Raw genomic sequence first — 72,089 nt, 5'->3', positions numbered from 1 at the left:
ATATATATATATATATATATATAAAATTATATATGTTTTCTATATGCTTTCCAATAGCATTGCATTTGCCTGAACTCTAGGCCACAAACTGTTCTGACATCATTTACCTGAATCATATTAATTACAATAATTATTATCTTTTTGTATAGTGAATTTCTCTCAAAGGGACTCAAGCACTTCTAGGTCATTCACATCAGTTCCTGCCCCACTGGAGCTTACAGTGCAAATCCCTAACACACATAGATACACAAATAGCAGGGTCTATTTCTGTCAAAAGACAATTAACCTGCCAGTATGTTTTGGACCATTTAGGAGGAGGTCAGGGTACCTAGAGGAAATGGAAAAGGGGGAAGGGGGGCACGTGACCTGGGTGCGGAATGAGAGAGGGCGCCAGCGCGAGGCGATAAGCGGGAACATGCAGCGCAGGATGGCACAGGGTTGAAGAGACGCCGTCTCGCTCCTCTGCGCCAGGACGCTTCGTAAATCTGCTTCCCGGAAACACAGAGGCGCCACTTCACACACATGTAATCCTCTGCCAGCGCTGTGTGTGTGACAGCGCGCTTCAGAAACTGAGAGAAGGGGACCCTGACTAATACAGCAGATCAGCACTAGAAGTGTGTAAAGGTAGGGCCAGGCGGACAGCTATATATGTACAATATGTGTGTGTGTGCAGTGTACTTTAACCCAGTGTGTGAGCAGTGCAGTGTAACCGTGTGTGTGTGTGTGTGTGTGTATGTGTGTATGTGTTGGAGCAGTGCAGTGTAACCTTGTGTGTGTGCTGGAGCAGTTCAGTGTAACCCGGTGCCTGTGTGTGTACTGGAGCATTGCAGTGTAACCGTGTGTGTATGTGTGCGTGCGTGTGTGTGTGGGCTGGAGCAGTTTAGTGTAACCCAGTGTGTGTCTGCTAGAGCAGTGCAGTGTAACCCTGTGTTTGTACTGGAGCAGTGCAGTGTAACCGTGTATGTGTGTGTGTGTGTGTGTGTGTGTGTCTGCTGTAGCAGTGCAGTGTAACCCTGTGTGTGTACTGGAGCAGTGCAGTATAATCATGTGTGTGCGCTGGAGCAGTTCAGTGTAACCCAGTGCAAGTGTTTATACTGGAGCATTGCAGTGTAACCCTGTGTGAGCGCTTGCGTGTGTGTGGGCTGGAGCAGTTTAGTGTAACCCAGTGTGTGTCTGCTGGAGCAGTGCAGTGTAACCCTGTGTTTGTACTGGAGCAGTGCAGTGTAACCGTGTATGTGTGCGTTTGTGTGCTGGAGCAGTTTAATGTAACCCAGTGTGTCTGCTGGAGCAGTGCAGTGTAACCCTGTGTGTGTACTGGAGCAGTGCAGTGTAATCATATGTGTGGGTGTGCTGGAGCAATGCAGTGTAACCCAGCATGTGTGTGCTAGAGCAGTGCAGTGTAACCCAGCATGTGTGTGTTGGAGCAATGCAGTGTAACCCTGTGTGTTGGTGTGTGCTGGAGCATTGCAGTGTAACCGTGTGTGTGTGTGTGTGTGTGTGTGTGTGTGTGTTGGAGCAGTTCAGTGTAACCCGGTGTGTGTGCTGGAGCAGTGCAGAGTAACCCAGTGTGTGTGTACTGGAGCAGTGCAGCGTAACCCGGTATTGTGTGTGTATGCTGGAGTACCCATGGTGGGTATCATTTTGCATCCCGTTTACACAGCAGAGCGAGACGGGTTGAACACGTGTTCAAACCTGCTAGTTACTGAGTTGGAATACCGATTATTCCAATTAGGTCCTTTTACACCGCACAGCAACACGGGTTATACGCGCTCATGTGCTATAACCCGTGTTCAAAGCTGGCGGAGTAAAAGGATATATATAAAATACATTTACATCCGTCTTCAAAAGATTTCTACAATAGTGCCCTAGCACAGCAGAGTATATTACCTTTTTTGTTGTTGTACTACCACTGTGCAACTATGCTGTATACTCTGCTTGACCGTATCTATGGAGGGAATGAGGGAGGGTCCTCTTTGTCTCACCATATTCTTCCCTGTGACATACAGTTCTATTGAGAACTTATATATAATAATTCACATACCAACGAACACAATTATATTATTATTTCAGTACCATGGCCTAAAAAGCTAGGAGAATTATCATCTAGTACATGTACTGTAGTTTATTATCACTGGGCAATGACACCCGCAAAAGGCCTGGAGGTTCACTTACCAGGTAATGAGTAGTTTGTAACAATATCACTGCTTGTTGCTGGTAAAGAAACAGTACACACTAATTTGTAACGGGTATCGAGATTTGTGTTCTAGTTTTGAATTGGACCAGTCAGAAAATTTTAATCCCTTGTGATTTGACACGAGTCCAAATATGTACAAAGTAACCAAGCTTCTATCAGCATAAGGCAGAGACATAGGGAAGAAAGGAAAAACCTTTCTACTGTGCTACAATGTTTGTTATGACTGACATAACAAGGCACGTGCTAATGCTGCTCCTGTGATTACAACAGCATGATGTTTAAAGGGGTTCAGTATGAAAAGCCGGCGGTCGGGATGCCAGTGGCTAGTATCCCGATGCCGGTATCCGATCGTGGCAATGCCGACAAGGGTGCGCAGGGTACCCTAACCACCTCCCCTACACCCTAACTCTCCCTTTCTGCTGCCTAACCCTAACCTCCCCTATTGGTGCCTAACCCTAACCTCCACAGGTGATGCCTAAACCTAACCCCCCCTACCCGCATCTTAAACCCAACCCTCCTCCCTTAGTGCCTAACCCTAACACTCCCCCGGTGGTGCCTAATCCTAATCCCCCCCCCCCTCACTGCACCCTAACCCTAACGTCCCATACCACGCAGCCTATCCCTAACCCCCACTCCCGCACGCTAAACCTAACCTGGCAGTTGATACTTACGTTCGGACCCTGACTGTCGGAATATCGTCGCCGGGATCCTGATGACTGGCATCGGTATTCTGTCGGTTGTTGGGAATCCGGTGATAATATTACGGTTGCTGGGCTGCTGACAGCCGGGATCCTGAACGCATACCATTTAAAGCATAGTTGGTATTATTTCAGATAGTTGAGGCCAAAAAAGTATAAGACAAGTCCAGTAAATGTTATTGTGCATTGTTTCTGGGATTGTCACTGACTCACTCTGCCTGCCTAATGCTTGTATACAGGGATTTGGTATGATATACCGATGGACGGGATGCCGACCATCATAACACCAACCGCGGCATTCTGACTATCAAAATCCCCCCAGAAAGTACCCTAACCTAGTGCTCCCTTGTGGGTGCCTATCCCTAACCATCCACGGTGGTGCCTAACCCTAACCTTCCCTTCCCCACTGTCTAAATCTAACCCTCCCTGCTTGGTGCCTAACCCTAACCTCCCTTTGTAAGTGCCTATTCCTAACCCCTACTCCCCGGTACCTAACCATCCCCTACCCGTCCCTGCACCCTAACCCCATTACTAGTGCCCAAACCTAACCTTCTGATCGGGATCCCAGGTGTCGGTATTTTGACGCCGGTATCCCGAGCTCCGTCGGGATTGTAATGCCGGCATTATGCCGCCGTTCGTGATTCCAGCTTCGGTCTTTTGACCGCTGGAATCCCGTCCGGCGCCATTTTAACTACATTCTGTATACCAGATCCATCTGTACACCTGGTATACACAATGCTGAAAGGATTGTTTATTTATCTGAGCTCATTGTGTGGATAATGCACCTACAGACAGTGTATAAATAGACAAAGTAACAATGACTGTCTGTACCAACACACGGCACTCACACCCTTGCTGGTCATATACTTCAGTATTTTATAATGTAGCATGTTTGCTTAATAGAGGGCGGAGTCTACATGATATGAACACAAAACCCTTGTGTTGTTTATTTGTAGAAGTATCTCTGGATGTAAGATCACAGTGTGGGGAGAGTATTTAGACAGTGTTTCAAGTTCAACAGAGCCTGCACTCACAATGTATTATATACACTGTTTATTAAGCCTTGTAAGCTGCGGTATCCGTTCAGATTGTCGACAATGTTAAGGGTGACACTCATTAGGTCGACCACTATTGGTTGACATTGACATGGTCGACATGGGCAAATGGTCGACACATGAAAATGGTCGACACATAACAAGGTCAACATGGCTTTTTTTAAAAAAAAAATAGATTTTTAACTTTTTCATACTTTACCATCCACGTGGATTACGATTGGCAATAGTAACCTGTGCCGAGCTCCGCAGTAGCGGAGCGAGGCACCTTGTCCGCAGCATGGTGAATGAAGTGAGCCATGTAAGGGGATGCGGTACACTAATTGGGGTTCCTAGTCATGTTACAGAAAAAATGACACCAAAAACAGTTCAAAAATCCATGTCGGCCTTTTCATGTGTCAACCTTTCATGGGTCGATCATTTTCATGTGTTGACTAATTGTCCATGTCGACCATGTCATGGTCGACCAATGGTGGTCGACCTTAACATTGTTGACCACTCATATCGGAACCGTGAGCTGCACACCTATCATCTGTCATATGTCACAGTGAGAGTGTACTGTCCATAATGAAAAATAAACCCACAAGACACCACCCCCTTATCCCATCAGACAGGGCAATTATGGCAGAATCTTCCATACAGCATTGTGGGCTGTATGTCAGATAGTGAGTTGAAGATAGCAACATTTTGTGTGCCCACCTGAGACTGTGATCAGTGTTCTAACATCTGTACTATTAGTAGTAGTAGTAGTTGTGAATTACCCTGTGCTGGAGCTGCAGGGTTCTCTTCTAGCTTGCACTCAGCTAACCAGTGAGGGAAACCGCAGTGACAGATGGCAGTGCAGTGTCCCAGACAACTAGAAACAGAGCCGGCCTTAGGCATAGGCAAACTAGGCAAATGCCTAGGGCATTTGGTATGCTTTGGGGCACCAGCAGCTTCTGCTGATAAAAATGATATGCAGCATGCCTATATTCTGTGTGTGACTGCAGCTGTATCTGCATACGAAATGCTATGTTGCAGTGTATTCCTGGAAATCACTGTAATGTAGCATTTCGTATGCAGATACAGCCGCAGTCGCACACAGAATATAGGCATGCTGCATATCACTTTAATCAGCAGAAGCTGCTTGTGCATCAGAGCCACATAGTAATTTTCATAAACAAAAGGAGCCTGACGTTAGCAGAGCTGCCAGCTGACTCATGCCAGGCATCTCCTGCAAAACTAGCGGCGGTGCCAGGGGGCACCAGCCAATATCTTGCCTAGGGCATCATATTGGCTAGGGCCGGCTCTGCCTAGAAACAGAAAGTATTGAGACATCTCGAGCTGCCAAATGCCTCATTGATGTCCATCAGTTCCTAGTAAATGTAACAGTATATGCTGCATACATGCTATATGTGGTAAGTAACCTGCTGGGAGTTCAATGTCCCCCTCCCTCCTTCCCTCCCCATTATCTGATATTCGGCTGCAGAAGATACTCTGCCCCAAGAAAGAAGAAGCAGCAGCTGCTGGGAAATGAGAGTGACTTCACTCGGTTAAATTCTGATATTCTGGGTGTAGTTCCGACAGCTGCCAATAGGTGGCGAATACTGGCGATGGTGCACAGCATGAGTGACGTCACTGCAATGTAGCTACGAGTTACATGCAGTTGCAGGCTCCAATTGGCTGGCACGGTGCCTTGTGCCGTTAGTACTGCAGCTGGGAGGGCCCAGGCTGTGGGTTTGAGTCCCACGCCTACGCTCGAGCTTATGTCTACACCTAGAGCACAAGCGAATAGTTAGAGACTTCAGCATTTGCAAGGCGGTGAGCTCAGACCTTGGCAGCAGCCTGATTTTTGGTGTCTTCTATTGATAACAGCATATGAAGCAGAACATTTCTTGTTCAAAATACTTGAAGAGATAATATTATATAAAACCCCCTATTCTCACTAGCGATGAGCGGGTTCGGTTTTCCCGCCTGACTCGGAAACCAGAACGAGGCAAAACGTCATCATCCCGCTGTCGGATTCTCGCGGGGTTTGGATTCCATATAAGGAGTCGCGCGTCACCGCCATTTTCACTCCAGCATTGAAGAGTGTAGAGAAAGGATGTGTCACCGTTATCTCAGTGTCCTCAGTGTCCGTGTCTTGTGCTGCATCTGTCCAGTCACAGTGTTGTGTCCTCTGCTGCCATATGTCCAGTGCTGTCCAGTGATGCTGTGTTGTGCTGCATCAGTTCAGTGGTGGTCTGTTGTGCTGCATTAGTCCAGTCACAGTGGTGGTGTCCTCTGCTGCCATATGTCCACTGCTGCTGTATAATAAGTCCCTTACAGTGTTGCTGTGTTGTCCTGCATCAGACCAGTGCTAGTGTCCTGTGCATCAGTCAGTCCAGTGACCAGTCACAGTGGTGTCCTCTGCTGCCATATGTCCAGTGCTGCTGTATAGGGTGCTGTGTTGTGCTGCATCAGTTCAGTGGTGGTCTGTTGTGCTGCATTAGTCCAGTCACAGTGGTGGTGTCCTCTGCTGCCATATGTCCAGTGCTGCTGTATAATAAGTCCCTTACAGTGTTGCTGTGTTGTCCTGCATCAGACCAGTGCTAGTGTCCTGTGCATCAGTCAGTCCAGTGACCAGTCACAGTGGTGTCCTCTGCTGCCATATGTCCAGTGCTGCTGTATAGGGTGCTGTGTTGTGCTGCATCAGTTCAGTGGTGGTGTATTGTCCTGCATCAGTCTATTGGTGGTGTCCCTGTGCTGCCGTATATGTCCAGTGGTCCTGCCATATATGTCCAGTGATCCTGCCATATAATTCCAGTAATCCTGCCGTATAATTCCAGTAATACTGCAGTATAATTACAGTAGTACTGGCGTATAATTACAGTAATCCTGCCGTATAATTCCAGTATTCCTGCCGTATAATTACAGTAATCCTGCCGTATAATTACAGTCGTACTGGCGTATAATTACAGTCGTACTGGCGTATAATTACAGTAATCCTGCCATATAATTCCAGTAATCCTGCCGTATATTTACAGTGGTACTGGCGTATAATTCCAGTAATCCTGCCGTATAATTCCAGTGGTACTGACATATAATTCCAGTAATCCTGCCGTATAATTCCAGTAATCCTGCCGTATAATTCCAGTGGTACTGGCGTATAATTCCAGTAATCCTGTCGTATAATTACAGTGGTACTGCCGTATAATTCCAGTAATCCTGCCATATAATTACAATAATCCTGCCGTATAATTCCACTTGTACTGACATATAATTCCAGTAATCCTGACATATAATTCCAATAATCCTGCCGTATAATTACATTGGTACTGGTGTATAAATCCAGTAATCCTGCCATATAATTCCAGTGGTACTGCCGTATAATTCCAGTAATCCTGCCGTATAATTCCAGTGGTACTGGCATATAATTCCAGTAATCCTGCCGTATAATTCAAGTAATCCTGCCGTATATTTACAGTAATACTGCCGTACAATTTGAGTGGTACTGGCGTATAATTCCAGTAATCCTGCAGTATAATTACAGTGGTACTGGCGTATAATTACAGTATCCTGCCGTATAATTCCAGTGATCCTGCCATATAATTCCAGTGACCCTGCTGTATAATTCCATATACATCCATATAATTCCGTATAAATCCAGTCCAGTGGTGCTGCCATATAAATTCAGTGGTGCTGTACTGTGCTGTATATTATTTACTCCAAATAAAGGGGTTATTAATATTTAATCCAAATAATTTTTACAGGGTTTGCCCTGTGAGGTGTAGGGTTACGCTCTCCTGTGCCGCATATTGGCCCTCATTCCGAGTTGTTCGCTCGCTAGCTGCTTTTAACAGCAGTGCAAACGCTAGGCCGGCCCCCTATGGGAGTGTATCTTAGCATAGCAGAAGTGCGAACGAAAGGAACGCAGTGGTGCTACAAAAAAAGATTGTGCAGTTTCAGAGTAGCTCGAGACTTACTCCTAGCTAGCGATCACTTCAGACTGTTTAGTTCCTGTTTTGATGTCACAAACACGCCCTGCGTTCGGCCAGCCACGCCTACGTTTCCCCAGCCACTCCTGTGTTATTATCCGACACACCTGCGTTTTTACACACACTCCCCGAAAACGGTCAGTTACCACCCAGAAACACCCACTTCCTGTCAATCACTCTGCGGCCAGCAGTGCGACTGAAAAGCGTCGCTAGACCTTGTGTGAAACTGCATCTGCTTGTGTGAAAGTACGTCACGCGTGCGCACTGTGTCCCATATGCATGCGCAGAAAAGCCGTTTTTTAGCCTGTTAGCTGCGCTGCGAACAACGGCAGCTAGCGATCAACTCGGAATGACCCCCATTGTGTTATATAACTCCAGAAAAATAATGGAGAACAAAAATTTGGAGGATAAAATAGGGAAAGATCAGGAACCACTTCCTCCTAGTGCTGAAGCTGCTGCCATTAGTCATGACATAGATGATGAAATGCCATCAACGTCGTCTGCCAAGGCCGATGCCCAATGTGATAGTAGAGGGCATGTAAAATCCAAAAAGCCAAAGTTCAGTAAAAAGAGGCCAAAAATTAAATTTAATTGGTATGAAGAGAAACGTAAACTTGCCAATATGCCATTTACGACACGGAGTGGTGAGGAACGGCTGAGGCCCTGGCCTATGTTCATGACTAGTGGTTCAGCTTCACATGATGATGGAAGCCCTCATCCTCCCGCTAGAAAAATTATAAGAGTTAAGATGGAAAAAGCACAGCAAAGAACTGTGCATTCTAAGATAGTATCACAAATCCCCAAGGAGAGTCCAAGTGTGTCATCAGTTGCGATGCCTGTCCTTGCCAACACTGGACGGGAAGAGGTGGCTCCTTCCACCATTTGCACGCCCCCTGCATATGCTGGGAGGAGCACCCACAGTCCAGTTCCTGATATTAAAAATGAAGATGTCACTGTTGAAGTACACCAGGATGAGGATATGGATGTTGCTGGCGCTGAGGAGGAAGTTGACGATGAGGATTCTGATGGTGATGTGGTTTGTTTAAGTCAGGCACCAGGGGAGACACCCGTTGACCGTGGAATGAAGAAGCCCATTGTGATGCCTGAGCAAAATACCAAAAAAGCCACCTCTTCAGTGTGGAATTATTTCTCCACAAATCCGGACAACAGGTGTCAAGCCGTGTGTTGCCTGTGTCAAACTGTAATAAGTAGGGTTAAGAACGTTAACCACCTAGGAACATTATCCCTTATATGTCACCTGCTGCGCATTTATCAGAAGTCAGTGTCAATTTGTGAAACTTAGGGTAAGAGCGTAAGCAGTCCACTGACACCTAAATACCTTCTTCTTGTTGTACCCAAGCTCCTGCAAGCCACACCACCAACTCCCTCAACGTCAACTTCCTCCTCAGCCATGAACCTCAGTAATACTGCAGGCCATGTCCCTGGCAAGACTGAGGAGTCCTCTCCTAACCGGGATTCCTCCAGAGGATCCTTGAGTGGTACGCCTACTGCTGTTGTTGCTTCTGGGAGTCGATTGTCATCCCAGAGGGGAAGTCGGAAGACCACTTGTACTACTTCAACTAAGCAATTGACTGTCCAACAGTCCTTTGTGAGGAAGATGAAATATGACAGCAGTCATCCTGTTGAAAAGAGGATAACTGAGGCCTTGACACTTATGTTGGTGTTAGACGTGTGTCCGGTATCCACCATTAGTGCAGTGGGATTTAGACAATTGATGGAGGTAATGTGTCCCCGGTACCAAATCACATCTAGATTCCACTTCACTAGGCAGGCGATACCTAGAATGTGCAGAGAGGTCAGAAAAAGTGTCGCCAGTGTCCTAAAAAATGCGGTTGTATCCAGTGTCCACTTAACCAAGGACATGTGGACAAGTGGAACAAGGCAGACTAAGGACTATATGACTGTGACAGCCCACTGGGTAGATGTATTGCCTCCCGCAGCAACAACAGCAGCGGCGGCACCAGTAGCAGCATCTTGCAAATCCAAACTCATTTCTAGGCAGGCTACACTGTGTATCACCGCTTTCCGTAAGAGGCACACCGCTGACAACCTCTTACGGAAACTGAGGGACATCATCGCGCATTGGCTTACCCCACTAAGACTCTCCTGGGGATTTGTGATATCGGACAACTCCACCAATATTGTGCGTGCATTGCAATTGGGTAAATTGCAGCACGTTCCATGTTTTGCACATACAATTAATTTGGTGGTGCAGAATTTTTTAAAAAATGACAGTGGTGTACAGGAGATGCTGTCGGTGGCCCGAAAAATTGCGGGACACTTTCGACATTCTGCCACTGCGTGCCGAAGACTGGAGCACCAGCAAACACTCCTGAACCTGCCCTGCCATCAACTGAAGCAAGAGGTGGTAACGAGGTGGAATTCAACACTCTATTTGCTTCAGAGGATGGAGCAGCAAAAGACCATTCAAGCCTATACATCCACCTACGATATAGGCAAAGGAGGGGGAATGCACCTTACTCAAGCGCAGTGGAGAATGATTTCCGTGTTGTGCAAGGTTCTCCAACCCTTTGAACTTGTCACATGTGAAGTAAGTTCAGACACTGCCAGCTTGAGTCAGGTCATTCCCCTCATCAGGCTTTTGCAGAAGCAGCTGGAGAAATTAAAGGAGGAGCCCTTCATTTGCTTTGCCAGGATTCAATGGTGGTCAATCTGTTGAAATCAGAGCACTACATTTTGGCCACAGTGATCAATCCTAGGTTTAAAGCCTACGTTGTATCTCTCTTTCCGGCAGACACAAGGGTGCAGAGGTGCAAAGACCTGCTGGTGAGTAAATTGTCAACTCAAGCGGAATGTGACCCATCAACAGCTCCTCCTTCAATTTCTTCCGCCATTGGGGCTGCAAGGAAAAGGATAAGATTTCCTAGCCCACACGCTGGCGGTGATGCAGGGCAGTCAGGAGCGAAAGCTGACATCTGGTTGGTCCGGACTGAGGACCTGCCAACGATTACTGACATGTCTACTGTCACTGCATATGATTCTGTCACCATTGAAAGAATGGTGGAGGATTATATGAGTGACAGCATCCAAGTAGGTATGTCAGATAATCCGTATGTATACTGGCAGGAAAAAGAGGCAATTTGGATGCCCTTGCACAAACTGGCTTTATTTTACCTAAATTGCCCCCCCTCCAGTGTGTACTCCGAAAGAGTGTTTAGTGCAGCCGGTAACCTTGTCAGCGATCAGTGTAGGAGGTTACTTCAACAAAATGTGGAGAAGATGATGTTCATCAAAATTAATTATAAATTCCTCCAGGAAGACCTTGACCAGCAATTGTCTCCGGAAAGTACACAGGGACCTGTGATGGCGGATTCCAGTGGGGACGAATTAATACTCTGTGAGGAGGGGGATGTACACAGTGAAAGGGGTGAGGAATTGGAGGATGAGGATGAGGTCGATATCTTGCCTCTGTAGAGCCAGTTTGTGCAAGGAGAGATTGATTGCTTCTTTTTTGGTGGGGGCCCAAACAAATCAGTAATTTCAGCCACAGTTGTGTGGCAGACTGTGTCGCTGAAATGACTGGCTTGTTAAAGTGTGCATGTCCTGTTTATACAACATAAGGGTGTTATATATACAACATAATTCCCAAGGACAATTCCATCTTGCATCTCTTTTTCTTCTTTGCATCATGTGCTGTTTGGGGACTATTTTTTTAAAGTGCCATCCTGTCTGACACTTCCGTATATGTACAGTGGTACTGCCATATAATTCCAGTGATACTGCCGTATATATGTCCAGTGGTACTGCCACATAATTCCAGTGATATTGCCGTATAATTCCAGTGATATTGCTGTATAATTCCAGTGGGAATTGTTTGTGTCGCTTGGCTTAGTCATACAGCTACCTCATTGCACCTCTTCTACATCTTTGCATGAGGTGCTGTTTGGGGCCTAGTTTTTATATCTGCCCTCCTGTCTACCACTGCAGTGCCACTCCTAGATGGGCCAATTGTTTGTGTTGCTTGGCTTAATCATACAGCTACCTCATTGCACCTCTTTTACATCTTTGCATGAGGTGTTGTTTGGGGCCTAGATTTTGAAAAGTGCCATCCTTTCTGACACTGCAGTGCCACTCCTAGATGGGCCAGGTGTTTGTGCCGCACACCAGTGTCGCTTGGCTAAGTCATACAGCAACCTCGGTACACCTCTTTTCTTCTTTGTGCTGTTTGGGGCCTTTTTTTTTATCTGCCCTCCTCTCTGACACTGCAATGCCACTCCTAGATTGGCCAGGTGTTTGTGTTATCCACTTGAGTCGCTTTACTTAGTCATCCAGCAACCTCGGTGCAACCTTTTGGCCTAAAAACAATATTGTGAGGTGTGTGAGGTATTCAAAATAGACCGGAAATGAGTGGAAATGAATGTTACTGAGGTTAATAATACCGTAGCATAAAAATTACCCCCAAATTCTGTGATTTTAGCCATTTTTATCAAAAATCATCCAGATCCAAAACCAAAACACGAAAGGGTGTTTTTGGCAAAACCAAGCCAAAACCAAAACACGAAAGTTGAATTAGAACCAAAACACAAAACATGAAAAGTGCCAGCCGCACATCTCTAATTCTCACCAGTATCTATATATACCGCGAGGGAATTGTCCTACATCAACTTTGTATCTGTTATGATAACAATGGGGAGCTACAAAGATTATGCGTGAGAATATGAATATACAGTATGTCACAATCAATTAATTTTATATTAAGATAAATGTACAAATATAACATTTTGATTGCTTTGTTGACACAAACAGCACTTTAATAGATTTTTACAATAGTGCACTAGCACAGCAGAGTATATTGACTTTCTTTGTTGTACTAACAATGTGCAACCATGCTGTCCACTCATTATACTCTGCTTGACCGTATCTATGGAGGGAATCAGGGAGGGTCCTCTTTGTCTCACCATATTCTTCCCTGTGACATACAGTTCTATTGAGAACTTATATATAATAATTCACATACCAGCGAATACAATTATATTAAAGGTTGAGTATCCCATATCCAAAATGCTTGGGATCAGAGGTATTTTGGATATCGGATTTTTCTGTATTTTGTAATAATTGCATATCATAATGAGGTATCATGGTGATGGGACCCAAGTCTAAGCACAGAATGCATTTATGTTACATATACACCTTATACACACAGCCGAAAGGTAATTTTAGCCAATATTTTTTGTAACTTTGTGCATTGAACAAAGTGTATCTACATTCACACAATTCATTTATGTTTCATATACACCTTATACACACAGCCTGAAGGTCATTTAATACAATATTTTTAATAACTTTGTGTATTAAACAAAGTTTGTGTACATTGAGCCATGAAAAAACAAAGGTTTCACTATCTCACGCTCACTCAAAAAAGTCCGTATTTCGGAATATTCCGTATTTCGGAATATTTAGATATGGGATACTCAACCTGTATTATTATTTCAGTACCATGGCCTAAAAAGCTAGGAGTCTGGGCGCTTTATGGGAATTATCATCTAGTACATGTACTGTAGTTAATTATCACTGGGCAATGACACCCGCAAAAGGCCTGGAGGTTCACTTACCAGGTAATGAGTAGTTTGTAACAATATCACTGCTTGTTGCTGGTAAAGAAACAGTACACACTAATTTGTAACGGGTATTGAGATTTGTGTTCTAGTTTTGAATTGGACCAGTCAGAAAATTTTAATCCCTTGTGATTTGACACGAGTCCAAATATGTACAAAGTAACCAAGCTTCTATCAGCATAAGGCAGAGACATAGGGAAGAAAGGAAAAACCTTTCTACTGTGCTACAATGTTTGTTATGACTGACATAACAAGGCACGTGCTAATGCTGCTCCTGTGATTACAACAGCATGAAGATAAGTGTTTAAAGGGGTTCAGTATGAAAAGCCGGCGGTTAGTATCCCGATGCCGGTATCCGATCGCGGCAATGTCAACAAGGGTGCGCAGGGTGCCCTAACCACCCTCCCCTACCCCCTAACCCTCCCTGTTTGCTGCCTAAACCTAACCTCCCCTATTGGTGCCTAACCCTAACCTCCCCAGGTGGTGCCTAAATCTAACCACCCCCCTTCCCACAGCTTAAACCTAACCCTCCTCCCTTATTACCTAACACTCCCCCAGTGGTGCCTAACCCTAACCCCCCCTCTCTGCAGCCTAACCCTAACCTCCCCCACCGCGCAGCCTAACCCTACCCCCCACTCCCGCCCGCTAAACCTAACCCGCAGTTGATTCTTACCTTCGGGATCCTGACCTTCGGGATATCATCGCCGGGATCCTGATGTCTTCGGGATGCCGAATCGGCGTTCTGTCGACTGTCGGGATTCCGGTGATAATATTACGGTTGCCGGGCTCCCGACATCCGGGATTCTGAACGCATACCATTTAAAGCATAGTTGGTATCATTTAGATGGTTGAGGCCAAAAAAGTATAAGACAAGTCCAGTAAATGTCATTGTGCATTGTCTCTGGGATTCCTCGGGTCACTGACTCACTCTGCCTGCTTAATGCTTGTATACAGGGATTCGGTATGATATACCGATGGATGGGATGCCGACATTCATAATACCGACATCAGTATCCTGACCATTAAAATCCTGACAGCTCCCCAGAAAGTACCCTAACCCTCCCCTGCCCGCCACCCTATCCCTCGCTTGTGGGTGCCTATCCCTAACCCTCTTCGGTGGTGCCTAACCCTAACCTTCCCTTCCCCGCTGCCTAAATCTAACCCTCCCTGCTTGGTGCCTAACCCTAACCTCCCCATGTAAGTGCCTATTCCTAACCCCTACTCCCCGGTACCTAACCATCCCCTTCCCGTCCCTGCACCCTAACCCCTCTATTAGTGCCTAAATCTAACCTTCCGTTCGGGATCCCACTCCCAGGTGCTAGTATTTGAGACTGGTTTCCCGAGCTCCGTCGGGATTGTAATGCCGGCATTATGCTGCCGTTTGTAATTCTGGCTTCGGTCTTTTGACTGCTGGGATCCCGTCCGGCGCCATTTTAACTACATTCCGTATACCAGATCCATCTGTACACCTTGTATACACAATGCTGAAAGGATTGTTTATTTATCTGAGCTCATTGTGTGGGGATAATGCACCTACAGACAGTGTATAAATAGACAAAGTAACAATGACTGTCTGTACCAACACACGGCACTCACACCCTTGCTGGTCATATACTTCAGTATTTTATAATGTAGCATGTTTGCTTAATAGAGGGCGGAGTCTACATGATATGAACACAAAACCCTTGTGTTGTTTATTTGTAGAAGTATCTCTGGATGTAAGATCACAGTGTGGGGAGAGTATTTAGATTGTGTTTCAGCAGAGCCTGCACTAACAATGTATTATATACACTATTTATTATGCCTTGTGAGCTGCACACCTATCATCTGTCATATGTCACAGTGAGAGTGTACTGTCCATAATGAAAAAAAAACCCTTATCCCATCAGACAGGGCAATTATGGCAGAATCTTCCATACAGCATTGTGGGCTGTATGTCAGATAGTGAGTTGAGAACAGCACCACTTATCTCCTCAGTGAGGGCCCCTTTCTTTGTACCTCTGCTGCTTCCTCATATGTTAACCTGCCACCCCACCACACTATGGCTAGTGGTTGAGATCAGTGACGAAGACCATATACATTCCTCCCAACTTTTGCCGCTGAAATGGGGGGGGGGGGGGGGTGACCTCGAGATGAGTGCGTGGGGCCTCAGGTGGAGAGGTGTGGCCTAGCGAACACAGTATTCATCATCTTGAGGGCATGCCCAGCATTCCCTGAGCAGCTGGGCAGTCCCCAGCTAACCCTCCATGCACTGATAGATGCATGCGCACGGAATCTATTCAGTGATCACCGACTTTGCAGAGCAGAGCAGTGGTGATCACTGGCTCTCCCAATCTGACCCCCCGCCCTCAGGACTTTGCTACCCGCGGGAGGGAGAGTGGGACAGTGTCCAATTAGTGGGACTGTCTTGCTGTATTCAGGACATTTGGGAGGTATGTATATACAGTGCGATATAACTCATCAAAAGGATAATAGGTAAGCACAATTTTCATTGATAATTATGATAGATTTTTTCTTTTGACAATGCTAAATTCCTTGTCGTATAAACAACCCTTTATGAAGCTAAGAACACTGTACGCTGTTTGCTTAAGAAGTACCGTAATGGTACGCTATTGGCGTAGCGATCGCTCAGCCGTAGGCGAGACGCTCAAGCGTCACGTTCGCTCACGGCCCAGTGGTCACAGGACACGTTATTGGTTATGACTAGGGGAATGATTCGCTGTAGCGTAGCGTGCGCTCGAGACCACGAGGAGGTCACCAGCGATGCAGACGCTCACAACACTATACCTTTATGTTAAAACCTTATACCAATGAAATACACTGAATACCTTAATGTGAGTACAGGGTGTAAATGCAACCTTGTGTAACCTGACTAACTACAAAGCTGCTTGAGCGTCACCGACGCTCAAGTGAACACTTAACACTATAGAAAATACACAGATACTGGTTTAGGTTCCAAAGCCTATTAACTGTATTATATCTAATATACTTGTAAAAGGGGATAACAGTACAAATGATACACTACAATATAACAGAGACTTCCTAACCACAGAACTAAACAATAAATACAAAAAGACAATACTACTCTGACCTAAATGAAATACAATACAATACTATAATACTATGGGAGATATAAGAGAAAAGAGGTGAGAGAGAGAGAGAGAGAGAGAGAGAGAGATGGAGAGAAATTGGCTCACAGAAAGACAATGATTACGGAGAGAAACTTACGCACAAAGGGTTTGATCGCCTGCGCCTCGATATCCAGCTCCCGGCTATCAGCAGATAACCGTTGATGAGAGAGTGAGAGCTGGATGTGGTCGGCCTGCCTATTTATGCCCCACACACAATGCAATCTCATAGTCCCTACAATCCCATTGTCCATTGGCCGAAGGAATTCGGCCCTGCATCATAACAAAAGGTCATAGGGTGATTCATACAGGTGGGCTGTGACGATTTCCAACAGCTCAGGTGGGTGGGAAACTGGGTTTCCCGCCGCATACCTGAGTATGAGTAAATAATAGAAATGGACATAAACTTCTCATGTCCATAACTATTCGCACGAGCGATTAATACGCTCCAAACCAACACCGGAATATTGCTAATTAAATACTCTTCCGATGGGTACCAAACACTGCTGTATGATTCCTGTTAGACCCTTCGTACGATATAAAGAGGGATTCCTCAGCTCTGGGACATTGTATTTTAACCAAACTTTCAGAATCTATCAAAGGGACCATGATCTATAAACTACATTAATTGTGAAAATATGTAACGAATGAGTCGCACGCTACGACTACATAAACTCTACCGTAAATACGCATACCGCGCCTGCGAGTGCACGCTATTGCGGGTATGCGCCTCCACGGGAGAGCGTACGCACGCGCAGCGCGGACCAGTGTGCGGTGCAAATATGGCAACGTGCATTGAGACATTTTTCTGACTTTGACAGTCCACCCTTTGGCAGTCAATAATAACTGCCACAAAACATTTAAGGAGAAAAATGTAAGTCAGGGGTTAATTGATTTCCATGGTTGGGTAGGGGAGAAGAGTGGAGTAGGTGTGAAGAGGGTATGACCTAGTGAGAAAGTAGAAGCATGTGTGTATGAGTCCATGTTTGGAGGGTCATGTATCATCGTGCCGTACGTGTGGTAAATCAAGCTTCGAGGTATTGCGAAGTATACATTTGAATTCCTTCTTGTCCTGTGGTACAGGTCTGTGGATGGGCTGTCAAACTCTACCGAGCTCATTTCGGCTGTGGTTGTAACAAAATGGGGATGCACATTTTAGTTGATGATACATGAATGGGGGAGGTATGTGGTTGCTGATATCTGTGCCTGTATTCCCTATCGTCTATGTGTGTCGTTACCTGAGGGTTGTAGAGATGAAGATAAAGAACACTTACGAAAAATGCAATGATATTCTATGTCAGGGAAATGTACATCTGTTGTTGAAGTTGTGTTCGGTATCTGTTGAGAGTCGTCTTCTTTGCGCTGTATTGCTCCTTGGGCATGAGCAAATAGCTTTGTCTGAGCCATCAGATTTACAAAAAATGTTGGGCTAGCGTGAGTTTAAAAATACTAGGGAAACTGGGGATCCATGGCAAAGTTCATCAAGTGTCCATATTTAAAGTTGTCAAATCTTCTTCTTTGGTGCTTGTCTGTTGTCTCTATAGCGTCTCGTCAACTTCCTCGTCCAAGGGGGTCTTTGTATCTTGGAGAAAAACAGAAAAACAGGTGAAAGAAACGGACCGTATAATCGCATTTTTATCACATTCTGGTTTCTATCATTGGGTCATAAATCAAATCCAGGTTAATTACAGTTTCCTCGCTCCTCAAGCTCATCACTTTTGTACTTTGTTTGCACCTCATTAAAGCCTGCCCGCATCTAAATATCAATCCAATCGATATAACGACACCCAAGATACATAGTAGAAACTTTCCAACATCCATTATGACTCCTTGAGCCCAGTCTCCTAAACCGGAGAACCAATTTCGCGGGTTCAACCATGATACCCAACTAGTCAGCTCATTACCTACAGCAGCAAGGGTGAGATTGTGTTTTCGACGAAATTCCCACTTTAATTGCAGAATATCGTCCATCTTTTGGTCTATGACCTCTACCGGATCCTCGGTGCTATTTGTGATGTACGTGCAACACTTTATGCCGTACTGTGTTGCCAATGTAACACAATATCCGCCTGTTACTGCTGTAAGATAATTAAGAACCATCCTATGCTGAACTAGTTCTGTTTTGTAAGCTTGAAGTTCTCTTCCAGTGTATCTAAACGTGTCATCATACATTTCAGTGATATTATCTAACAAATTGGCGAGTGCGGAAATGTATTTATAATTCATCACTCCCCGAGCGGTACGAGTGAAATCTAACGCTACCAGAACCTGAATCCCGGTGGATTCATGGATAAGATCAGAGGCCGGATGCTCTAACCTTTCTGACAGTTGTCTTTTAACTCGGTGCTCGTAGTGAGTGTGAGTATAAGGAGCTTGGGCACCACGGTGTATGTCCTTCATTTTGTCATGTGTAACAGTCATCACTTCAGGCAATACTTTTCCAATATAACACAATCCTTCAGAGTTTGGGGCAAGCCACTTGTACGCCTTTCTCCCGCATATGAAATATGCATCATCGGGGAGAACATATGGGACGGAGAAGGACATGACCATGTTACAAACCTTCCAGGTGAAATCTCCTGACCCTAATTCTTCCATCTGCCTAATGCACGTATCGGTTTGTACGATATGTGCACAGTATCCTGGTGATACCTCTCCAACTCTAGTAATCCTATTTCCTAGGGTATATCGATATCGGAAAGATTTTCCTCTACTGGCTATGTGGCGTACGAGCTCTGTATCTGTAGGCATTCTATCTGCTCTGTGTGAGAAGGTCATGGTGTGGTTACTCCATGACACTTCCCAATTTCCCGGTTTTCTGGGATTGGAGATGTTAAAACATAAGAGGGACCTATCCACATGGTATTGGTGGAGCTTCAAACTAGGAGGGCTGGAGATATTAAACCTCCGGTCCACCGGTCTCCCACCACTTAGCTCAAGTACCTCCCCTAACGTTAAAGGAAATGGTACTAGCCCTGATTTACTGTGACCCTGAGGTACTTGAGAGCATACCCAACAATCTGTTTGGTTTAACACGTTACCCACTAGAGAGTGATAGTCACTCAATGGATGCCGGTCCATATGGATATTAAAACTAGATTGGCATTTCTTTATGCATCCATCTTCAACCAGATTATCACAGAGCCTACAGATACAATTTTCTTCAGCTAACAATCCATCACAATTTCTTCTATCGGATCGTTTTCTGATACTCGCCTTTGCTTGTTGGTTTGGTTGATCTTGGAAAACTACGCCTCCATCATCATAATCGGAACCCATTCCAGAACCTCTCTCGACCTCTATGGTACTCTCGCCGGAACAGACTGCTCTGGTCAACATCATGGTTAACATCAAAATCCGGATCACAGTCTCTTGGGGCAAGTCCATCTTTGAGGAGGAAATAGAGAAGAATGAGAAGGGGGAAAAAGAAATTTTAAGGGAGAGGGGATGGGAAGTGGAGAAAACAATAAAAGGGAGAGGGGAGTCGACAGCTGCTTTCGATCTTCAAGGCTCAGGTGCCGCCTCAGTCCTCCTGGAACAGACACTCCAGTGATACAACCTCTACCGTCTGTTCCTTGTCACGGGACTTCTCGGGATCAGCAACCTTCTTGCAGTGGGATGAATGGACCCAAGTCTCTTTCTCAGCAACCTTCAATGCTGTGGTGCTGGTCAATAAGACCTGGTATGGTCCTTCCCATCTATCAATAAGACAACCTGAGCGTAGAAAATTTCGTATCATTACATAATCCCCAGGTTCAATGTCATGACAATTACTATCTGGTAAATCAGGAATCACCAACTTCAGATTATCATTTTGATTCCTCAACTGCTTACTCATGTTAATCAAGTATTTTACAGTTACTTCATTGTTACATTTCAAATCATCCTGAGGGTTAATCATGACATGCGGTTGTCGACCAAACAGAATTTCAAAAGGAGACAGATTAAGAGGGGACCTGGGAGTGGTTCTGATGCTATACAAAACAATGGGTAAAGCTTCTGGCCACGTCAATCCTGTCTCTGCCATTACTTTACTCAATTTATTTTTAATAGTGCTGTTCACTCTTTCGACCTTCGCACTCGCCTGTGGACGGTACGGAGTGTGCAGCTTGCTATCAATTCCCATCAACTTACACATTCCTTGAAAGACATCACCTGTAAAATGGGTACCCCTATCACTTTCAATGATTCTATGGATACCATATCTACATACAAATTCCTGCACAATTTTCTTAGCTGTAAACATAGCGGTATTTGTAGCTGCTGGAAAAGCTTCGACCCAATTCGAGAAAACATCTATACAAACAAGTACATATTTCAAATTTCGACATGGGGGTAATTGAATGAAGTCAATTTGTATTACCTGGAAAGGGCCGCCGGCAGGTGGGATATGGGATGGTTCTGTAGGTATTGCTTTTCCAATATTCTTTCTCAGACAGGTAAGGCATGACATTGCTCTTTTACCCGCATGAGAGGAGAATCCTGGGGCGCACCAGTATGCTCTTACCAATTTGTACATCCCCTCCTTGCCTAGATGAGTCAGCCCGTGAGCTGCTTCAGCCAGACATGGAAGGTATGCCCTGGGGGCCACTGGTTTACCATGTCCATCCGTCCAGAGCCCTGAGGACTCCTGGCCATATCCCTTTGCCTTCCAGACTGCTCTTTCCTGTGTGGAACACAAATTCTGCATCTCACACAACTTCTGTGTGTTGATGGTATTAAATACCATCAACTGTGTGGTGTCTGTCCGTGTGGGGGTAGCAGCTGCAAGCTTTGCGGCTTCGTCTGCTCGGCTGTTACCAAGGGATACTGGGTCTTGACTATATGTATGTGCTTTACATTTGATAACAGCCACTCTGTCGGGTTCCTGTATCGCTGTTAGAAGCCTTTTTATGTGAGCTGCATGCGCTATCGGTGTACCAGCCGCCGTCATGAAATTTCTGAGCCGCCATAGGGCTCCGAAATCATGGACTACCCCGAAGGCGTATCTAGAATCGGTGTAGATATTGGCAGACTTACCCTTAGCCAATTCACATGCTCTGGTTAGGGCGACCAGTTCAGCAACCTGGGCTGAGTGAGGTGGGCCTAGCGGTTCCGCTTCTATGGTGTCTTGGTCATCTACGACTGCGTATCCAGTACACAAGTCTCCCGAGTCTGACTGTCTGTGACAACTACCGTCCGTGTAGAACGTGAGTTCTGCATCTTCTAGTGGATTGTCACTGATGTCAGGCCTTGCGGTAAAATTTTGGGTCAAATATTCCATACAATCATGTGTATCTTCCTTTGCATTAAATCCTCCTTCCCCATCACTCTCACCTTCCACCCTTTGTGTCTGACCAGGCACACCTGGGAGAAATGTTGCAGGATTTAATGCACTGCATCTCCTTATGGTGATGTTTACTGGGGCCATTAATGCCAATTCCCATCTTGTAAACCTTGCTGATGAGACGTGTCTGGTTTGGGCAGAATTCAATAAGGCAGATACCGCATGCGGTGTATGGATTGTGAGATTGTGGCCTAGCACGACATCTTCGCTTTTCGTCACTAGCAATGCTATCGCCGCAACGCTACGCAAGCATGTGGGGAGGGATCGCGCTACCGTGTCTAGCTGAGCGCTGTAGTATGCAATTGGCCTGCTGGCGTCACCGTGTTTTTGTGTTAGTACACCTGCTGCGCACCCAGCACTTTCTGTTCCGTATAGTTCAAAGGGTTTCCCATAGTCTGGCATACCTAGTGCTGGTGCCTGCGTTAGGCACTGTTTGAGTCTCTCAAATGCTGTTTCAGATTCGTCTGTATGCGAAATCCGATCAGGTTTGTTTGAAGAGACCATTTCCTGCAAAGGTAGCGCCAATATGGAAAACCCTGGGATCCAATTACGGCAATACCCACACATTCCTAAAAACGTCCTGATCTGTTGCTGGGTTTGTGGCAGTGTCATGTCTCTAATGGCTTGGATTCTATCAGCGGTCAGGTGTCTCAGTCCTTGTGTTAGACAGTGTCCCAAATATTTTACCTTAGCTTGGCATAATTGCAACTTGTCTTTGGAAACCTTGTGACCTGTGTCTGAAAGATGAAACAGGAGCTGTTTCGTATCCTTCAGGGATGCCTCCAATGAATCAGAACACAGTAGTAGATCATCCACGTACTGTATCAACACTGATCCACTCTCCGGTTGGAAAGACTGTAAACAATCATGCAAAGCCTGAGAAAATATACTTGGACTATCTATGAAACCTTGGGGTAACCGAGTCCACGTGTATTGGACTCCTCTGTATGTGAATGCAAACAAATATTGGCTGTCAGGGTGCAGAGGTACCGAAAAGAAAGCGGAGCAGAGGTCAATAACAGTGAAAAATTTGGCAGTGGGAGGAATTTGCATTAGGATGACAGCTGGATTAGGCACTACGGGGAACTGACTCTCAACTATTTTGTTAATCCCCCTTAGATCCTGCACTAGCCTGTAACCCCTCCCCCCACTCTTTTTAACAGGGAAGATGGGACTATTTGCTGTGCTGGACGTTCTTACTAGAATGCCCTGTTGTAGCAAGCGCTCTATTACGGGAAAAACTCCTAGCTCCACCTCTGGCTTCAGAGGATACTGTGGGATTTTTGGAGCTATCCTACCATCTTTTACTTGCACAACTACTGGAGCTACGTTTGCCATTAATCCAGTGTCCTGTCCATCTTTTGTCCAAAGTGACTCTGGTATCTGAGATGTCATCTCTTCTACTTGGGATGGATTCCTATTTGTCATAATGGAATGTGACATTAATTTTGATGGGGAGTCTAGCATGTCTCGTACTTCCTGAGCGTGATTCTCAGGAATGTCCAAGAATACACCTTCAGGAGTACAATAAATGACGCAACCCATTTTGCATAGTAAGTCTCTTCCCAGGAGATTAGTTGGTGCCGATGCAGCCAGCAAAAAGGAATGCTTGGTATGCAAAGGCCCTATTGTAATCTCGGCTGGTTTGCTAACAGGGTAGTGCTGGACTACTCCTGTTACTCCCATGGCTGGAATTGTCCTACCAGTGGTTCTCATGCCCACTGTCGAATTTATCACTGACTTGGCCGCCCCTGTGTCTACAAGAAAGTTTAAAGTTTTACCAGCCACATTGATTGCAATCTCTGGTTCGCTTCCAAGACTGGCAATCAACTTAACTGGCTGCAGATTACAGGTATGGCCACACCCCTATTGGGTATGCTGACCTCCCTGAATCCCATTGGCAGCAACTACTTGTGGGGGAGTTAGCTGGGAACTACCAGAGGCATGCCAATCTCTGTTCGGGGGATATCTTTTTGTTTCCCCTGTATGTGGCTCAAAACTCCGCCTCTGTGGACCCTGCTCCCAATGTCGTGTGTTGTGTTGTTGTCTAGGGGGTTGAAAAGATCTTTGTACATTCTTTGTTCTACATTCTCGTGCATAGTGTCCCGGTCTGTTACAAGAAAAACATGTTATTACACTTGCCTTACCCACAGGATTCGGTGGTACATACGCAGGCTGCCTTGTGGTCAGCGCCTGTATACTTACGGACATCAACTTATCACTTTGCGACTCCCTGTGCCTAGTGATATTTCTGTCGTGATCAATAGCAGCCTCTCTCAAGCCGGACACTGACAGACCTCGCCAGCATGGTTGCGTGGTCTGAACCCTAGTCTTTAATGTTTCCTTTAAACCATCCATCAGTACAGATACTGCTACTTCTCGATAGTTTGGGTTGGTCTTAATGTCTTCTATACCAGTGTACTTTGCCATTTCTAATAGTGCCCGGTGAAAATATTCTGTTGCCGTTTCGGACTCCTTTTGCTTAATGGAAAATATTTTATTCCATTTAACAACGGCTGGGAAATACTCTTTTAGCTGTAAATTTATCCTTTTTACATTATCCTTGTTGTACACGTCTGTAAGCGGTACATCTTTATCCAATGCACAATCAGCTAAAAACTGAGTTGCATCAACATTGGAAGGTAAACAAGCTCTTAGCAGTATCTGCCAATCCTTGTTGTTGGGTTCTACAGTGTTACCTAAATCCCTGATGTATTTTTGGCTAGCAACTAAATCCTTCCTGGGGTCAGGAAATTCGGACACTATTGTTCTTAATTCCATTCGGGAAAATGGAGTGTACATGGCAATGTTCCTTATGGGAGTGGCTCCAGACACATCTGTTTTTCCATTGGGAACTGCTATTACCCTTACAGGAGCAATTCTAACAGCCTCTTCCTGTGTAGATTCTACAGCTTGTTGTGGTACAATTGTTTCAGTGTAGTGCATGGTGCCGTACTTACCCGTTGACACGACCTCACCTATCCCTCCGCTAGGGGCTTTCACTAATCTCGTGGGTGTTGCTGTGCCTACTGTGGTCTCTGCTATGGTGGCCGCAAGAGAGAGAGCTGAAATTGTTGCTGAATCGTCTTCTTGATCACACTCCTGAGGAAGGTTCAAAACAGGGTACAACTTGCACGGGTTAATACTTGCATGAGTTATTTGGTTAACATCATTAACATTTACAGTGTTACTAAGAGTTTGTGTTTTACAACCCAGTGCGTTTCTCTCCGCAATCAACTTCTCTCCTGCAATGTATGGTGGAGGAGGAGCTGTGGCAATCAACTTCCTGACTGCCCCAGATCCTGCCGCCAGAGCCAAACCTCTCTGTATCTCACCTTCCTGGTGCCATAACTGTAAACAATCATGATGCTGAATTCGTCTCTTTGTTGATTTTACGAGACATATCCTCCTCCTTAAATTTTGTAACACTTCTGGACTGAAGCTACCTATTCTTGGGAATTTGTCCCTGTCTTGTACAGTCATTCTCTCCCATTCATCACATAAAACCTCTGTGTGACTACCGTATTTTTCACACATTACATATCGTGCCGACCCAACTGGTCGGTTCTCTGAATCAACCCGAACCGAGGTTGATCGCCCCCTACCTGAACAAATGGCCCCCATAATCTGCAGGCGTTGCTTATTCCTCCTTGGATCTTTATCTCAAGGTTTTCAGCGAACCCTTACAAACAAACCAAGATGTCCTTGGGCAGGCCGGCGGTGGTGGTTTATCAAGTACCCCACTTACTTCTCGCCCACGTTGGCCTGTGCTGCAATCACTGTAACCAGAGCTGCGGTACCCAACCCAGGGCCCCTGTGAACCTTTATTTACTGGGGCGCGTTCCCCAGCAAGTATCGGTTGTTGGATAGTTCCTGAGTGACCAGCGAACTTCCCTTCCAAAAATAAAAAATTACACAAATCACGTCAGAATGTACAAATAGCGTTTGTGACCACTTTACTCTAATGGTATTAGGTCAGATTACTAACTACTGCACACACTTACGTGCGGTCCAATCGTTCAGTACACGAGCACTACTTGTCATGTACTGAAAGATCAATGGAATCGATGTTTCCGGCCGCGATTCCGTCAGCAAGAGCTTGTATGGCCTATATGGGTTCTGCACCAACACCCCAGGCGTTGTGCCACTGGACTTTTATAGCGGACCTCTTTGTCTATTTTACCTGTTACCTTATGACCTCCTGGTCTGTTACCTTATGACCTCCTGGTCTTGTTACCTTATGACCTCCTGGTCTTGTTACCTTATGACCTCCTGGTCTTGTTACCTTATGGTCCGCTATACTCTAATGCTCAAATATTATTTAACCAGGGATGCCTCCCTAGCCACCGTATATGTCACTTACACGTATGTCCCTTGACGAGTACCCGGCTTTCCTTTTGGTTCCACCTTAAAGTTATATAAACTTTTGTATACAAAACACACTCACTCAACACATGTACACTTTTGTTTCTATATCTATTTCTGCGCAGAAATTGTCTTTAGGCCAAAAGTGTTACCAATTAGGAGCAGGATCTGTTAAACTAAATTTCAGATTTTTCCAAAAATAGATTTGCGTTATTTACCGCGTCGCGTTATCTACCGCTGTGCGTTAATTATCGCCTTTGCGTTACTTCACTTTATCACAGCTTGAGCTACGTGGGCGTAACCGGACGCTACGTTGCGTAATGAACGCTGCGTGCGTCTGCCTTTTGGATTGCGTACGCTAGTCTTTGTTAGCGACACGTGTACGCAATGCAAAGGATCCACCGTAACACAATATATACTTTTATCAATGTAAATGATCCCTGATCATCTACCGCACACCACACTGACTGCCTTATCTCCTAGACAAATCGTGTGTTGTTCTATACTTTAACTATTACCTCTACTATTAAATAACAGCAAATCTCTTTTTAGCACTTTCTATCAACTATAAAATTGGCAAACAGGAATAGTGATATACGAAAATGAAACAGAAATGCAGATATATGCGTGCGTACGCAAGACAAAAGAAAAATAAACAGTTTTAAAAAGACACAAGCGTTTTGTTCTTACTTCCGGTTACCGGGTTCCTTCAGCACTCTTTATCTAAGCGAAGCAGACGCTTATCCCGTCAGCAACTGCGAGACAACCTCCCACCCTTTTGCTGGAGGGATAATGTCTGCTGATCTACCTAGTGCAGATATGAGAAGGATAGGACGAGTCCCCAATTGACAATGCTAAATTCCTTGTCGTATAAACAACCCTTTATGAAGCTAAGAACACTGTACGCTGTTTGCTTAAGAAGTACCGTAATGGTACGCTATTGGCGTAGCGATCGCTCAGCCGTAGGCGAGACGCTCAAGCGTCACGTTCGCTCACGGCCCAGTGGTCACAGGACACGTTATTGGTTATGACTAGGGGAATGATTCGCTGTAGCGTAGCGTGCGCTCGAGACCACGAGGAGGTCACCAGCGATGCAGACGCTCACAACACTATACCTTTATGTTAAAACCTTATACCAATGAAATACACTGAATACCTTAATGTGAGTACAGGGTGTAAATGCAACCTTGTGTAACCTGACTAACTACAAAGCTGCTTGAGCGTCACCGACGCTCAAGTGAACACTTAACACTATAGAAAATACACAGATACTGGTTTAGGTTCCAAAGCCTATTAACTGTATTATATCTAATATACTTGTAAAAGGGGATAACAGTACAAATGATACACTACAATATAACAGAGACTTCCTAACCACAGAACTAAACAATAAATACAAAAAGACAATACTACTCTGACCTAAATGAAATACAATACAATACTATAATACTATGGGAGATATAAGAGAAAAGAGGAGAGAGAGAGAGAGAGAGAGAGAGAGAGAGATGGAGAGAAATTGGCTCACAGAAAGACAATGATTACGGAGAGAAACTTACGCACAAAGGGTTTGATCGCCTGCGCCTCGATATCCAGCTCCCGGCTATCAGCAGATAACCGTTGATGAGAGAGTGAGAGCTGGATGTGGTCGGCCTGCCTATTTATGCCCCACACACAATGCAATCTCATAGTCCCTACAATCCCATTGTCCATTGGCCGAAGGAATTCGGCCCTGCATCATAACAAAAGGTCATAGGGTGATTCATACAGGTGGGCTGTGACGATTTCCAACAGCTCAGGTGGGTGGGAAACTGGGTTTCCCGCCGCATACCTGAGTATGAGTAAATAATAGAAATGGACATAAACTTCTCATGTCCATAACTATTCGCACGAGCGATTAATACGCTCCAAACCAACACCGGAATATTGCTAATTAAATACTCTTCCGATGGGTACCAAACACTGCTGTATGATTCCTGTTAGACCCTTCGTACGATATAAAGAGGGATTCCTCAGCTCTGGGACATTGTATTTTAACCAAACTTTCAGAATCTATCAAAGGGACCATGATCTATAAACTACATTAATTGTGAAAATATGTAACGAATGAGTCGCACGCTACGACTACATAAACTCTACCGTAAATACGCATACCGCGCCTGCGAGTGCACGCTATTGCGGGTATGCGCCTCCACGGGAGAGCGTACGCACGCGCAGCGCGGACCAGTGTGCGGTGCAAATATGGCAACGTGCATTGAGACATTTTTCTGACTTTGACACTTTGTACGTGTGTGTATATACACACACACACACACACACACACACACATATATTAGAGATATGCGGCGGGCACTTTTCGTGTTTTGATTTTGGATCTGGATCCTCGCTCATGTTTTGGATCTGGATTGGTTTTGCCAAAACCACCCTTTCGGGATTTGGTTTTGGTTTGGGATCTGGATGATTTTCTGAAAAAAAACACAAAAACAGCTAAAATCACAGGATTTGGCCTTAATTTTGATCCTACAGTATTATTAACCTCAATACCATTCATCTCCATTCATTTCCAGTCTATTCTGAACACCTCACAACATTGTTTTTAGGCCAAAAGGTTGCACCGAGGTAACTGGATAACTAAGCTAAGCGACACAAGTGTGCGGCACAAACACTTGGCCCATCTAGGAGTGGCACTGCAGTGTCAGACAGGATGGCACTTTTAAAAACTAGGCCCCAAACAGCTCATCATGCAAAGAAAAAAAAGAGGTGCAATGAGGTTGCTGTATGACTAAGCTAAGCGACACTAGTGTGCGGCACAAACACCTGGCCCATCTAGGAGTGACACTGCAGTGGCAGACAGGATGGCACTTTTAAAAACTAGGCCCCACACAGTTCATCATGCAAAGAAGAAAAAGAAGTGCAATGAGGTAGCTGGATGACTTTGCTAAGCGACACAAGTGTTCGGCACAAAAACCTGGCCCATCTAGGAGTGGCACGCAGTGGCTGAATGTCGAAAGAGGGCCGCAATTTTTCGGGCCACCGACAGCATCTCCTGCACGTCCCTGTCATTTTTCAAAGAATTCTGCACCACTAAATTAATTGTATGTGCAAAATATGGGACGTGCTGGAATTTGCCCAGATGTAATGCAAGCACAATATTAGTGGACTTATACGGAAGTACCCCTGGACCTATACAGCAGTACAGCTGGACCTATACGGCAATACCCCTGGACTTATAACGCAGTACCACTGGACTTATACCGCAGTACCACTGGACTTATACCGCAGTACCACTGGAGTTATAAGGCTGCACCCATTGACTTATATTGCAGTACCCCTGGACTTTTACGGCAGTATCACTGGACTTATACGGCAGTACCACTGAATTTATACGGCTGCACCACTGTACTGAACAAATACGGCAGTACCACTGGACTTATACGGCAGTACCACTGGACTTATATGGCAGTAACCCTGCACTTATACGGCAGTAAGACTGGACTTATACGGCAGTACCACTGGACTTATACGGCAGTACCACTGGACTTATACGGCAGTACCCCTGGACTTATATGGCAGTACCACTGGACTTATACGGCAGTACCACTGGACATGTACGGCTGTACCACTGGACTGATACGGCAGTACCCCTGGAATTATATGACAGTACCACTGGACGTAAACTGCAGAACTACTGGACTTATATGGCAGTACCACTGGACTTATATGGCTGCACCACTGGACTGGACTTATACGGCAGTACCACTGGATTTATACAGCAGTACCACTGGACTTATACGTCAGAACCACTGAACTTATACGGCTGCACCACTGGACTGGATTTATACGGCATTACCCCTGGACTTATACGGCAGTACCTCTGAACTTATACGGCAGTACCCCTGGACTTATACGGCAATACACCATGACTTATACGGCAGTACCACTGGACTTATACGGCAGTACCACTGGACTTATACGGCAGTACCACTGGACTTATATGGCAGTACCCCTGGACTTATATGGAAGTTCCCCTGGATTTATACGGCATTAAGACTGGTCTTATATGGCAGTACCACTGGACTTAAACGTCTTTACCACTGGACTGGACTTATATGGCAGTACCACTGAACTTATACAGCAGTACCACTGGACATATTCGGCAGTACCACTGGACTTATACGGCAGTATCACTGTACTTATATGGCAGTACCCCTGGACTTATTTGGTAGTACCACTGGATTTATATGGCAGTACCAATGGAGTTATACGCAGTAACACTGGACTTATACGGCAGTACCCCAGGACTAATATGGTAGTACCACTGTACTTATACGGCAGTACCACTGGACTTATATGGCTCCACCACTAAACGGGAATTATATGGCAGTACCCCTGGACTTATTTGGCAGTACCACTGGACCTATACGTCTATACCACTGGACTGGACTTATACGGCAGTACCACTGGACTTATATGGCAGTACCACTGGACATATATACGAAGTACCCCTGGACTTATACGGCAGTACCACTGGACTTATATGGCAGTACCCCTGGACTTATTTGGTAGTACCACTGGACTTATATGGCAGTACCAATGGAGTTATACGCAGTACCCCTGGACTTATACGGCAGTACCCTAGGACTAATACGGTCATACCACTGTACTTATACGGCAGTACCACTGAACTTATATGGCTCCACCACTTAACTGGAATTATATGGCAGTACCCCTGGAATTATACGGCAGTACCACTGGACTTATATGGCAGTACCCCTGTACTTATTTGGTTGCACCACTGGACTGGACCTATATGGCAGTACCACTGGACTTATCCGGTAGTACCCCTGGACTTATACGGCAGTACCCCTGGATTATACGCAGTACCCCATGACGTATACGGCAGTACCTCTGGACTTATACGGCAGTACCACTAGACTGGACGTATACGGCAGTACCCATGGACTTATACGGTAGTACCCATGGACGTATACGGCAGTACCCCTGGACTGATACGACAGTACCTATGGACTTATACGGCAGTACCACGTGACTGGATGTATATGGCAGTACCCCTGGTTTTATACGGCAGTACACCTGGACTTATATGACAGTAACACTGGACTTATAAGGCAGTTTCACTGGACTTAAATGGCAGTACCACTGGACTTATATGGCTGCACCACTGGACTAAACTTATACAGCAGTAACCCTGGACTTATACGGCAGTACCCCTGAATTTATACGGCAGTACCACTGGACTTATATGGCAGTACCACTGGACTTATATGGCAGTACCCTTGGACTTATACGGAAGAACCCTTGACTTATACGGCAGTAAGATTAGACTTATATGGCAGTACCACTAGAAATGTACGGCAGTGCCACTGGACTTATACGGCAGTACCGCTGAACTTATATGGCAGTACCACTGGACTTATACGGTAGTACCCCTGGACTTATATGGCAGTAAGATTGAACTTATACGGCAGTACTATTGCACTTATACGGTAGTACCCCTGGAATTATATTACAGTCCACTGGACGTAAACTGCAGAACCACTGGACTTATATGGCAGTACCACTGGACTTATATGGCTGCACCACTGGACTGGACTTATATGGCAGTACCACTGGACTTATATGGCAGTACCATTGCACTTATACGGCAGTACACCTGGATTTATCCGGCAGTACCACTGGACATATATGGCAGTACAACTGGTATTATACGGCAGTACCACTGGACTTATACGACAGTACCACTGGACTTATACGGCAGTACACTGGACTTATTTGGCAGTACCACTGGACCTATACGTCTATACAATTGGACTGGATTTATACGGCAGTACCATTGGACTTATACGGCAGTACCACTGGACATATACGGCAGTACCCCTGGACTTATACGGCAGTACCACTGGACTTATATGGCAGTACCCCTGGACTTATTTGGTAGTACCACTGGACTTATATGGCAGTACCAATGGAGTTATACGCAGTACCACTGGACTTATACGGCAGTACCCCAGGACTAATATGGTAGTACCACTGTACTTATATGGCAGTACCACTGGACTTATATGGCTCCACCACTAAACTGGAATTATATGGCAGTTTCCCTGGACTTATACGGCAGTACCACTGGACCTATACATCTATACCACTGGACTGGACTTATACGGCAGTACCACTGGACTTAAACGGCAGTACCACTGGATATACGGCAGTACCCCTGGACTTATACGGCAGTACCACTGGACCTATATGGCAGTACCCCTGGACTTATTTGGCAGTACCAATGGAGTTATACGCAGTACCACTGGACTTATACGGCAGTACCCCAGGACTAATACGGTAGAACCACTGTACTTATACGGCAGTACCACTGGACTTATATGGCTCCACCACTAAACTGGAATTATATGGCAGTACCCCTGGACTTATACGGCAGTACCACTGGACTTATATGGCAGTACCCCTGTACTTATTTGGTTGCACCACTGGACTGGACTTATATGGCAGTACCACCGGACTTATACGGTAGTACTCCATGACTTATATGGCAGTACCCCTGCACTTATACGGCAGCACCCCTGGATTATACGGCAGTACCCCATGACTTATACGGCAGTACCTCTGGACTTATACGGCAGTACCACTGGACTGGACGTATACGGCAGTACCCCTGGACTTATACGGCAGTACCCATGGACGTATACGGCAGTACCCATGGACGTATACGGCAGTACCCCTGGACTTATACTGCAGTACCTCTGGATTTATACGGCAGTACCACTGGACTGGACGTATACGGCAGTACCCCTGGTTTTATACGGCAGTAACCCTGGACTTATACAGCAGTAACCCTGGACTTATAAGGCGGATTCACTGGACTTAAATGGCAGTACCACTGGACTTATATGGCTGCACCACTGGACTAGACTTAAACAGCAGTACCCCTGGACTTATACGGCTGTACCACTGAATTTATACGGCAGTACCACTGGACTTATATGGCAGTACCACTAGACTTATATGGCAGTACCCCTGGACTTATACGGCAGAACCCTTGACTTATACGGCAGTAAGACTAGACTTATATGTCAGTACCACTGGAAATGTACGGCAGTACCACTGGACTTATACGGCAGTACCGCTGAACTTATATGGCAGTACCACTGGACTTATACGGTAGTACCCCTGGACTTATACGGTAGTACCCCTGGACTTATATGGCAGTAAGATTGAACTTATACGGCAGTACCACTGGACTTATACGGTAGTACCCCTGGAATTATATGACAGTACAACTGGACGTAAACTGCAGAACCACTGGACTTATATGGCAGTACCACATGACTTATATGGCTGCATCACTGGACTGGACTTATATGGCAGTACCACTGGACTTATATGGCAGTACCACTGGACTTATGCGGCAGTACCCCTGGATTTATTCGGCAGTACCACTGGAATTATATGGCAGTACAACTGGCATTATACGGCAGTACCACTGGACTTATACGGCTGCACCACTGGACTGGACTTATACGGCAGTACCCCTGGACTTATACGGCAGTACCCTTGAACGTATACGGTAGTACCCCTGGATATATACGGCAGTACCCCAGGACTTATATGGCAGTACAACTGGTCTTATACGGCAGTAACCCTGAACTTATATGGCAGTAGCCCTGAACTTATACGGCAGTAGCCCTGAACTTATACGGTAGTACCCCTTGGACTTATACAGCAGTACCTCTGGACTTATACGGCATTACCACTGGACTGAACTTATATGGCAGTACCCCATGACTTGTATGGCAGTACCCCTGGACTTATACGGTAGAACCACTGGACTGGACTTTTTTGGCAGTACCATTCGACTTATACGGTAGTATCCCTGGACTTATACGGCAGTACCCTTGAACTTATACGGCAGTACCCCTGGACTTATACGGCAGTACTCCAGGACTTACACGGCAGTAACCCTGGACTGCAAGTTTTGATCATAAGTTTACACACCCTAGCAGAATTTGATTTTCTGGCCATTTGTCAGAGAATATGAATGATAACTCTCAAACTTTTCTTTCACTCATGGTTAGTGGTTGGGTGAAGCCATTTATTGTCAAACAACTAGGTTTACTCTTTTTAAATTATAATGACAACAGAAACTACCCAAATGACCCTGATCAAAAGTTTACATACCCCAGTTCTTAATACCGTGTATTGCCCCCTTTAACATCAATGACAGCTTAAAGTCTTTTGTGGTAGTTGTGGATGAGGCTCTTTAGTTTCTCAGATGGTAAAACTGCCCATTCTTCTTGGCAAAAAGCCTCCAGTTCCTGTAAATTATTGGGCTGTCTTGCATGAACTGCACGTTTGAGATCTCCCCAGAGTGGCTCAATGATATTGAGGTCAGGAGACTGAGATGGACACTCCAGAACCTTCACTTTATTCTGCTGTAGCCAATGACAGGTTGACTTGGCCTTCTGTTTTGGATCATTGTCATGTTGGAATGTCCAAGTACGTCCCATGCGCAGCTTCCGGGCAGATGAGTGCAATTTCCTCCAGTTTTTTCTGATAACATGCTGCATTCATCTTGCCATCAATTTTGACCAAGTTTCCAGTGCCTTTGTAGCTCACACATCCCCAAAACATCAGCGATCCACCTCCGTGTTTCACAGTAGGAATGGTGTACTTTCATCATAGGCCTTGTTGACTCCTCTCCAAATGTAACATTTATGGTTGTGGCAAAAAAGTTACATTTTGGTCTCATCACTCCAAATGACTTTGTTCCAGAAGTTTTGAGGCTTGTCTCTGTGCTGTTTGGAGTATTGTAAGTGGGATGCTTTGTGGCATTTGCGTAGTAATGACTTTCTTCTGGCGACTCAACCATGCAGCCCATTTTTCTTCAAATGCCTCCTTATTGTGCATCTTGAAACAACCACACCACTTTTTTTCAGGGAGTCCTGTATTTCAGCTGATGTTATTTGTGGAGTTTTCTTTGCATCCCGAACAATTTTCCTGGCAGTTGTGGCTGAAATTTTTGTTGGTCTACCTGACCATGATTTGGTTTCCACAGAATCTCTCATTTTCCACTTCTTAATTAGAGTTTGAACACTGCTGATTGGCATTTTCAATTGCTTGGATATCTTTTTATATCCCTTTCCTGCTTTATACAGTTCAATTACCTTTTCCCGCAGATACTTTGACAATTCTTTTACTTTCCCCATGACTCAGAATCCAGACACGTCAGTGCAGCACTGGATGAAAGATGCAAGGGTCTTTCAGGAGTCCAGAAACTCACTGACCTCTTATACACACACACTGATTACAAGCAAACAGATCACAAGTGAGGACGGTTACCTTTAGTAGCAATTCAGACCCGTTTGTGTCAACTTGTGAGCATGTTATAAGGCCAAAATATCCAGGGTATGTAAAATTTTAATCAGGGTCATTTGGGTAGATTCTGTTGTTATTATGATTTAAAAAGAGTAAACACAGTTGTTTGACAATAAATGGCATCACCCAACCACTAACCATAAGTGAAAGAAAAGTATGTGAGTTATCATTCATATTCTCTGACAAATGGCCAGAAAATCACAAATTCTGCTAGGGTATGTAAACTTATAAGCACAACTGTATATGGCAGTACCACTGGACTTAAACGGCAGTACCACTGGACTTAAATGGCTGCACAACTAGACTAGACTTATACGGCAGTACCCCTGGTCTTATAAGGCAGTACCCCTGAATTTATACAGCAGTACCACTGGACTTATATGGCAGTACCACTGGACTTATATGGCAGTACCCCTGGACTTATACGGCAGTACCCCTTGACTTATACAGCAGTAAGACTGGACTTATACGGCAATACCACTGGACTTATATGGCTGCACCACTAGACTGGAATTATACGGCAGTACCCCTGGACTTATTCGGCAGTACCACTTGACTTATATGGCAGTACCCCTGGACTAATTTGATTGCAACACTGGACTGTACTTATATGGCAGTACCACTGGACTTATACGGTAGTACCCCTGGACTTATATGGCAGTACCCCATAACTTATATGGCAGTACCCCTGGACTTATACGGCAGTACTGCATGACTTATATGGCAGTACCTCTGGACATTAACAGCAGCACCACTGGACTGGACGTATACGGCAGTACCCCTGGACTTATATGGCAGTACCTCTGGACTTATACGGCAGTACCACTGGACTGGACATATACGGCAGTACCCCTGGCCTTAAACGGCAGTACCCCTGGACTTATACGGCAGTAACACTGGACTTATACGGCAGTACCACTGGACTTAAATGGCAGTACCACTGGACTTATTTGGCAGTACCAATGGAGTTATACGCAGTACCACTAGACTTATACGGCAGTACCCCAGGACTAATACGGTAGTACCACTGTACTTATACGGCAGTACCACTGGACTTATATGGCTCCACCACTAAACTGGAATTATATGGCAGTACCCCTGGACTTATACGGCAGTACCGCTGGACTTATATGGCAGTACCCATGTACTTATTTGGTTGCACCACTGGACTGGACTTATATGGCAGTACCACCGGACTTATACGGTAGTATCCCATGACTTATATGGCAGTACCCCTGTACTTATACGGCAGTACCCCCGGATTATACGGCAGTACCCCATGACTTATACGGCAGTACCTCTGGACTTATACGGCAGTACCACTGGACTGGACGTATACGGCAGTACCCCTGGACTTATACGGCAGTACCCATGGACGTATACGGCAGTACCCCTGGACTTATAGTGCAGTTCCTCTGGATTTATATGGCAGTACCACTGGACTGGACGTATACGGCAGTACCCCTGGACTTATACGGCAGTACCCATGGATGTATACGGCAGTACCCATGGACATATACGGCAGTACCCATGGACATATACGGCAGTACCCCTGGACTTATACTGCAGTACCTCTGGATTTATACGGCAGTACCACTGGACTGGACGTATACAGCAGTACCCCTGGTTTTATACGGCAGTAACCCTGGACTTATACGGCAGTAACCCTGGACTTATAAGGCAGTTTCACTGGACTTACATGGCAGTACCACTGGACTTATATGGCTGCAGCACTGGACTAGACTTACACAGCAGTACCCCTGGACTTATATGGCAGTACCCCTGAACTTATACGGCAGTACCACTGGACTTATATGGCAGTACCCCTGGACTTATATAGCAGAACCCCTTGTCTTATACGGCAGCATGACTAAACTTATACGGCAGTACCCTTGGACTTATACAGCAGTACCCCTGGACTTAAACGGCAGTACCTCTGGACTTATACGGCATTACCACTGGACTGATCTTATACGGCAGTACCACTGGACTTATATGGCAGTACCTCTGGACTTATACTGCAGTCCCCCTGGACTTATACGGCAGTACCCCATGATATATATGGCATTACCACTGGACTTATATGGCAGTACCACTGGACTTATTTGGTTGCACCACTGGACTGGGCTTATTTTGCAGTACCATTCGACTTATACGGTCGTACCCTTGGACTTATATGGCAGTACCCCTGAACTTATACGGCAGTAATCTGGATTTATATGGCAGTACCCCTGTATTTATACGGCAGAACCCCTTGACTTATACAGCGGTAAGACTGGACTTATACGGCAGTACCAATGGAGATGTACGGCAGTACCACTGGACTTATACGGCAGTACCACTGGACTTACACGGTAGTACCCCTGGACTCATACGGCAGTAAGACTGGATTATACGGCAGTACCACTGGACATGTACTGCAGTACCACTGGATTTATACGGCAGTACCACTGGACTTATATGGCAGTACTCCGTACATATTATGTTGCACCACTGGACTGGACTTATATGGCAGTACCCCTGGACTTATATGGCAGAACCCCTCGTCTTATACGGCAACAAGACTGGACTTATACAGCAGTACCTCTGGACTTATACGGCATTACCACTGGACTGAACTTATACGGCAGTACCACTGGACAATTATGGCAGTACCCCTGGACTTATACGGCAGTACCACTTGACTTATATGGCAGAACCACTGGACTTAAATGGCAGTAACACTGGACTTATATGGCTGCAGCACTGGACTAGACTTATACAGCTGTACCCCTGGACTTATTTGGCAGTACCCCTGAATTTATACGGCAGTACCTCTAGACTTATACGGCAGTACCCCTAGACTTATACGGCAGTAACCCTGGACTTATATGGCAGTACCACTGGACTTAAACGGCAGTACCACTGGACTAAAACAGCAGTACCACTGGACTTAAATGGCTGCACCACTAGATTAGACTTATACGGCAGTACCCCATGTTTTTTACGGCAGTACCCCTGAATTTATACAGCAGTACCACTGGACTCATATGGCAGTACCACTGGACTTATACGGCAGAACTCCTTGACTTATACAGCAGTAAGACTGGACTTATATGGCAGTACCACTGGACTTATACGACAGTACCACTGGACTTATGTGGCTGCACCACTAGACTGGAATTATACGGCAGTACACCTGGATTTATACGGCAGTAACACTTGGCTTATATGGCAGTACCCCTTTACTTATTTGATTGCACCACTAGACTGGAATTATATGGCAGTACACCTGTACTTATACGGCAGTACCACTTGACTTATACGACAGGTACCCTGGACTTATACAGCAGAACCACTTGACTTATATGACAGTACCAATGGGCATGTACGGCAGTACCACTGGACTTATACGGCAGTACTCCTGGACTTATATGGCAGTACCCCATGACTTATATGGTAGTACCCCTGGACTTATATGGCAGTAAGACTGGACTTATACAGCAGTACCACTAGACATGTACGGCAGTACCAATGGACTTATATGGCAGTACCCCTGTACTTATTTGGTTGCACCACTGGATTGGACTTATATGGCAGTACCCCTGGACTTATATAGCAGAACCCCTTGTCTTATACGGCAGCATGACTAAACTTATACGGCAGTACCCTTGGACTTATACAGCAGTACCCCTGGACTTAAACGGCAGTACCTCTGGACTTATACGGCATTACCACTGGACTGATCTTAAACGGCAGTACCACTGGACTTATATTGCAGTCCCCCTGGACTTATACGGCTGAACCACTGTATTTATACGGCAGTACCACTGGACTTATATGGAGGCATCACTGGACTGGACTTATACGGCAGTACCCCTGGACCTATACGGCATTACCACTGGACTTATATGGCAGTACCACTGGACTTATATGGCAGTACCACTGGACTTATTTGGTTGCACCACTGGACTGGGCTTATTTTGCAGTATCATTCGAATTATACGGTAGTATCCTTGGACTTTTATGGTAGTACCCCTGAATTTATGCGGCAGTAATCTGGATTTACATGGCAGTATCCTTGGACTTATACGGCAGAACCCCTTGACTTATACAGCAGTAAGACTGGACTTATACGGCAGTACCAATGGACATGTACGGCAGTACCACTGGACTTATACGGCAGTACCCCTGGACTTATATGGCAGTACCACTGGACTAACACGGTAGTACCCCTGGACTCATACGGCAGTAAGACTGGATTATACGGCAGTACCACTGGACTTATACGGCAGTACCACTGGACTTATACGGCAGTACCACTGGACTTATATGGCAGTACTCCGTACTTATTATGTTGCACCACTGGACTGGACTTATATGGCAGTACCCCTGGACTTATATGGCAGAACCCGTCGTTTTATAGTGCAACAAGACTGGACTTATACAGCAGTACCCCTGGACTTATACAGCAGTACCCCATGACTTATACGGCAGTACCCCTGGACTTATACGGCAGTACCACTGGACTGAACTTATACGGCAGTACCCCTGGACTTATACGGCTGAACCACTGTTTATACTGCAGTACCAATGGACTTATATGGCTGCACCACTGGACTGGACTTATACAGCAGTACCCCCTGGACTTATATGGCAGCACCCCTGGACTTATACGGCATTACCACTGGACTTATATGACAATACCCCTGGACTTATTTGGTTGCACTACTGGACTGGACTTATTTGGCAGTACCATTCGAATTATACGTAGCACCCCTGGACTTATATGGCCGTACCACTGAACTTATAAGGCAGTACCCCTGGACTTATTCAGCAGTACCTCTGGACTTATACGGCATTACACTGGACTGGACGTATATGGCAGTACCCCTGGACTTATACGGCAGTACCCCTGGATTTATACGGCAGTGCCTCAGGACTTATATGGCAGTACCACTGGACTGGACGTATACTGCAGTACCCCTGGACTTATTCGGCAGTTCCCCTGGACTTATACGGCAGTAACACTGGACTTATATGGCAGTTCCACTGGACTTAAACGGCAGTACCACTGGACTTATATGGCTGCACCAATAGACTAGACTTATATGGCAGTACCCCTGGACTTATACGGCAGTGCCCCAGAACTTATATGGCAGTACCACTGGACTTATATGGCAGTACCCATGGATTTATACGGCAGAACACCTTGACTTATACGGCAGTAAGACTGGACTTATACTGCAGTACCACTGTACTTATACGACAGTACCACTAGACTTATACGGCAGTAGCACTGGACATGTATGGCAGTAGCATTGGACTTATATGGCTGTACCATGGACTGGACTTATACGGCAGTACCAGCTGGACTTATACAGCAGTGCAATGAACTGGACGTATATGGCAGTACCCCTGGACTTATATGGCAGTACCCCTGTACTTATACGGCAGTACCTCTTGACTTATACGGCAGTACCTCTGGACTTATACGGCAGTACCTCTGGAATTGACGTATACGGCAGTACCCCTGGACTTATACGGCAGTAACACTGGACTTATATGGCAGAACCACTGGTCTTATACGGCAGTATCCCTGGACTTATACGGCAGTATCCCTGGACTTATACGGCAGTACCTCTGGACTTATACGGCATTACCACTAGACTTATATGGCTGCACCACTGGAGTGAACTTATATGGCAGTACCACTGGACTTATACAGCAGTACCACTGGACTTATACGGCAGTACCCCTGGATTTAATCGGCAGTACTGGCATTACCACTGGAGTAATACGGCAGTACCACTGGACTTATACAGCTGCACCACTGTACTGGACTTATAAGGCAGTACCACTGGACTTATACGGCAGTACGACTGGAATTATATGGCTGCACCACTGTACTGGACTTATATGGCAGTACCCATGGACATATACGGCAGTACGCCTGAACTTATATGGTAGTTCCCATGGACATATACGGCATTACCACTGAACTTATACGGCAGTACAACTGGACTTATACGGCAGTACCACTGGACTTATACGGCAGTACCCCTGGATATATATGGCAGTACCCCTGGACTTATAATGCAGTATTACTTGAATGGACTTATGCGGCAGTACCCCTTGACTTATACGGCAGTACCATTGGACTCATACAGCAGTACCACTGGACTCAAACGGCAGTATCACTGGACTCAAACGGCAGTACCACTGGACTCATACGGCAGTACCACTGGACTCATACGGCAGTACCACTAGACTTATACGGCAGTACCCCTGGACTTATACAGCAGTACCCCTGAACTTATACGGCAGAACAACAGGACTTATACGGCAGCATCACTGGACTTATATGGCAGAAACCCTGGACTTATATGGCAGTACCACTGGACTTAAACGGCAGTAACACTGGACTCAAACGGCAGTACCACTGGACTTATACAGCTGCACCACTGGACTAGACTTATACGGCAGTACCCCTGGACTTATACAGCAGTACCCCTGAACTTATACTGTAGAACCACAGGACTTATACGGCAGTACCCCTGGACTTATACGGCAGTAACACTGGACTTATATGGCAGTACCACTGGACTTAAATGGCAGTACCACTAGACTTATATGGCTGCACCACTAGAGTAGACTTATATGGCAGTAGTCCTGGACTTATACGGCAGTTCCGCTGAATTTATACGGCAGTACCACTTTACTTATATGGCAGTACCACAAGACCTTTATGGCATACCCCATGACTTATACGACAGAACCCCATGACTTATACGGCAGTAAGACTGGACTTATACGGCAGTACCACTGGACTTATACGACAGTGCCACTGGACTTATACTGCAGTACCACTGGACATGTACGGCAGTACCACTGGACTTATATGGCTGCACTACTGGAATGCACTTTTACGGCAGTACCCCCTTGACTTATATAGCAGAACCCCTGGACTTATACAGCAGTACTACTGGATCTATATGGCAGTACCCCTAGACTTATTTGGTTGCACCACTGGACTGGACTTCTATGACAGTACCACTGGACTTTTACAGTAGTACCCCTGGACTTATATGGCAGTAAGACCGGACTTATACGGCAGTATCACTGGACATGTACGGCAATACCACTGGACTTATACGGAAGTACCCCTTGACTTATATGGCAGTATCACTGGACTTAAATTGCAGTACCACTGGACTTATATGGCAGTACCACTTAGACTTATATGACTGCACCACTGTACTGGACTTATATGGCAGTACCACTGCACTTATACGGCAGTACCCCTGGATTTATTTGGCAGTACCACTGGACTTATATGGCAGTACCACTGGAGTTATACGGCTGTACCAATGGACTTATATGGCTTCACCACTGGACTGGACTTACAGTATACGTAAGTACCACTGGACTTATATGGCAGTACCACTGGACTTATACGGCTGCACCACTGGACTGGACTTATACGGCAGTACCCCTGGACTTATACGGCAGTACCCCCGTGTTTATATGGCAGTACCTCTGAACTTATAAGGCAGTACCACTGGACTGAACTTATACGGCAGTACCCCTGAACTTAAACAGCAGTACCACTGGACTTATATGGCAGTATCACTGGACTTACATGACAGTAAACCTGAACTTATACGGCAGTACCCCTTGACTTTTATCGCAGAAACACTGGACTTACAACGCAGTACCCCTGGACTTATAATTCAGTAACACTGGACTTATACGGCAGTACCCCTGGACTTTTATGGCAGTACCACTGGACTTAATCAGCAGTACCACTGGACTTATAAGGTAGTACCACTGGACTTATACGGCTGCACTACTTGACTGGAATTATACGGCAGTACCACTGGACTTATACGGCAGTACCAATGGACTTATGTGGCTGCACAACTAGACTTGAATTATACGGCAGTAACACTGGACTTATATGGCAGTACCACTGGACTTAAACGGCAGTACCACTAGACTTATATGGCTGCACCACTAGAGTAGACTTATATGGCAGTACTCCTGGACTTATACGGCAGTTCCCCTGAATTTATACGGCAGTACCACTTTACTTATATGGCAGTACCACGGGACTTTTATGGCATACCCCATGACTTATACGACAGAACCCCATGACTTATACGGCAGTAAGACTGGACTTATACGGCAGTACCATTGGACTTATACGACAGTGCCACTGGACTTATACGGCAGTACCACTGGACATGTACGGCAGTACCACTGGACTTATATGGCTGCACCACTGGAATGCACAATACCCCCTTGACTAATATAGCAGAACCCCTGGACTTATACAGCAGTACTACTGGACCTATATGGCAGTACTCCTAGACTTATTTGGTTGCATCACTGGACTGGACTTCTATGACAGTACCACTGGACTTTTACAGTAGTACCCCTGGACTTATATGGCAGTAAGACCGGACTTATACAGCAGTATCACTGGACATGTACGGCAATACCACTGGACTTATACGGAAACCGTATGGATACCATTGAAATTATACAGTAGTACCCCTTGACTTATATGGCAGTAAGACCGGACTTATACGGCAGTATCACTGGACATGTACGGCAATACCACTGGACTTATACGGAAACCATATGGATACCATTGAAATTATACAGTAGTACCCCTTGACTTATATGGCAGTATCACTGGACTTAAATTGCAGTACCACTGGACTTATACGGCTGCACCACTGGACTGGACTTATACGGCAGTACCCCTGGACTTATACGGCAGTACCCCTGAACTTATATGGCAGTACCCCTGGTACCCTCAATAAAGGGTATATGTAATATTGATTATGAAATTCCAATTGACGCGGTGCACCTTAATGCTGCCACTTTTTCTTTTTTGTAACCCAATTATACAGCAGTACCCCTGAACTTTAACGGCAGATCCACAGGACTTATACGGCAGCATCACTGGACTTATATGGCAGTACCACTGGGCTTATATGGCAGTACCACTGGACTTATATGGCTGCACCACTGGACTGGACTTATATTGCAGTACCACAGGACTTATACGGCAGTACCACTGGACTTATATAGCAGTACCCCTGGATTTGTTCGGCAGTACCACTGGACTTATATGGCAGTACCACTAGAGTTATATGGCAGTACCACTGAACTGAACTTATACGGCAGAACCACTGGACTTATATGGCAGTACCCCTGAACTTAAACAGCAGTACCACTGGACTTATATGGCAGTATCACTGGACTTATATGACAGTACACCTGAACTTATACGGCAGTACCCCTTGACTTTTATGGCAGAAACACTGGACTTACAAGGCAGTACCCCTGGACTTATAAGGCAGTAACACTGGACTTATACGGCAGTACCCCTGGACTTTTATGGCAGTACCACTGGACTTAATCAGCAGTACCACTGGACTTATAAGGTAGTACCACTGGACTTATACGGCTGCACTACTTGACTGGAATTATATGGCAGTACCACTGGACTTATACGGCAGTACCAATGGACTTATGTGGCTGCACCACTAGACTTGAATTATACGGCAGTAACACTGGACTTATATGGCAGTACCACTGGACTTAAACGGCAGTACCACTAGACTTATATGGCTGCACCACTAGAGTAGACTTATATGGCAGTACTCCTGGACTTATACGGCAGTTCCCCTGAATTTATACGGCAGTACCACTTTACTTATATGGCAGTACCACAGGACTTTTATGGCATACCCCATGACTTATACGACAGAACCCCATGACTTATACGGCAGTAAGACTGGACTTATACGGCAGTACCATTGGACTTATACGACAGTGCCACTGGACTTATACGGCAGTACCACTGGACATGTATGGCAGTACCACTGGACTTATATGGCTGCACCACTGGAATGCACAGTATCCCCTTGACTGATATAGCAGAACCCCTGGACTTATACAGCAGTACTACTGGACCTATATGGCAGTACTCCTATACTTATTTGGTTGCATCACTGGACTGGACTTCTATGACAGTACCACTAGACTTTTACAGTAGTACCCCTGGACTTATATGGCAGTAAGACCGGACTTATACGGCAGTTTCACTGGACATGTACGGCAATACCACTGGACTTATACGGAAACCGTATGGATACCATTGAAATTATACAGTAGTACCCCTTGACTTATATGGCAGTAAGACCGGACTTATACGGCAGTATCACTGGACATGTACGGCAATACCACTGGACTTATACGGAAACCGTATGGATACCATTGAAATTATACAGTAGTACCCCTTGACTTATATGGCAGTATCACTGGACTTAAATTGCAGTACCACTGTACTTATACGGCTGCACCACTGGACTGGACTTATACGGCAGTACCCCTGGACTTATACGGCAGTACCCCTGAACTTATATGGCAGTACCCCTGGTACCCTCAATAAAGGGTATATGTAATATTGATTATGAAATTCCAATTGACGCGGTGCACCTTAATGCTGCCACTTTTTCTTTTTTGTAACCCAATTATACAGCAGTACCCCTGAACTTTAACGGCAGATCCACAGGACTTATACGGCAGCATCACTGGACTTATATGGCAGTACCACTGGGCTTATATGGCAGTACCACTGGACTTATATGGCTGCACCACTGGACTGGACTTATATTGCAGTACCACAGGACTTATACGGCAGTACCACTGGACTTATATAGCAGTACCCCTGGATTTGTTCGGCAGTACCACTGGACTTATATGGCAGTACCACTAGAGTTATATGGCAGTACCACTGAACTGAACTTATACGGCAGAACCACTGGACTTATATGGCAGTACCCCTGAACTTAAACAGCAGTACCACTGGACTTATATGGCAGTATCACTGGACTTATATGACAGTACACCTGAACTTATACGGCAGTACCCCTTGACTTTTATGGCAGAAACACTGGACTTACAAGGCAGTACCCCTGGACTTATAAGGCAGTAACACTGGACTTATACGGCAGTACCCCTTGACTTTTATGGCAGTACCACTGGACTTAATCAGCAGTACCACTGGACTTATAAGGTAGTACCACTGGACTTATACGGCTGCACTACTTGACTGGAATTATACGGCAGTACCACTGGACTTATACGGCAGTACCCTTGGACTTATGCGGCATTACCACTGGACTTAAGTAGCAGTACCACTGGACTTATACGGCTGTACCACTGGTCTAGACTTATACGGCAGTACCCTGGACTTATACGGCAGTACTCCTGATTTTATACGGCAGTACCACTGGACTTATATGGCAGTACTACTGGACTTATATGGCAGTACCGCTGGACTTATATGGCAGAACCCCTTGACTTATACGGCAGTACCACTGGACTTAAATGGCAGTACCACTGGACTTTTACGGCTACACCACTGGACTAGACTTATACATCAGTACCCCTGGAATTATACGGCAGTACCCCTGAATTTATATGGCATTACCTCTGGACTTATATGGCACTACTACTGGACTTATACGGCATAACCCCTTGACTAACAGTATATGGCAGTAAGACTTGACTTATATGGCAGTCCACTGGACATGTATGGCAGTACCACTGGACTTATACAGCAGTACCCGTGGACTTATATGGCAGTACCAGTGGAATTAAATGGCACTATCACTGGACTTATATGGCAGTACCACTGCACTTATATGGCTGACCACTGGATTGGACTTATAAAGCAGTACCACTGGACATATATGGCAGTACCACTGTCTTATACGGCATTACCCCTGGATTTATTCGGCAGAACCACTGAACTTATATGGCAGCACCACTGGAGTTATTTGGCAGTACCACTGGACTTATACGGTTGCACCACTGGACTGTACTTATATGGCAGTACCCCTGGAATTATACGGCAGAACCCCTTGTCTTATACGGCAGTAAGACTGGACTTATACGGCTGCAACATTGGACTGGATTGGACTTATACAGCAGTACCCTTGGACTTATACGGCAGTACCCTTGAACTCATACGGTAGTACCCCTGGACATATACAGCATTACCCTTGGACTTATATGGCAGTACAACTGGACTTATACGGTAGTACCCGTGGACTTATACAGCAGTACCCCTGGACTTATACGACAGTACCTCTGGACTTATTCGTCTGTTTCAGTGGACTGAACTTATACGGCAGTATTACTGGACTTATGCGGCAGTACCCCTGGACTTATTTGGCAGTACCACTGTACTTATACGGCAGTACCACTGGACTTATATGGATGCACCACTGGACTGGACTTATTTGGCAGTACCCCCTGGACTTAAACGGCAGTAAGCCTGGACTTATACGGCAGTACCACTGGACTTGTATGGCAGTACCCCTGAACTCATTTTGTTGCACCACTGGACTGGACTTATATGGCAGTACCATTGGACTTATATGGTAGTGACCCTGGACTTATATGGCAGTACCCCTGAACTTATACTGCAGTACCCTTGGACTTATACTGCAGTACCCCTGGACTTATAAGGCAGTACACTGGAATGGACATATATGGCAGTACCCCTGAACTTATATGGCAGTACCCCTGGACTTATTCGGCAGTACCTCTGGATTGGACGTATATGGAAGTACCCCTGGACTTATATGGAAGTACCCCTGGACTTATATGGCAGTAACACTGGACTTATATGGCAGTACCACTAGACTTAAATGGCAGAACCACTGGACTTATACGGCTGCACCACTGGACTAGACTTATACAGCAGTACCCCTGGACTTATATGGCAGTACCCTTGAACTTATACGGCAGTACTACTGGACTTATATGGCAGTAACCTTGAACTTATACGGCAGTACCACTGGACTTATATGGCAGTAAAACTGGACTTTTATGGCAGTACCACTGGACTTAATCGGCAGTACCACTGGACTTATAAGGTAGTACCACTGGACTTATACGGCTGCACTACTTGACTGGAATTATACGGCAGTACCACTGGACTTATACGGCAGTACCACTGGACTTATATGGCAGTTCAACTGGACTTATGCGGCTGCACCACTGGACTTTTATGGCAGTACCACTGGACGGGACTTATACAGCAGTACCACTGGACTTTAACGGCAGTACCACTGGACTTATACGGCATTACCACTGGACTATGGCCCTCATTCCGAGTTGTTCGCTCGTTAGCTGCTTTTAGCAGCATTGCACGCGCTAGGCCGCCGCCCTCTGGGAGTGTACTGTATCTTAGCATAGCAGAATAGCGAACCCAAGGATAGCAGATTTGCTATTACATATTTCTTTGCAGTTTCTGAGTAGCTCCGGATCTACTCACAGATTGCGATCAGCTCAGTCCGTTTAGTTCCTGGTTTGACGTCACAAACATGCCCTGCGTTCTGCCAGCTACTCCCCCGTTTCTCCAGCTACTCCCGCGTTTTTCCCTGGCACGCCTGCGTTTTTTAGCAAACGCCGTGAAAACGTTGAGTTGCTGCCCAGAAACAACCACTTCCTGTCAATCACACTACGATCACTCGAGCGTTGAAAAACTGGATTTATATGGCAGTACCACTGGACTTATTCGGCTGCACCACTGGACTGGACTTATATGGCAGTACCACTGGACTTATATGGCAGTACCTCTGGATTTATTCGCCGTAGCCCTGGACTTATACGGCAGTACCACTGGACTATATGGCAGCACCCCTGGACTTATTTGGTTGCACCACTGTACTGGACTTATATGGCAGTAACACTGGACTTATACGGTAGTACCCCTGGACTTATATGGCAGTACCCCTGAACATATACGGCAATAGCCCTGGACTTATACGGCAGTACCTCTGGACTTATACGGCAGTACCACTGGACTGGAAGTATATGGCAGTACCCCTGGATTTATATGGCAGTACCCCTGGACTTATACGGCAGTACCCCTGGACGTATACGGCAGTACCACTGGACTTATACGGCAGTACCTCTGGACTTATACGGTAGTGCCACTGGGCTGGACGTATACGGCAGTACCCCTGAACTTATGCGGCATTACCACTGGACTTAAATGGCAGTACCACTGGACTTATATGGCTGTACCACTGTTCTAGACTTATATGGCAGTACCCTGGACTTATACAGCAGTACCCCTTATTTTATACGGCAGTACTACTGGACTTATATGGCAGTACTACTGGACTTATATGGCAGTACCGCTGGACTTATACGGCAGAACTCCTTTACTTATACGGCAGTACCACTGGACTTAAATGGCAGTACCCCTGGAATTATAAGGCAGTACCCCTGAATTTATATGGCACTACCACTGGACTTGTACGGCAGTACCACTGGACGTATACAGCTGCTCCATTTGACTGGACTTATACGCCAGTACACCAGAACTTATACAGCAGTACCCCTGAACTTATATGGCATTACCACTGGTCTTATACAGCAGTACCCGTTGACTTATATAGCAGTACCACTGGAGTGGACTTATATGGCAGTACCCCGTGATCTTATATGGCAGTACCCCATAACTTATACGGCAGTACCCGTGAACTTATATGGCAGTACCCCCGGGACTTATATGGCAGTACTACTGGACTTATACGACATAACCCCTTGATTTATATAAGTCCAGTACAGTGGTGCAACCAAATAAGTCCAGGGGTGCTGCCATATAGTCCAGTGGTACTGCCGTATAAGTCCAGGGCTACTGCGAATAAATCCAGAGGTACTGCCGTATAAGTCCAGTGGTACTGCCATATAAGTCCAGTCCAGTGGTGCAGCCGAATAAGTCCAGTGGTACTGCCATATAAATCCAGTGGTAAACGGCACTATCAGTAAGACTTGACTTATATGGCATTACCACTGGACATGTATGGCAGTACCACTGGACTTATACAGCAGTACCCCTGGACTTATATGGCAGTACCAGTGGAATTAAACGGCACTATCACTGGACTTATATGGCAGTACCACTGCACTTATATGGCTGACCACTGGATTGGACTTATAAAGCAGTATCACTGGACATATATGGCATTACCACTGTCTTATACGGCAGTACCCCTGGATTTATTCGGCAGAACCACTGAACTTATATGGCAGCACCACTGGAGTTAATTGGCAGTACCACTGGACTTATACGGTTGCACCACTGGACTGTACTTATATGGCAGTACCCCTGGAATTATACGGCAGAACCCCTTGTCTTATACGGCAGTAAGACTGGACTTATACGGCTGCAACACTGGACTGGATTGGACTTATACAGCAGTACCCTTGGACTTATACGTCAGTACCCTTGAACTCATACGGTAGTACCCCATGACATATACGGCAGTACCCTTGGACTTATATGGCAGTACAACTGGACTTATACGGCAGTACCCGTGGACTTATACAGCAGTACCCCTGGACTTATATGGCAGTACCTCTGTACTTATTCGTCAGTTTCAGTGGACTGAACTTATACGGCAGTATTACTGGACTTATGCGGCAGTACCCCTGGACATATTCGGCAGTACCACTGTACTTATACTGCAGTACCACTGGACTTATATGGATGCACCACTGGACTGGACTTATTCGGCAGTACCCCCTGGACTTAAACGGCAGTAACCCTGGACTTATACGGCAGTACCACTGGACTTGTATGGCAGTACCCCTGAACTTATTTGGTTGCACCACTGGACTGGACTTATATGGCAGTACCATTGGACTTATATGGTAGTTACCCTGGACTTATATGGCAGTACCCCTGAACTTATACTGCAGTACCTTTGGACTTATACTGCAGTACCCCTGAACTTATAAGGCAGTACACTGGAATGGACATATATGGCAGTACTCCTGGACTTATATGGCAGTACCCCTGGACTTATTCGGCAGTACCTCTGGACTGGACGTATACGGAAGTACCCCTGGACTTATATGGAAGTACCCCTGGACTTATATGGCAGTAACACTGGACTTATATGGCAGTACCACTGGACTTAAATGGCAGAACCAGTGGACTTATACGGCTGCACCACTGGACTAGACTTATACGGCAGTACCCCTGGACTTATATGGCAGTACCCTTGAACTTATGCGGCAGTACCACTGGACTTATATGGCAGTACCCTTGAACTTATATGGCAGTACCACTGGACTTATATGGCAGTACCACTGGACTAATATGGCAGTACCACTGAACTTATATGGCAGCACCCCTGGACTTATACGGTTTCTCCACTGGACTGGACTTATACGGTAGTACCCCTGGACTTATACGGCAGTACCGCTGAACTTATACGGTAGTACCCCTGGACATATAGAGCAGTACCCCATGACTTATATGGCAGTACAACTGGACTTATACGGCAGTACCCCTGCACTTATACAGCAGTACCCCTGGACTTATACGGCAGTACTTCTGGACTTATACGGCAGTACCACTGGACTGAACTTATACGGCAGTACCACTGGACTTATGCGGCAGTACCCCTGGACTTATACGGCAGCACCCCTGGACTTATACGGCGGCACCCCTGGACTTATACGGCATTACCACTGGACTTATATGGCAGTACCCCTGGACTTATTTGGTTGCACCATTGGACTGGTCTTATATAGCAGTACCATTGGAATTATACGGTAGTACCCCTGGCCTTATATGGCATTACCCCTGAACTTATACGGCAGTACCACTGGACTTATATGGCAGTACCCCTGAACTTATTTGGTTGCACCACTGGACTGGCCTTATATGGCAGTACCATTGGACTTATACGGTAGTACCCCTGGCCTTATATGGCAGTACCCCTGAACTTATATGGCAGTACCCTTTGACTTATATGGCAGTACCCCTGGACTTATAAGGTAGTACACTGAACTGGATGTATATGGCAATACCCCTGGATTTATATGGCAGTACCCATGGACTTATACAACAGTACCTCTGGAATTAAACGGCAGTACCACTGGACTGGACGTATACGGCAGTACCCCTGGACTTTTACGGAAGTAGCCCTGGACTGATATGGCAGTAACACTTGACTTATATGGCAGTACCACTGGGCTTAAATGGCAGAACCACTGGACTTATATGGCTGCACCACTGGACTAGACTTATACAGCAGTACCCCTGTACTTATATGGCAGTACCCTTAAACTTATACGGCAGTACCACTGGACTTATATGGCAGTACCACTGGACTTATATGGCAGTACCACTGGACTTATATGGCAGTACCCCTGGACTTATACGGCAGAACCCCTTGACTTATACGGCAGTAACACTGGACTTATACGGCAGTAACACTGGACTTATATGGCAGTACCACTGCACTTAAATGGCAGTACCACTGGACTTATACGGCAGTACCCCCTGGACTAATACGGCAGTAACCCTGGACTTATACGGCAGTACCACAGGACTTATATGGCAGTACTACTGGACTTATACGGCTGTACTACTGGACTGGACTTATACAGCATTACCCCTGGACTTTAACGGCAGTACCCCTGAACTAATACGGTAGTACCCTATGACATATATGGCAGTACCACTAGACTCATACGGCAGTACAACTGGATTTATACGGCAGTACCCCTGAACTTTTACGGCAGTACCACTGAACTTTTACGGCAGTACCCCTGGACTTATACAGCAGTACCGCTATACTTATACGGCAGTTCCTCTGGACTTATACGGCAGTACCACTGTACTTATACAGCAGAACACCTGGACTTTTACGGCTGCACCACTGGACTTATACAGCTGCACCAATGGAATAGACTAATACAGCAGTACCCCTGGACTTATACGGCAGTACCCCTGAAATTATACAGCAGTACCCCTGGACTAATGCGGCAGTGCCCAAGGACTTATACGGAAGTACCATTGGACTTATATGGCAGTACCCCTGGACTTTTACGGCTGCACCACTGGACTGCACTTATACGGCAGTACCACTGTACTTATACAGCAGTACCACTAGACTATTACGGCAGTATCACTGGACTTATTTGGCTGCACCACTGGACTTTACTTATATGGCAGCCAGGGGCATCAGAACATTTTTTGGTTGGGGGGGCAAGATAAAATCTCAGTTTGGCGCCCCTAGCTCCAGGACACCTTAGACAGGTCTCTTTCACCTGTATGGAACTCTATGGAGCAGCTGGGAGTGGCCCCTTGTACACATTACACCTGGTAGAGCCCATTATACACATTATGCCAGGTAGAGCCCATTATACACATTATGCTAAGTGGAGCTCATTATACACATTACACCTGGTAGAGCCCATTATACACATTATGCCTGGTAGAGCCCATTATACACATTACGCCTGGCAGAGCCCATTACACATTACGCCTGGTAGAGCCCATTACACATGTTACACATTACACCTGGTAGAGCCCATTATACAAATTACGCCTCGTACAGCCCATTACACATTACACCTGGTAGAGCCCATTACGCATATTACACATTACGCCAGATAGAGCCCATATATACATTATGCCTGGTAGAGCTAATTATACACATCTGCTAGTTAAGTTCCTCCTCCTCATTGTTCATCTCCCTACTGCTTTTCCAATGCAATGCAAAGGTCATGAACTTGGGATTGAACTGTAAGCAGGTGATGGATCCGGTGTGCTTGACATCCAGTATGGACACTTTCATGCTGCTCTCTCCATTACATACATGGATCTTGCCATCTTCCAACCCGATCATAATGAACTGAGAATCCGGGGTGAAAGAAGCTTCTAGTGTGACCATTTTACTTTTGTTATAACCCCCAAAGGTGTGTAGCACAGCTCTTTAAATGCATCAACCAGCCTCAGGAAGCCGCCATTGGTAGAGAGAAGAATTCATTTTCCATCGTTGCTAAATCTGAGTGACGTCCATTCGCAGGTGCGGTCATAGGGGGTCATTCCGAGTTGTTCACTCGCTAGCAGTCCCATTGGGAGTGTATCTTAGCTTAGCAGAAGTACGAACAAATGCATCGCAGAGCGGCAGCAAAAAAAAATTGTGCAGTTTCAGAGTAGCTCCGGACCTACTCAGCGCTTGCGATTACTTCAGACCATTCAGTTCCAGATTTGACGTCACAAACACGTTCTGCGTTCTCCCAGCCACGCCTTCATTTTTCTTGGCACGCCTGCATTTTTCCGAACACTCCCTGAAAACGGTGAGTTGACACCCAGAAACGCCCCTTTCCTGTCAATCACTCTGCGGCGGCCATTGCGACTGAAAAGCTTCGCCTGACCTTGTGTGAAACTACATCGGCTGCCGTGAAAGTACTTTGCGCGTGCGCGTTGCGCCGCATGCGCAGAAGTGCCGTTTTTCCACTTAATTGCTGTGCTGCGAACATTTTTAGCTAGCGATCAACTCGAAATGACCCCCACAGTTCATCTTAAAGGTGGCAAACGGACCCTTATCAAAAGAGCGAAGATCATACAGATTCACCATCTCGGAATTAACTCCTGCAGCAAAAATAAGACCCTTTGGATCAAATGAGCACACTAGCTTCCCCTGTCAGTGCATCAGACCCTGACAGTTCTGAGACCGGAGGTCCCACAGGCGGATAGTTTTATCCAAGGACCCAGAAATAAACGCATCGTCCACCGGAGACATAGATAACGCAATGGCCCTTTTATTGTGGCCGGGAAATAACGGCTATATTTATTATCATGAAGAGAGATGGTATCATCAATTTTGTTGGAGCTATAAACCACGGTATTTGCTGCATGTGTGTATCGGATGAGATCCACACAGTACTTCTTGCTGTACAGCGTCCTCTTGGGCTTGTCCTCCTGGCAGTCCTACAGCACGATGGAGTCGTCGTCGCAGCTGGAAATGACTGTCTTAGTGTTTCCCCTAGGATGAGGCAGGGGCAGGGCGCTGGAGTTCGTGGCCATGCAAATTAGGGTTAGTGGCAGCTTAAAGCACCTATTTAAGGAAGTCGTCATTCCAATACATACAAATGGCGCTGCATCTAACTTCATTAGGACAGTGTCCATACTTTGTACAGTACATGTGATATAGGACAAAAAAAATATTAAATTTGCTGATCTTGTCTTCTTGAGTATGAATTCACCAAACAATAGAGCTGACACCAGTGTCTTCTGTCTTCCTAAAACACATCAGAGGATCTTTGACTAGCAATATATCAGGCCATTCTGAATGGGACACATTCAGACAGCATACTAGGTTGTTGGATATTGCAATTTTCTCAAATGATGAACCCTATAGATAACATCTAAGAGGGATATCACTGTCCAAGACTGGACTTGGTGAGCAAGACATAGTTATCATTTACTTTGGCAGGTGTCCCAGAGACTCCTCCTTACAAAACTAGGCACAGCTGAGGAGGTCCTTCGGTTGGGATGAAGTGTGAGATACCAATACTTTCTTTGAGATAAGTCTGTACGCTTTCTACCAGTTCAAAACTGCTTGAATGTATTATCACAGCATCAGGTGCTACTCATCACATGTTTCTTTATATAATTTTGTTGTCTGGTATAATGCTGTTTTTTTTTCAAAATGGACTTGGGTTCTTTTTACAAACACATATCCCATCAATGATGTCAACAAACTCTTGTTCTCTGTGCCATGTCAGAAACAAACTGTTGTTGCTGTCACTTATGCTCAGTGTCAGCGGACTACCCAGTGGTGCAGGGGCGATTGGTGTTTCAGGAGGTTAGGCTGGTGCCGAGAGCACACACGAGCTCTCGCCAGTACAGGCAGAAGTGGCTGCAATAGGTGAACATTGTTGATGCTTTTTAAATAAAAGAAAAAAATCTATTCAGGCAAAACAATTTTACTCATCTGGAGGCAGCAGCGTTTGCAATGCACAGCAGGAATTTCTCTGCAGACACTGAAGCTTTGAGCCTTACAAACAAAAATTATAAATAAAAGGAGATTGAGTGACACACCAGCCATTCACTTACTGGATCTGATTCTTAAATATTTGCTAAGATTTGCTTTAAGATATCAATTTTAAATCAAGACTAGCATAACACCTTGAGGTGAAACACTGCCTTAATCTCACTGGTAGAAGCGGTAACACATCTGCATATACACCTATTTAGAGTCTTTAATAATTCAATTACCTTTAATTGTTAACATTAGTTACTGGTGGAATTCTGAGGCTGAAAGGAGGCATTTAAAGGTGAATTGGAGACTCAGCGAAACCAACATGTGTTAGTGTTTATGTATTGAGCATGTAAAACTATAGCATCCTCTTTTCTCAGCACCATTACATAGCATAACATACTTACTCATACAACCCTGTGCTGCTAAACATCACACTCCTATTCACCGACGATAGATTCTCCAGTCAATCATTGCTTTATGCCTGTGTATCATGATCTTGCAGCTCATCGGTATAATACTGCTGGATTTATATTGTATAACCATGTAAATGTCAGTTGGCATTTCCAACACACCAGTTATTGTTTTGCAAGAGTTTTCTTTATTGTCCTGGGCAAGCTGACATTAGCGTACACTCATTATTTGGAAGCTTTCGTTATATGCAACATGTAAATAATAATTAGGCTCATTTATCAATGAGTGATACATTTCACTGTGAGTGATAAATTTCACCAGCCAATCAGCTCCGAACTGTCATTTTTCAAACACAGCCTGTGACATGGAAGTTAGGAACTGATTGGCTGGTGCAATTTATCACTCACAGTGAAATTTATCACTCATTGATAAATGAACCTGTATGTATCAAAGGCTATAGATTACTGTGATTCCCAAAGTTGAATAATATGTTTGTTTATGTGTGCGATAAGGTGTGCATGTGTGGCATCTGGGAGCGCAGCTCGAAGAAAGTCTGTTAAGTGGAGAGGGCAGACTAAAGAAAGCCTGGGAAGTGAGGGGTTTGTGATACGAGTGACCCACAACGGGATGCCGGCAGTCAGAAGACTGAAAGTGGCATCCCAAAGGAGAGAATCCCAAAAGGGGTTCGGTAAGTATACTTACCCTCCCCATGTACCCTCCTAACCCTCCCTTTCTGCAGTCTAACCCTCCCCTGTAGCCTAACGTAGCTGGCAGATTGGCCGGCTAGGTCTCTATGCTGTGGGGTGGAGATAGGGAGGAGCAAGAGTGCAGCAGAAGAGTGCCGAGGTAAGAGTGAATACCTGATGACACACCACGGTCAAGTAACAACAGGCTTGTGATAAGTCAACTCACTGCAACATCCATAATACATTTGTTTGGGGTTCCACGTATGTTAACCCACCCTCACACATACAGGATAAATTCAGATAATGCAAAATAGAGGGAGAAACAGATATTGAAAATAATGGCTCTCTAGTCAAAATAAGATGCATATAAATTGAAATCGGGATGCTGTCATGTGACCGGCGCTTGGAATCCCGGCGGTCACCATGCTGACGCTGGAATCCCGAGTGCGCAAAATGTGGGCTGACGGAATGCCGACCCACAGGGTCTATTCCCATTCGTGGGTGTCCATGACACCCATAGAGTGGGAATAGAACCTGTGGCGAGCCACCAAGCACGCTGCATGGTCATCTTGCATAACCACCATGCTTCTGAAGAAGGAGCTCTATACTTAATGTCAGAAACGCGTTAAACAGGTGGCTTTATTGGTGAGTCCGAGAGGAACTACTGGGACTTTAATGGTTATATCTGATGATCCGGACCCAGACCATGTGTTCCATGGACTTATTGGTATCTTTCCTTGCCCAGTGAGAGCCTGATCCCTATATTGTGGAGGGGTGGTCTTCTGTATGCCGGCGGCCGGGCTCCCGACGTCCAACATCCCGGTGCCGGAATCAGGACCGCTGGCATACCGACATTTATTCTCCCTCTTGGGGGTCCACGACCCCCCTGGAGGGAGAATAAATAGCCGTGCTCGCAGCGTAGCGAGCCCGCACGGGGCTCATTTGCGCTCGCCCAGCTGTCGATATGCCGGCGGTCGGGATTCCGGCGCCGGTATGCTGGTCGCCGGGAGCCCGGCCACCGGCAAACACTACTACACCCTTGTGGAGTATTTTATGCAATTTTTGCATTTTTCAAATGTGAGTTTAATGAGTTATTAAAGTGTGTTTTAAATAGTCCGATGATGTTGCGCTAAATCCTTCTCCTTTTGAGTTTTTATGTGCTGGAACGGAGAAACATTTATTAAGAAAAGGATATGCATCTGTATTGATGGAGGTTTATTATGGGGCTAATTCAGATCTGATCCTAGATGTGCTAAATTTAGCACAGCTACGATCAGTCACAGTGACATGAAGGGGGCACGACCAGCACAGGGCTAGTCCACCCCGCATGTCAGTCCCTGCCCCATTGCACAAGTACAAAAGCATCGCACAACGGCAATGCTATTGTACTTCAAGAGTAGCTCACTGCCAGCGCAGCTCCTGCACGCTGGCAGGGAGCTACTCGTCGCTGCCCAGGTCACAGCAGCTGCGTGTGACGTCACACAGCTGCCGCGGCCCGCCCCCCCCAACGTCCGGGCACACCTGCGTTGCCCAGACCGCGCCCCCTAAACGGCGGCCAAATGCCGCCGGCACGCCCCCTCCCATCCAGCGAATCAGAGGCGTAAGAGCAGTAAGGATTTGGAATTCTCTGTCAGAGAAGGTAGTAATGATGGACTCAATCAATAAGTTTAAAAATGGACTAGATAAATTCCTAATTGAAGGAAATAACCAAGGATACAACATTTACATGATATAAAATGTTATAATACAGGTTGAACCCGATGGACATTTGTCTTTTTTCAACATCAACAACTATGTAACTATGTATGTAATGTAAGGGAATACATTGAATAACCAGGGACAGTCCAAGAAATGCAGATAGGTCATAAGTAAATCAGAAAAAGCCCTGGTATTAGGAGGGCACTTACAGACATAAAAAAGAATATTGCAATTTATCGGCTTTCTGGGGTAATAATAATAACACTTTCAAGTCACTAAAATTAGTGAACTGAGAATGGAAACGTTGCAACTGTGTTTCCAACAAGTGGCTGCTTGTAGAGAATATAGAGTCACCAGTGAAGCAGAATCATATATAGAAAAGTATCTATTAATCAAAATATAGCAACTTAATTTTGGTTGCATTTATGGCTGTGGCCTCTAGGGCAAGGCATGGACTCGTATTGTTGCTATATCTGTATAAAGCAGTCCTGTGGTGTATACTGTATAGAATAAAATGCACTATGGGGTACAGCAGTTCTTACCTGAGTAAAATATATATATACGAGCAGCAGCGTTTAAACCATGAAGTATTTTGTGTATAGATATCATTACATAAAAGACATACGACATTGGGTAAAGGATAGTAATTGACTGAAAAATCTGCTGGCATGCATTTACCATCTCTGGCCTGTTGATGTCACCAATGTGGTTCCCACTCTGTTAGTGGAGTGCTGGGTGATTTGCACCACTGCTTCCGTCCTACCCCCCAGCTTGAATAGTATGGGTTGACGTGGCCGTTTGCTGGGCAGAAAAGTGCTGTATGGCTAAGAGTCCACTGTAAGTGCCGTCCTAGCCCTTATGGAAGATGCCGCTGCTGCTGCTGACAAATGATGCACTGCACTGCTCCCGCTGCTGCCACCTTCTGGAAGACGTGTTTCACCCAGGTTCTAGGCTTATTCACTTACTGTTTCATCCTGCATCATCCCTATAGTGTAAATTGTAATCAGGGCAAGATTAATGTTTGTGGGGGACCCAGGGCAAATAACTTGTGGGATCCCACAACTAGAAAATGGACACCATGCTGCCACCATGCACCTTACAACAGTAAGCTTCCAATATGCCCATCAGTGCCCCCTGTATGCTACACAGTGCCCACCCCTTACGTGCCCCCCCCCCCAAGTATTTACCTCACGTGGCATGGCTGCTCCACTTGAATGCTTGCAGCTCTTTATTATGCAGCACAGTGCATACAGCACAGAGCATCTCCTGAGTACCCTCATCAGTATCGCGGGCGTGATGTATCATGTGACATAGATGAGTGGACTCAGGAGCTGTTCTGCACTGTAAGTACTGTGTATGTAGAACACAGAGATGCAGGAGCTAGTTTCCTTTATTTGCCTTTTATTGTTGCTCCAGTGGAGCTATTTTTTCTGTCTGCTAATTTGCTTATATTCTCTCTATAATACCCCTTTCACATCACCAATGCAAGTCCCACCCGGGAATTGGAAACGGGCCCTTCACGGGTGGGACACGGCATTGGACCCTACACGATGCTATCTGGGGGCGGGGATTGCGGCATCATCAGGGGCGGGTGCTGGAGATGAGCTCTCTCTATGTAGTGAATGGGTCCCAGGTCGCATCAACCCGGCAACCTGTTCACACTGCCACTGACCCGGTATTCAACCCTGGAATAACCCTTCTTTTAACCCGGGTTGAACTACCGGGTTAAGCGACACATGACTTCTGAAGGGACCCTTTCACACCGCACAGTGACCCGTGTCGATCCGGCAATATACCGGGTCCATACTGGGTTATTTGTGAGATGTGAAAGGAGTATTAGATATTGTCATACATATTTTCATGTTCTGCTCTATATGAGCAACATTTATTTGTTGCTCCATATGAACCTTCTACCTACTAATAATATTCAATCTATACCTAAGCATTTGTTTTTAATGAAAGTCCTGTTATCAGTACATACCATACGACTGTTTTCAGGGTATTACACAATATTGTTCCCTCTTTAATTTCAACATACTGTATATGTTGAGATATGTCCAACACCTTAAAATTAGAGATGAGCGGGTTCGGTTTCTCTGAATCCGAACCCGCCCGAACTTCATGTTTTTTTTCACGGGTCCGAGCGACTCGGATCTTCCCGCCTTGCTCGGTTAACCCGAGCGCGCCCGAACGTCATCATGACGCTGTCGGATTCTCGCGAGGCTCGGATTCTATCGCGAGACTCGGATTCTATATAAGGAGCCGCGCGTCGCCGCCATTTTCACACGTGCATTGAGATTGATAGGGAGAGGACGTGGCTGGCGTCCTCTCCGTTTAGATTAGGGTTGAGAGAGAGAGAGAGAGATTGACCTGAGGCTGTGATACTGTAGAAGAGAGTGCAGAGTTTAGTGACTGACGACCACAGTGACCACCAGACAGTGCAGTTGTTTGTTTTATTTAATATATCCGTTCTCTGCCTGAAAAAAACGATACACACAGTGACTCAGTCACATACCATATCTGTGTGCACTGCTCAGCCCAGTGTGCTGCATCAATGTATATATATATATCTGACTGTGCTCAGCTCACACAGCTTATAATTGTGGGGGAGACTGGGGAGCACTGCAGTGCCAGTTATAGGTTATAGCAGGAGCCAGGAGTACATAATATTATATTAAAATTAAACAGTGCACACTTTTGCTGCAGGAGTGCCACTGCCAGTGTGACTAGTGACCAGTGACCTGACCACCAGTATATATAATATTAGTAGTATACTATCTCTTTATCAACCAGTCTATATTAGCAGCAGACACAGTACAGTGCGGTAGTTCACGGCTGTGGCTACCTCTGTGTCGGCACTCGGCAGCCCGTCCATAATTGTATATACCACCTAACCGTGGTTTTTTTTTCTTTCTTTATACATACATACTAGTTACGAGTATACTATCTCTTTATCAACCAGTCTATATATTAGCAGCAGACACAGTACAGTGCGGTAGTTCACGGCTGTGGCTACCTCTGTGTCGGCACTCGGCAGCCCGTCCATAATTGTATATACCACCTAACCGTGGTTTTTTTTTCTTTCTTTATACATACATACTAGTTACGAGTATACTATCTCTTTATCAACCAGTCTATATATTAGCAGCAGACACAGTACAGTGCGGTAGTTCACGGCTGTGGCTACCTCTGTGTCGGCACTCGGCAGCCCGTCCATAATTGTATATACCACCTAACCGTGGTTTTTTTTTCTTTCTTTATACATACATACTAGTTACGAGTATACTATCTCTTTATCAACCAGTCTATATTAGCAGCAGACACAGTACAGTGCGGTAGTTCACGGCTGTGGCTACCTCTGTGTCGGCACTCGGCAGCCCGTCCATAATTGTATATACCACCTAACCGTGGTTTTTTTTTCTTTCTTTATACATACATACTAGTTACGAGTATACTATCTCTTTATCAACCAGTCTATATATTAGCAGCAGACACAGTACAGTGCGGTAGTTCACGGCTGTGGCTACCTCTGTGTCGGCACTCGGCAGCCCGTCCATAATTGTATATACCACCTAACCGTGGTTTTTTTTTCTTTCTTTATACATACATACTAGTTACGAGTATACTATCTCTTTATCAACCAGTCTATATTAGCAGCAGACACAGTACAGTGCGGTAGTTCACGGCTGTGGCTACCTCTGTGTCGGCACTCGGCAGCCCGTCCATAATTGTATATACCACCTAACCGTGGTTTTTTTTTCTTTCTTTATACATACATACTAGTTACGAGTATACTATCTCTTTATCAACCAGTCTATATATTAGCAGCAGACACAGTACAGTGCGGTAGTTCACGGCTGTGGCTACCTCTGTGTCGGCACTCGGCAGCCCGTCCATAATTGTATATACCACCTAACCGTGGTTTTTTTTTCTTTCTTTATACATACATACTAGTTACGAGTATACTATCTCTTTATCAACCAGTCTATATATTAGCAGCAGACACAGTACAGTGCGGTAGTTCAAGGCTGTGGCTACCTCTGTGTCGGCACTCGGCAGCCCGTCCATAATTGTATATACCACCTAACCGTGGTTTTTTTTTCTTTCTTTATACATACATACTAGTTACGAGTATACTATCTCTTTATCAACCAGTCTATATATTAGCAGCAGACACAGTACAGTGCGGTAGTTCACGGCTGTGGCTACCTCTGTGTCGGCACTCGGCAGCCCGTCCATAATTGTATATACCACCTAACCGTGGTTTTTTTTTCTTTCTTTATACATACATACTAGTTACGAGTATACTATCTCTTTATCAACCAGTCTATATTAGCAGCAGACACAGTACAGTGCGGTAGTTCACGGCTGTGGCTACCTCTGTGTCGGCACTCGGCAGCCCGTCCATAATTGTATATACCACATAACCGTGGTTTTTTTTTCTTTCTTTATACATACATACTAGTTACGACTCAGTATACTATCTCTTTATCAACCAGTCTATATATTAGCAGCAGACACAGTACAGTGCGGTAGTTCACGGCTGTGGCTACCTCTGTGTCGGCACTCGGCAGCCCGTCCATAATTGTATATACCACCTAACCGTGGTTTTTTTTTCTTTCTTTATACATACATACTAGTTACGAGTATACTATCTCTTTATCAACCAGTCTATATATTAGCAGCAGACACAGTACAGTGCGGTAGTTCACGGCTGTGGCTACCTCTGTGTCGGCACTCGGCAGGCAGTCCGTCCATAATTGTATACCACCTAACCGTGGTTTTTTTTTCTTTCTTCTTTATACATACATAGTTACATAGACATCTCTTTATCAACCAGTCTATATTAGCAGCAGACACAGTACAGTACGGTAGTTCACGGCTGTGGCTACCTCTGTGTCTGCACTCGGCAGGCAGTCCATAATTGTATACTAGTATCCATCTCCATTGTTTACCTGATGTGCCTTTTAGTTGTGCCTATTAAAATATGGAGAACAAAAATGTTGAGGTTCCAAAATTAGGGAAAGATCAAGATCCACTTCCACCTCGTGCTGAAGCTGCTGCCACTAGTCATGGCCGAGACGATGAAATGCCAGCAACGTCGTCTGCCAAGGCCGATGCCCAATGTCATAGTACAGAGCATGTCAAATCCAAAACACCAAATATCAGAAAAAAAAGGACTCCAAAACCTAAAATAAAATTGTCGGAGGAGAAGCGTAAACTTGCCAATATGCCATTTACGACACGGAGTGGCAAGGAACGGCTGAGGCCCTGGCCTATGTTCATGGCTAGTGGTTCAGCTTCACATGAGGATGGAAGCACTCAGCCTCTCGCTAGAAAAATGAAAAGACTCAAGCTGGCAAAAGCAGCACAGCAAAGAACTGTGCATTCTTCGAAATCCCAAATCCACAAGGAGAGTCCAATTGTGTCGGTTGCGATGCCTGACCTTCCCAACACTGGACGTGAAGAGCATGCGCCTTCCACCATTTGCACGCCCCCTGCAAGTGCTGGAAGGAGCACCCGCAGTCCAGTTCCTGATAGTCAGATTGAAGATGTCAGTGTTGAAGTACACCAGGATGAGGAGGATATGGGTGTTGCTGGCGCTGGGGAGGAAATTGACCAGGAGGATTCTGATGGTGAGGTGGTTTGTTTAAGTCAGGCACCCGGGGAGACACCTGTTGTCCGTGGGAGGAATATGGCCGTTGACATGCCAGGTGAAAATACCAAAAAAATCAGCTCTTCGGTGTGGAGGTATTTCACCAGAAATGCGGACAACAGGTGTCAAGCCGTGTGTTCCCTTTGTCAAGCTGTAATAAGTAGGGGTAAGGACGTTAACCACCTCGGAACATCCTCCCTTATACGTCACCTGCAGCGCATTCATAATAAGTCAGTGACAAGTTCAAAAACTTTGGGTGACAGCGGAAGCAGTCCACTGACCAGTAAATCCCTTCCTCTTGTAACCAAGCTCACGCAAACCACCCCACCAACTCCCTCAGTGTCAATTTCCTCCTTCCCCAGGAATGCCAATAGTCCTGCAGGCCATGTCACTGGCAATTCTGATGAGTCCTCTCCTGCCTGGGATTCCTCCGATGCATCCTTGCGTGTAACGCCTACTGCTGCTGGCGCTGCTGTTGTTGCCGCTGGGAGTCGATGGTCATCCCAGAGGGGAAGTCGTAAGCCCACTTGTACTACTTCCAGTAAGCAATTGACTGTTCAACAGTCCTTTGCGAGGAAGATGAAATATCACAGCAGTCATCCTACTGCAAAGCGGATAACTGAGGCCTTGGCATCCTGGGTGGTGAGAAACGTGGTTCCGGTATCCATCATTACTGCAGAGCCAACTAGAGACTTGTTGGAGGTACTGTGTCCCCGGTACCAAATACCATCTAGGTTCCATTTCTCTAGGCAGGCGATACCGAAAATGTACACAGACCTCAGAAAAAGAGTCACCAGTGTCCTAAAAAATGCAGCTGTACCCAATGTCCACTTAACCACGGACATGTGGACAAGTGGAGCAGGGCAGGGTCAGGACTATATGACTGTGACAGCCCACTGGGTAGATGTATGGACTCCCGCCGCAAGAACAGCAGCGGCGGCACCAGTAGCAGCATCTCGCAAACGCCAACTCTTTCCTAGGCAGGCTACGCTTTGTATCACCGGTTTCCAGAATACGCACACAGCTGAAAACCTCTTACGGCAACTGAGGAAGATCATCGCGGAATGGCTTACCCCAATTGGACTCTCCTGTGGATTTGTGGCATCGGACAACGCCAGCAATATTGTGTGTGCATTAAATATGGGCAAATTCCAGCACGTCCCATGTTTTGCACATACCTTGAATTTGGTGGTGCAGAATTTTTTAAAAAACGACAGGGGCGTGCAAGAGATGCTGTCGGTGGCCAGAAGAATTGCGGGACACTTTCGGCGTACAGGCACCACGTACAGAAGACTGGAGCACCACCAAAAACTACTGAACCTGCCCTGCCATCATCTGAAGCAAGAAGTGGTAACGAGGTGGAATTCAACCCTCTATATGCTTCAGAGGTTGGAGGAGCAGCAAAAGGCCATTCAAGCCTATACAATTGAGCACGATATAGTAGGTGGAATGCACCTGTCTCAAGCGCAGTGGAGAATGATTTCAACGTTGTGCAAGGTTCTGATGCCCTTTGAACTTGCCACACGTGAAGTCAGTTCAGACACTGCCAGCCTGAGTCAGGTCATTCCCCTCATCAGGCTTTTGCAGAAGAAGCTGGAGACATTGAAGGAGGAGCTAACACGGAGCGATTCCGCTAGGCATGTGGGACTTGTGGATGGAGCCCTTAATTCGCTTAACAAGGATTCACGGGTGGTCAATCTGTTGAAATCAGAGCACTACATTTTGGCCACCGTGCTCGATCCTAGATTTAAAGCCTACCTTGGATCTCTCTTTCCGGCAGACACAAGTCTGCTGGGGTTGAAAGACCTGCTGGTGACAAAATTGTCAAGTCAAGCGGAACGCGACCTGTCAACATCTCCTCCTTCACATTCTCCCGCAACTGGGGGTGCGAGAAAAAGGCTCAGAATTCCGAGCCCACCCGCTGGCGGTGATGCAGGGCAGTCTGGAGCGACTGCTGATGCTGACATCTGGTCCGGACTGAAGGACCTGACAACGATTACGGACATGTCGTCTACTGTCACTGCATATGATTCTCTCAACATTGATAGAATGGTGGAGGATTATATGAGTGACCGCATCCAAGTAGGCACGTCACACAGTCCGTACTTATACTGGCAGGAAAAAGAGGCAATTTGGAGGCCCTTGCACAAACTGGCTTTATTCTACCTAAGTTGCCCTCCCACAAGTGTGTACTCCGAAAGAGTGTTTAGTGCCGCCGCTCACCTTGTCAGCAATCGGCGTACGAGGTTACATCCAGAAAATGTGGAGAAGATGATGTTCATTAAAATGAATTATAATCAATTCCTCCGCGGAGACATTGACCAGCAGCAATTGCCTCCACAAAGTACACAGGGAGCTGAGATGGTGGATTCCAGTGGGGATGAATTGATAATCTGTGAGGAGGGGGATGTACACGGTGATATATCGGAGGGTGATGATGAGGTGGACATCTTGCCTCTGTAGAGCCAGTTTGTGCAAGGAGAGATTAATTGCTTCTTTTTTGGGGGGGGTCCAAACCAACCCGTCATATCAGTCACAGTCGTGTGGCAGACCCTGTCACTGAAATGATGGGTTGGTTAAAGTGTGCATGTCCTGTTTTGTTTATACAACATAAGGGTGGGTGGGAGGGCCCAAGGACAATTCCATCTTGCACCTCTTTTTTCTTTTCTTTTTCTTTGCATCATGTGCTGATTGGGGAGGGTTTTTTGGAAGGGACATCCTGCGTGACACTGCAGTGCCACTCCTAAATGGGCCCGGTGTTTGTGTCGGCCACTAGGGTCGCTAATCTTACTCACACAGTCAGCTACCTCATTGCGCCTCTTTTTTTCTTTGCGTCATGTGCTGTTTGGGGAGGGTTTTTTGGAAGGGACATCCTGCGTGACACTGCAGTGCCACTCCTAGATGGGCCCGGTGTTTGTGTCGGCCACTAGGGTCGCTAATCTTACTCACACAGCTACCTCATTGCGCCTCTTTTTTTCTTTGCGTCATGTGCTGTTTGCGGAGGGTTTTTTGGAAGGGCCATCCTGCGTGACACTGCAGTGCCACTCCTAGATGGGCCTGGTGTTTGTGTCGGCCACTAGGGTCGCTAATCTTACTCACACAGCTACCTCATTGCGCCTCTTTTTTTCTTTGCGTCATGTGCTGTTTGGGGAGGGTTTTTTGGAAGGGACATCCTGCGTGACACTGCAGTGCCACTCCTAGATGGGCCCGGTGTTTGTGTCGTCCACTAGGGTCGCTTATCTTACTCACACAGCGACCTCGGTGCAAATTTTAGGACTAAAAATAATATTGTGAGGTGTGAGGTATTCAGAATAGACTGAAAATGAGTGTAAATTATGGTTTTTGAGGTTAATAATACTTTGGGATCAAAATGACCCCCAAATTCTATGATTTAAGCTGTTTTTTAGTGTTTTTTGAAAAAAACACCCGAATCCAAAACACACCCGAATCCGACAAAAAAAATTCGGTGAGGTTTTGCCAAAACGCGTTCGAACCCAAAACACGGCCGCGGAACCGAACCCAAAACCAAAACACAAAACCCGAAAAATTTCAGGCGCTCATCTCTACTTAAAATACCAATGAAAGCAAGTATTTTATAATAAGTTGTTTTCTACACTTTTCTGTACCAAGTTATAGTGCCCAGGGCATGTTACCATTTTTTCTTCACATTTCGTACTCTGGGTTTTGGGTTACTCTGTGTAATTTGACCCAGGCAGCTTTGTTGTGCGCCTTTGAGTTTTGCTTCCATATTATACATGAAACTAATAAAATGAGGCATATCATAATACTCATGTGTTTATAGAAATCCTCACAGTCTCTTATTGGTGACTCATCAATTACTGGGAATATGCACATAAATCACTAGATACACAATAGCAAATCTAAAAAATAGCTGCTCAAAAGATATCAGAGTAAAAAAGGCCTATCTGAATATCAAACTCCACCTGGAATATGATGTAGCAGTTGCGGAAAGTGGAGTGCAGTACTGGGCAGACTCCATGTTGCTACTCCTCAAGTGAAGCTTCATTCCTTGTACCAAGATGGCCACCGAGGCTACTACTGAGAATGTGTGGATCCCTCATGAGAATGTGTTAGAGTGGGAAGAATGTAGTCTTCCAGACCTACGATTACCTGCTGTTTTAGATGCTGTTCCAGTACTTACATACTCTCATCGGCTGCTGAGCGGATTCACACACCACACCATTCAAGCTTCACTCCATCTACCAGTATGTGTTACAGTGAGTACGGCTGTACCTGCTTTATCTTCAATAAATCCACGCACTGTTTAAGTAACTGGGCTGTTCATAGCTGCACAAAACAAACATATTTACGACAGCTTTTGCCCACAAAAATGTCCACTGACACACTAAAATCACAATGCCTTCCAAGTAGTTCTAGACCAAACAGCAACTCAACATGCGAGGTCAGCCTACGTGTTTCATCACCAAAAATTCATACAGTTCTTTGGAGCATGGGAGGAAAATGGAGCACGTGGAAAAAAAACACGAGAACATGAGGAAAACATGCAAACTGCACATACTAGTTGGAATTTAACCCATACATAGCCCTAGTTCTACAGATTGTTTAGGCACTATATAAATTCAGGTAAAAGTAAAGATATATAGTTATTCACAATATGGAGCAGTAGATATCTGTAGCAGGCTGCATAAATAATCATATATAAAAGTCCAGCGTAACACTAATAACAGGTTGTAGAAATCGCAGACACACAATGTGGAGGATGTTGGTCAAAATTAGATTCCTGTTTGTAGATGTAAAATAGAAATCTAACATACTGTATATTTGGTGTGAGAAAATGTTAGGTGCTGTACAAGGCAATGCTTCCATCATGCTATATTCATTTTTCATTTTTATTTGTGTAAAATAAACCTGCATGCACTTTATTCTTCTTCTTCTTCTTATTATTATTATTATTGTTATTATTATCCTTTATTTATATGGCACCACAAGGGTTCCGCAGCGCCCAATTACAGAGTACATATGCACATAATCAAAACAGGAAAACAGTGACTTACAGTTGAAGACAATATAGGACAAGTACAGGGTAACTAAGCATAACTACACCAGTAGACGACATAGAGATCAGTTTCGAGGTGGCCAAAAAACTGCGGGATTTGGGCAGTTGAGGATTATTAAAGTAAGAAAAGGATAAGCACATGAGGGAAGAGGGCCCTGCTCGTAAGAGCTTACATTCTAAAGGGGAGGGTCAGACAGACAGGGGTGACACAGATGGGGTAAACCGAGCATGGGACAGAGGGTTAGGATGAGATTTGGCTGGGTTTGGTAAAGAAGTCGGTCTTAAGAGCCCGTTTGAAGTTTTGTAGAGAGGTGGAGAGTCTGAGGGGGAGAGGTAGAGAATTCCAGAGAAAGGGAGCAGCATGTAAAAAATATTGGTGATAAGAGTGGGAGGAAGTAATCAGAAGACAGGAGATTCGGCATGCATTAGCAGAGCGAAGAGGACGGGTGGGAGAGTAAAGGGAGATAAGGTCAGAGATGTAAGTGGGAGAGGAGAGGGTGAGTGCTTTGTAAGTGAGTGTGAGAAGTTTGAATTGGATTCTGAAAGGGAAGGAAAGCCAGTGAAGGGCTTGTTAGAAAGGGGAGGTGGATGTAGTGCGTTTGATGAGGAAGATGAGCCAGGCTGCAGCACTGAGGAGATAGATAGGAGGGGAGAGAGGAATTTGTCAGGGAGGCCAGTTAGGAGGAGATTACAGTAGTCCAGTCTGGAAATAATCAGTGAGTGAATCTTAGTGGCATCCTGGGTGAGAAAAGGTCTGATCCTGGAAATGTTTTTGAGATGAAAATGACAGGTTTGTGAGAGGTGCTGAATGTGTGGTTTGAAGGAGAGGGAAGAGTCAAGGATTACGCCAAGACAGCGCACTTGGGGGCTAGAGGAGATAGTCGTGCCATCAATAGATAAGGAGATTGTGGGAGGTGAGGTTATGCGGGAGGGTGGGAAGATGATCAGCTCAGTCTAGACATGTTGAGTCTAAAGGTGCATACACACGGAGCGTTATAACTGAGCGATTTTGACTATATAGTCAAAATCGCTCAGAAAGTTAGTGCATATCTCTCCATGTGTACACAGCCAGCGATAGCGATGCGCGTCCCCGCCAGGTCGCTATCGCTGCTAAAAATAGACTGTGCAGGCAAGTCAATTTTGGCTAGGTCGCTGGAAAAGAAAAAGCATCCCCTTGCTTAAATGAGTTAGCCAAAATCGCTCATAGCCAAAATCGCTGGAAAAGCTAGTCAAAATCTCTGGTAAAGTTAGTCAAAATCTCCTACTGCCAGTTCAAGGGAAATCTCTCAGTCCAAATCTCTCATAGTCAAAATCTCTCCGTGTGTATGTACCTTAAGATTCACTTCAGCTATTAAAAGCTTTTTATCATCTAGTGCCGAACATATTGTGCCAATGTTGTATACAACATGTCAACATACAGTATTCTCAAGAAACAAATTACTTTAAACACTTGTTAATTAATCTGCAGTGTGTACAGTACCCTTCGGAGATTATTTAATATACATATAACAAAGCTTAATACTAACCTAGCAGGTGGCCGAGAAAGCAATATACAGGGGAGTCAGACAGACTAGACCACCTATTTCTTACACACTGTTGTTCACGGCCTGTACGGGCAGGTTACTATGACATACAAAGCACTCACTCTTTTAGGCCAGAAACATGTCTTCTGTCACAGGGAATCTTATTAGAGGGGTTTCCCAGTGTGCTTTATCAACAAAAGCTCTGACACACTCATAGCTTAAAATTGCTTCAAAAACATCATTATTAAAATAGGCCTATTAGTATTAAAGCAGAGACCATAGGGGTCAACCAATAATTTTCTGTTGGCATGTTTCAGAGGAACAGGCTAGTTATTGTAGGGGGTGGGGGCACACTTGTTGCTCCATCTGTCACATAAGAAAACAGTCATAGGGTGGTTGCAAGAAACTTCACTCATACAATATTCAGAAGGTCTCCAAACAAACATGGGGGTAAATTTACTAAGGTCCCGATTTTGACCGAGATGC

General features: G+C 45.5%; 1 pseudogene; it reads right to left on the bottom strand.

Moving 5' to 3' along the window:
• Window positions 1-54,263: 54,263 nt before the first annotated feature.
• Window positions 54,264-55,633, bottom strand: LOC134949815 (WD repeat-containing protein 82-like; annotated as a pseudogene).
• Window positions 55,634-72,089: the final 16,456 nt, after the last annotated feature.

The sequence above is a fragment of the Pseudophryne corroboree genome, chromosome 8 (genome assembly GCF_028390025.1).
Source record: "Pseudophryne corroboree isolate aPseCor3 chromosome 8, aPseCor3.hap2, whole genome shotgun sequence".
Taxonomy (NCBI): Eukaryota; Metazoa; Chordata; class Amphibia; order Anura; family Myobatrachidae; genus Pseudophryne; species Pseudophryne corroboree.
Note: the sequence above shows the minus strand (reverse complement) of the source record. Positions and strands in the feature narration are given on the sequence as shown.